The sequence below is a fragment of the Calonectris borealis genome, chromosome 34 (genome assembly GCF_964195595.1).
Source record: "Calonectris borealis chromosome 34, bCalBor7.hap1.2, whole genome shotgun sequence".
NCBI lineage: Eukaryota > Metazoa > Chordata > Aves > Procellariiformes > Procellariidae > Calonectris > Calonectris borealis.
Window position 1 is genome coordinate 894,097 of NC_134345.1, and position 62,569 is coordinate 956,665.

Genomic DNA, 62,569 nt, shown 5'->3' on the forward strand with positions numbered 1-62,569 from the left:
GCCGCTCGCGGGTGTGCACCACGTGGTGCTTGCTGAGGTGGAAGGACTCGCGGAAGCGCTTGCCGCAGACGGCGCACTGGTGCGGCTTCTCCCCGGTGTGGATCCGCTCGTGCCGCTTCAGCGTCTCCCGACGGCCGAACGCCCGCCCGCAGATGCCGCAGCCGAAACTCTTCCCTGGCGCCAGCAACGCGGCCGGCGGCGGGGACAAGAAGCCCCCGGCGCCGTCCCCCGCCTTCGCCTCCCCCTCCGGCGCCGCGTAGGCGCCGGGGAACACCGGCACCGCCGCCGCCGTTCCCTTGGGGACGCCGGGGTACGCCGCCGCGCCGGCCTTGGGGCCGGCGTGGACCTGCCGGTGCCGCAGCAGGCTCTGCGGGGCGGCGTAGGCTTTGCCGCAGACCTCGCACTTGTAGTCGGGGCGCTGGCCGCTGTGGGCGGCTTGGTGCCGCAGGAGGTACGCCGGATCCCGGAATTCCTTCCCGCAGACGGCGCAGGGCACCCGCAGCAGCCCGGAATGCGTCTTGACGTGGCGGGTGAGGCTCTCGCGCCGGTTGAAGCTCTTGGCGCACACCGAGCAGGTGAAGGGCTTCTCGCCGGTGTGGATGATCTGGTGCTGGTGGAGGTGGCTCGGTTTCTTGAAGACTTTCCAGCACAGCGAGCAGGTGAAGGGGCCGTCTGGGGCGGCGCCGCTGGGTGCCGGGGCGGCGCCACCGGGCGCCAAAGAGACCCCGCCGGGCGTCGGGATGACCCCGCTCGGCGCCAGGATGACCCCACCGGGAGCTGGGATGACTCCGCCGGGCGCCGGGATGATGCCGCTCAGCGCCGCGGCGGCCCCGTTGGGCGCCGGGATGACCCCGCTCAGCGCCGCGTTGACCCCGTTGGGCGTTGCGTTGACCCCGTTGGGCGCCGGGTTGACCCCGTTGGGCGCCGGGTTGACCCCGTTGGGCGCCGGCAAGACCCCGCCGGGCGCCAGGTTGACCCCGTTGGGCGCCGCGTTGACTCCGTTGGGCGCCGCGTTGACCCCGCTCGCCAACGGGTTGACTCCGTTGGGCGCCGGCAAGACCCCGCCGGCCCCGTTGGGTGCTGGCATGACCCCGGAGGTGGTGGCCACCGCCGCGGGGGTGACGCCGGCAGCACCGCCGTCCTCGGCGGCTTCTTTGTGGCAGCGTCGGTGGCGGATGAGGCTGGAAACGTGGTTGTAGGTGCGGCCGCAGGTGCCGCACTCGTAGGGCCGCTCGCCGCTGTGCACCAGCATGTGCTGCACCAGGTGGGACGACTGCTTGAAGGACTTCTGGCAGACGCCGCAGGGGAAGCGCCGCTCCATGAAATACTTCAGCCGGCGGAAATAACTCTTCTCCTCCTTCGACGCCGCCTCCGGCGGGGCCGGGGGGGCCGCCGGGGTCCCCGCCACCGCCGTCCCCGTCGCCACCGCCACCGTCCCGCCCCGTTTCAGCCCCCCGAAGAGGTGCTGGTGGCTGGAGAGGTCCACGATGCCCCACTGGGGCGCGTTGAAGGCGCCGGCGGCCTCAAAGAGGGGCTGCGGCGGGGGGGGCACGGCCGGGCTGGGGTAGGGGGGGGCCCCCGTTTGCACCCCCACGCCGCCCTCCGCCTTTTTCGGCTGGGAGGAGGAAGAGGAGGAGGAGGAAGAGGAGGCGCCTCCTTCGGCCTTGAAGTCCTTGTGCTTGGCGGCGGCGGGAGGGCGGTCGAAGGGGGGGGCGCCGGGAGGGGGGGGGTAGTCGAAGGGGGGCTGGGGGCAGGGGAGGGCGGGCAGGGTTTTGGGGTGCTCGTGGCCGTAGGGCTCCATGGGCTCGAAGCGCTGGTGGTTGAGGAACTCGAGGAAGTCGAAGGGGTAGCTCTGGAAGTGGACGCTCTCGTCGCTGACGTTGGCTTCCATCTCCGCCCGGGAAGGGGGGGGCTGCGACCTGGCGGGGGGGGGGGGTGAGAGGTGGGAGGGGGGGTCGGGGGAGTCCCCTGGGCCTGGGGAGGAGCCCAGAGGTGGGATTAGGGCTGGGTTATGGGGTCCCCTCAGTTTTTCGGGGGGGCAGGGGGTGGATGAGGGATGGGAGGAGCCCAGAGGCGGGATTAGGGCTGGGTTATGGGGTCCCCTCGGCTTTTGGGGGGGGGCAGGGGGTGGATAAGGGATGGGAGGAGCCCAGAGGCGGGATTAGGGCTGGGTTATGGGGTCCCCTCGGCTTTTTGGGGGGTCTGTGAGGTCGGGGGGGGGGCTATGGGGTCCCCACGGCCTTGGGGGGGGCTCAGCGGGACGCAGCTCGCCCTGCGGAGGGTTATGGGGGTCGCTCAGCCCCGGCGGGCCGGTGGGGGGGGTTAAGACCCCCGGGGGGGGGACACGGGGCCCGGGGCTGGGGGGCCCCGGGAGCGATGGCGGGGGGCGGGGGGTCACTCACCTGGGGGTGAACCAGGCCCGTCCGTCCGGGGCCGGGGGGGGGGTCCCGGGGCTGGGGCTGGGCCGGGGGGTCCCGGGGGGGGGGGCTGGGCCGGGGGGTGCGGGGGTGCGGGGCCGGGGCCGCCCTGGAGCCCCGCACGGACGGGCCTGGCCGGACGCGCCTCCCCCGCCGGAGCCGGAACCCCCCGGCCGGGGCCACGTGACGCAAGCCCCGCCCCCCCGCCCCCCCAATCCTTTGCGGTACCGCGGAGAAGGGGGGGGACCCAGGTGTCCGGGAACGGCGGGATCACAGGCGTCCGGGACACCGGGGCACCCCCCCACCCCACGCGGGACGTGGGGGGTGGCAGAGACCCCCACACCCGTGACGGGAGTGGGGAGGATGGAGAGGGGGGGCGTAGCCCACACTAAAGATGGCGCCGCGGCGCCCTCCTGCCACGGCCAAGATGGCGGCCGCTGCCCGGCGACGAACGGGGCCCGAGACAAGATGGCAGCGCGCGGCGGGCGGCTGCCCTCACCCAAGATGGCGCCCGGGGGACGCCCGCACCCAAGATGGCGGCCCGTGCCCCCCAGTGCCCACTTCAAAGATGGCCGCCAGGTGGGAAGGGAGGGGGAGCTACTCCCGGCCAATCAGAGGCGCGGATTGGGAGGAGAACCCCCCCCCCCCCCCCGGGGCGGAAATGACGACACGCCCCGCGGGGAGCCCTGAGGACGGGGGCGCCGGGCGCCGCGTGCCCCCGTGGGGAGGCCCCGGGACGGGGGGGGGGGTCACGGGGAGCGGGGGGGGGAGGCGGTCGTAGAGACGGCGACGTCACCGCCCGAGTCCTCGTCACGTGGAGGGTTCGTGGGGTTCCGCGCGGGGCCGTGTGCCCCTCCCCCAGGGCGGTCCCGGACACCGGGGTCCCGCCCCGCCCTCCCGGGCGCGGCCCCTTTAAGAGCTCGCCCGCCCCCGCCCCCCCGGGCGGGCACGTGCGGCCCCACGTGCTCGCGGCCCCTCAGGCCTCGCCCCCCGCACCCGCCCCTATTGGCCAAAACTGGGTCAGGCCACGCCCACCGCACGCCGCCCCATTGGCTAAATCTAGGGCAGCCCCCCCCCCCCCTCCGCCCCCGCGCGGCGCCCATGGCCGCGCCGCATGACTGCTGGCCCCGCCCCCCCGCGCCCCTATTGGCCACGGCGGGCGCCAGGGGGCGTGGCCTGGTAGAGGGGAGGAGCTCCGCCCTTTGCGGGGAGGGGCGGGGCGACACCTGCAGCGGGGGCGGGTTTGGAGGTGGAGAAGGGGGGGGCGCGGCCAATGAGGAGAGAGCAACGTGCGCCCAAGGGGCGTGGCCTGAGCAAGCACCACCCCGCCCCGCGGCCCGGTGGGCGGAGCGAGGGGCGTGGCTCGCAAGCAGAGCGGGCGGTGATAGGCGCAGCGCAGGGGTGGAAGGCGTGGCTCGGGCAGGCCCCGCCCCTCGTGGAGGGGGCGCAGCGCCCCCGCGGGCGGCTCATGCCGAGGGCACGGCGGGGCGCGGGGCGGCAGGTCGGCACCGGGACCGGGGGGGCACCGGGACCGGGGGGCACCGGGACCGGGCGGGCACCGGGACCCGGGGGGGGCACAGGGACCGGGGGGGGGCAGCGGGACCGAGGGCGAACCGGCACTGGGGAGGGGGGCACCGGGGCCGGAGGGGGGGGGCAGCGGGACCCGGGGGGCAGCGGGACCCGGGGGAGGGGGGGGCAGCGGGGGGGCGGGGAAGATGCCGCCGGCGGGACCCCCACGCTGAGACCGCGGGGGGTGAGTGGGGCACGAAGGGGGTTCAGGATCGGGACCACCCCCCCCCCCGGGTCCCCTCCCACACCTCGCGTGGGCGCCGGGGGGGGTGGGGTGTCCGCTCCCCCCCCCCCCGTGGGAGACGTCCCGGGTGAGGGCGCACGTGGGGGCGGGAGCTCCCACGTGAGCGCCGCACGTGCGTCCCCCCCACCCCCCCCCGCGCGCACACGCGTGTCCCCCACGCGTGTGGCGCCGTCACGTGCGGCCGGTCACGTGGCCCCCGGGGAATTAACGGCGGGGGAGGGGGGACACCCCGGCGTCCGTGGCCCACACCACCTCACCCCCCCCACGCGTGGTGACGCGTGTCCGTGGGCGCGGCAGGATGGAGGAGGCGGGCGGGTGCCGTGGGGCCTTCGTGGGGCCCCCCCCGTGGGAGCGCCCCGGGGCCGCGGGGGAGCTGGAGTACGTGGACCTGGATGAGTTCCTGCGGGAGCACGGGCTGCCCCCCAGCCCCGAGCCCCCCCCCGCCCACGAGAGACCGGCCGGTGCGTGTGACCGGGGGCACCCACGCGCGTGGGGGGGGCACCCAGGCGTCCGGGTGGGACTGGGAGGGGGGGGTACAGGCGTCCGGGGGGGCCCCAGGCGTCCGGGAGGGACTGGGGGGAACGACCCACGCGTGGGGGGGGGGCCCAGGCATCCGGGTGGGACTGGGTGGGGGGGCACCCACGCGTGGGGGGGGGGTCCCAGGCGTCCGGGTTGCCCCCGGCCCCGCCCCACTCACGTGCGCGGGGGACCCAGGCTCACCCGCCCCGCCACGTGCCGCCCCGCCGCGGGGTGGGGGGACGCGGGCGCGCATCCCCTGTGCAGCGCCGTATCGCGACAGAGACCCCCACGCAGCCCCTCCCCTCGCGATACCCCCCCTTCCATTGCAACAGCGACCCCCAATGCCCAACGACATCACGACAGGGACCCCCGCCATTGCGATAGGGATCCCCTGTCGTGACAGGGGCCCCCCCATTGCCCCTCTGCAGCGCGCTGGGACCCCCCCCAGTCCTGTCACAGCGGGATCGGGACCCTATCACCCCCCCCCCAGGGTGGGGGTGGTGCCGTCCCCGCTCTGACCCTCCCCCCGCAGCCCCCGGCCCCCCCCGGGGCCCCCCCACCCCCCCGGCGCCGGGGGAGCCGCTGCTGGAGGCGGAGGCGCTGGGGGGGGCCGGGGGGGGCCCCTTCGACCCGCGGCGGCTCCGGTTCTCCCAGGACGAGCTGCGGCCCCAGCCCATCGCCAGGAAGGCCCGGAAGGTCCACGTGCCCGAGGAGCAGAAGGTGGGGGGCGGCCGGACCTGGGGGGGCCGGGGGTCTGGGGGGGGCCCAGTGTCCGAGGGGGGGCCCAGGGGTCTGGGGGGACTCTGGGGTCTGTGGGGGCCCAGGCGTCCGGGGGGGGCCCAGGTGTCCGGGGGGACCCAGGAATCTGGGGGGGGCTCAGGTGTCTGGGGGTGAGCCAGGGGTCTGGGGGGGCCCAGCATCAAGGGGGGGACCCAGGTGTTTGTGGGGGACCAAGGTTTCTGGGGGGGTGCAGGTGATTGGGGGGGACCCAAGTGTCTGGGGGGGTGCAGGAGTCCGGGGGAGATCCAGGTGTTTGGGGGGTCCCAGGCATCTGAGGGGGACCCAGGTGTTGGAGGGGGATCCAGGCACCCAGGGGGTCCCAGGTGTCCGGGAGGGACCCCGGCACCCGTGGGGACCCCCGTGTCGGTGGGGGGACCCCAGCGTCCCGGTCCCCGCAGGATGAGAAGTACTGGAGCCGGCGCAGCAAGAACAACGCGGCGGCCAAGCGCTCGCGGGACGCGCGGCGGCTGAAGGAGAACCAGATCTCGGTGCGCGCCGCCTTCCTGGAGCGGGAGAACGCGGCGCTGCGGCAGGAGGTGGCGGCCGCCCGCCGGGAGCTCGCCCGCTTCCGCGCGCTGCTGGCGCGCTACGAGGCCCGGCACGGCGCCCTGTAGGACCCCCGGCACGGCCACGCTCGGTTGGATCCCGGCACGGCGCGGCACGATCCGGCACGGCTCCCCGTAGGGATCCCCGGCACGGCGCGGCGCGGGCCGGCACGGCTCCCCGTAGGGATCCCCGGCACGGCGCAGCGCGATCCGGCACGGCTCCCCGTAGGGATCCCCGGCACGGCGCGATCCGGCACGGCTCCCCGTAGGGATCCCCGGCACGGCACGGCGCGATCCGGCACCAACCCATCCCGGCACAGCCCCTGCAGCCGGAGTGGGAGAAGTGGCCGGGAGCTGGATCCAGATCCAGAGTTCAGAACCAGCCTGGAAATGGGGCTGGGATCCGGCACCAGGATCCGACACTGGGATCCAGCACCCAGATCCGACACCAGGATCCAGCAACGGGATCCGGCGCCGGGATCTGGCACCAGGATCCAGCACCAGGATCTGCCCCTGGGATCCAGCGCCAGGAACCAGCACTGGATCCGGCACCGTCATCTGGCCATGGGATCTGGCACCGGGATCCAGCAACAAGACACAGCACTGGGACCCAGCAATGAGATCCAGCACCGGGATCTGGCACCAGGATCCAGGAAGGACATCCGGCACCAGGATCTGGCCCTGGGATCTAGCATTAAGCACCAGGATCCAGCACCAGAACCCAGCACCAAGACCCAGCCCTGGGACCTAGCACCGGGATCCAGCACTGGGATCCGGCACCAGGACCTGGCACCGGGATCCAGCACCAGGGTCCAGCACCGGGATCCAGCACCGGGATCCAGCACCGGGATCCAGCCCTGGGATCTGGCACCGGGATCCAGCACCAGGATCCAGCACCGGGATCCAGCACCGGGATCCGGCACCAGGACCTGGCACCAGGATCCAGCACCGGGATCCGGCACCGAATCTGGCCGGGACACCATCTCCGAAACCAGGATCTGGCACCATCCAGAACCGATCCAGTCTCGGGGGGGGCGGGGGGGACGGACACACGGACCAAGATCCCCCCCCCGATGCCGGGTTCCCCCCCCCCCGCCGTGGGGGTCTCCCCTCCCCCCCTGTAAATATTTATTCCCCGGCCCCAGGGCTGGTTTAAAGCACAACACGGGGGGGGGGCCCAGGGGTCCGGGTGCCCCCCGCCCCCAACCACTGCACCCCCCCCACCCAAGCCCCCCCCCCCCCCCCGGAGAGGACCCAGGCGTCCGGGAGCCCCCGCTGGGTCCTCTCGGGATGTTGGGGGGGGGGCACCCCCCCCCCCCCCCCCCCCCCCCCCCCCCCCCCCAATTCCTCCCAGTGACCCATTTCCAGTTAAGGCCAGTAGCGTCACTGGGAGGGGATGGGAAGGGGGGAGACACACGACCCCCCCCCCGGACGCCTGGGTCCCTTCCCAGCTTGGGACTGAAGCCAGCACGTCACGCCCCCCCCCCCCCCCCCCCAAAAAAAACACCCCCACCCGTGGGGGGGGAGGGGACACCCACGCATCCGGGGTCCCCTCCCCCCCCCTTGCACTTTGACCACTTTACTGCCCCTCCCCCTACCCCACCCACCCCCCCGCACGTGGGTTTTGGGGGGGGGGGATCGCGACCCCCCACCCTGGGGGGAAGGCGGGGGGGGGGGGCTTTTGTACAGAATAAACCTCTGACCCTGCTGCTGGTTGCAGCCTGAACTGGGAGGCCAAACTGGGGGCACTGGGATGGGGGGGGGCACTGGGAGGACAAACTGGGGGCACTGGGATTGGGGGTGGGACACTAGGAGGCCAAACTGGGGGCACTGGGATGGGAGGGGAGCACTGGGAGGCCAAACTGGGGCCACTGGGATGGGGGGGAGCACTGGGAGGCCAAACTGGGGGCACTGGGATGGGGGGGGGGCCTCTAGGAGGCCAAATTTGGGGGGGGGGGGATGGACCTGCGTGTGCCAGACACCCCCCCCACGCGTGACCCCCCCCACGGCACCACGACCCCCCCCTAAGGACGGAGCTCACTCCACGCTCGGCTTTATTGCATAGGTCACGGGGGGGGGGGGGGCAGCACGACCCCCCCCAATGGGACCCAGGCGTCCGGGCATGAGGTTTGGGGGGGGGGGGGGCCTGGGTCCCCTCCAGTCTGGGGTGGGGGGGGTCCTGGGGGGTCACCCGGATGCCTGGGTCGCCCGGGACCGCCCCAAATTGCCGCCACCCCCCCCATGGGACCTCTGGGTCTCCCTGACCCCCCCCAACGCTTGGGGTCCCCCCAACCACCTGCCCCCCCCCGCGCCCCTGGGTCCCTTGGGTCCCCCCAACCCTTGGGATCCCCCTGACCCCCCCAGCTACCAGGGTCCTTGGGGTCCCCCTGGGTCCCCCCCAACCCCTTGGGCGCCCCCGACCCTTTGGGGTCCCCCCCACAACCTGCCCAGCTCCCTTGGGGACCCCCCCAAGCCCTTGGGGACCCCCTGGGTTCTCCTGGCCCCTTGGGTGCCCCCCACCACCTGGGTCCCTTGGGGTCCCCCCCCAACCTGCCCAGCTCCCTTGGGGTCCCCCCCACCTGCCCGGGTCCCTTGGGGTCCCCCCCCAACCTGCCCAGCTCCCTTGGGGTCCCCCCACCTGCCCGGGTCCCTTGGGGTCCCCCCCCAACCTGCCCAGCTCCCTTGGGGTCCCCCCCACCTGCCCGGGTCCCTTGGGGTCCCCCCAACCCCTTGGGTGCCCCCCACCACCCGGGTCCCACCACCTGCCTGGGTCCCTTGGGGTCCCCCCACCTGCCCGGGTCCCTCGGGGTCCCCCCAACCCCTTGGGGTCCCCCCACCCGCCCAGGTCCCTCAGGGTTCCCCCAACCCCTTGGATGCCCCCGACTGCCTGCGTCCCCCTGACCCTTGGGTCCCCCTGAGTCCCCCCCCCCCCCCAAGCTGCCCGAGTCCCCGGGGGTCCCCCGTGTCCCCAGGGGTCCCCCACGACCCGGGGGTCCCCCGGCCCCCCTCAGGGCGCGGCGGGGGTGAGGAGCCGGGCCAGCCCGCGGTGGATCTGCCCCTGGAGGGGTCCGTACTCCACCCGCTCCCCGTCCACCGTCAGGACCCCCCGCGGCGTCAGGGGCTCCAGGCGGAAGGCGCGGGCGGGGACGCGGGACAGGGGGGGTCCGGCGGTGGCCGTGTCCCCCCCCCCGCCGCCCCGCGCCATGGCCAACAGCACCCGGAGGAGGGCCCCCCGCGAGACCCCCGCCCGCACGTAGCAGAGGTGGATGAGGCCGTCGTCCGGCCGGGCCCGGGGGGCCGCCACCAGCTCGGCCCCCAGGTGCGACTGGTAGATGGCCAGGACCAGCACGAAGTCCCCCTCCAGCGTCACCCAGCTGGGGGGCACCGGTTGGCCCAGTGGCACCAGTAAGTCGTCAACTGGGCCACTGGGAGGGGAGCGGGGGGCTGGGGGGGAGGCGTCTTTTGGGGTGTCCCCAGGGCTGGGGGTGTCCCCAAGGGTGGGGGTGACACCATGGACCTTGGTGGCCCCATCATTTGGGGTGTCCCCAAGGGTGGGGGTGACACCATGGACCTTGGTGGCCCCATCATTTGGGGTGTCCCCAAGGCTGGGGGTGACACCATGGACCTTGGTGGCCCCATCATTTGGGGTGTCCCCAGGGCTGGGGGTGACACCATGGACCTTGGTGGTCCCATCACTTGGGGTGTCCCTAGGGCTGGGGGTGACACCATGGACCTTGGTGGCCCCATCACTTGGGGTGTCCCCAAGGGTGGGGGTGTCCCCATCTCTTGGGGTGTCCCCATGCCTTGGGGTGACCTCCTGACTTGGGGTGTCCCCCCGCACCGTGGTGGCCCCATCTTTTGAGGTGGTCCCATCGTTCGGGGTGGCATCGTGCACCGTGGTGGCCCCACGTCCTGGGGCGTCCCCACGCCTTGGGTTGTCCCCAGAGCTGGGGATGTCCCCACGTCCTGGCGTGTCCCCATCACTTGGGGCGTCCCCCTGCACCGGGGTGTCCCCATGTCCCGGGGCGTCCCCCTGCACCGGGGCGTCCCCCCGCACCAGCACGTCCCCAGCAGCAGCACCCTTCTTCCCGGGCTTGTCCCCAAACCCAGGTTCGTCCCCAAGCCCCGGGACGTCCCCGACGTCCCCCCAGTCCCCCCATCCCCCTCGGGGGTACCGGGGTCGCCGGGTGTCCCCGCGCAGAGTCCCAGATCGGAGAAAGCGCGGGGCAGCGGGGCGGCGGGGGCGGCGGCGGCGGCAGCGTCGGCGGTGGCGCTGCGGGGGACGGCGGGCAGGTAGGAGAGGCGGCCGCGGTAGGTGTGCAGGGCCAGCAGGCGCGCGGCCGTGCCCAGGGCGAAGCGCGCGGGGCCCAGGCGTCGCAGGCGCTCGCTCTCGATGTCCACGTCGGCCACCAAGCCCCAGGCCACGCTCAGGAAGGAGAAGACGCGGGCGCCCGAGGCCGTCGTCACCGAGACCAGGTCCAGCGGGGACGGCGTCCCCCGGCACAGCAGCACCGCGCAGTTCTGCAGCAGGGAGAGACCCAGCGCCGGGGCCAGCCTGGCGGGGACGCGGGGGCGGTCACGCGTGGGGACGCGGCACGGGGACGGCAGGGGACGCGGCACGGGGACGCGGCACGGGGACGGCACGGGGACAGCACGGGGACGCGGCTCATGTAGGGACCGGGTACAGGGACAGGTCACGCGTGGGGACGCGGCACGGGGACACGCCACGGACACGCGGCGCACGCAGGGACACGCCACGGGGACACGGCACACGCAGGGACGCGCCACGGGGACACGGCACACGCAGGGACGCGCCACCGACACGCATCAGGCGCAGGGAGACCCCCTTCCCCGTATCCCCGCGTCCCCCGTCCCCTCCGTGTCCCCCCCATGTCCCTGTGTCCCCATGTGCCCACATCCCCCCGTGTCCCTGTGTCCCCCCCGTGTCCCCCCCGCGTCCCCGTGTCCTCCCCGTGTCCCCGTGTCCCCGTACCCGGCGTGGAAGTTGATGGCGGCAGCCAGGGCGTTGCCGGAGCCGCAGGGCAGGATCCCCAGGGGCATCCCCCCGTGTCCCCCCACATCCCCATGTCCCCATGTCCCCTCCTCGTGTCCCCGTGTCCCCCCCGCGTCCCCGTGTCCCCCCCGTGTCCCCGTACCCGGCGTGGAAGTTGATGGCGGCGGCCAGGGCGTTGCCGGAGCCGCAGGGCAGGATCCCCAGGGGCATCTTCAGCGCCGCAGCCCAGTCCGGCCGGTCCATCAGCCCGTTCACCACCTGCGGGGGCCGGGGACGCGTCTGGGACCCCCCCCCGACGCCTGAGGGGGGGGTCTCGGACACCTGGGTCCCCTTTTTGGGGGGTGGTGGGGGGTCGTTACCTCGTAGAGGAGCCCGTCCCCCGAGACGGTGACGATCCCGTCCCACTCGTCCAGGCTGATCCCCGTCACCAGCTCCCGCGCGTGGTTTGCCCGTTCTGGGGGGGGGGGGACACATCAGCCATGGCCCCCAGGGACCCCCAAACCCCACCATGGCCCCCAGGGACCCCCAAACCCTCCCCTGCCCCCCCCCCCAGTCCCCTGAGCCCCCCAATCCTCAGCCCAGGTCCCCAGGCCCCCCCAACCCCCCTATATACCCCCCCCAGCCCTATAGCTGCTGTCTGCCCCCCCCAGCCCTCCTGCCCTGCCCCCCCAGCCCCCCCAGAGCCCCCTGGGTCCCCCAAAGCCCCCAACCCAGGTCCCCAGGCCCCCCCCCGAGCACCCTACAGCCCCTCTACAGCCCCCCCCAGCCCCCATAGCTGCTGTCTGGCCCCCCCAGCCCCCTGCCCCCCCCCAGCCCCCAGCCCCCCGGGAGCACCCCACGCCCCCCCAGAGCACCCTACAGCCCCTCTATAGCCCCCCCCAGCCCCCATAGCTGCTGTCTGGCATCCCCCGGACCCCCACCCCAGTTCGCCCACCCCCCCAGAGCCCCCTGAGCCCCCCCCAAACACCCCAATCCCCCCCCAGCCCATTTTGTCCCCCCAAGCCCCTGTATTCTCTGTCTGACACCCCCCTCGCAGCCCCCCAACCCTCCAAGTCCCCAGGCCCCCCCAGTGCACCCCACAACCCCCCTATAGACCTCTCCAGCCCCTATAGCTGCTGTCTGGCCCCCCCCCCAGCCCCCTGCCCCCCCCCCCCCAGCCCCCAGCCCCCCGGGGAGCACCCCACGCCCCCCCAGAGCACCCTATAGCCCCTCTATAGCCCCCCCCAGCCCCCATAGCGGCTGCCTGGCACCCCTAAGCCCCCCCCGGCCCCCCCACCGGTCTGGATGAGGTTGAAGCTGATGTCGGCCTCGGTGATCATGGGCAGGACGTGGCTCTGGCACCAGCTCAGGGCCTGGCCCCGGCCCCCGAAGGGGTTCAGCAGCAGCAGCAGCCGCCGCCGCCGCGGCTCCGGCAGGATTTCTGTGGGACGGAGACCCCCCAGGTCCCTGGGTCCTCGGCTGGAGACCCCCCAGATCCCTGGGTCCCCATCTGGAGACCCCCCCAGATCCCTGGGTCCTCGGCTGGAGACCCCCCAGATCCCTGGTCCCCATCTGGAGACCCCCCCAGATCCCTGGGTCCTCGGCTGGAGACCCCCCAGATCCCTGGTCCCCATCTGGAGACCCCCCCAGATCCCTGGGTCCTCAGCTGGAGACCCCCCAGATCCCTGGGTCCCCATCTGGAGACCCCCCCAGGTCCCTGGGTCCTCGGCTGGAGACCCCCCAGATCCCTGGTCCCCATCTGGAGACCCCCCAGATCCCTGGTCCCCATCTGGAGACCCCCCAGATCCCTGGGTCCTCGGCTGGAGACCCCCCAGATCCCTGGTCCCCATCTGGAGACCCCCCAGGTCCCTGGGTCCTCGGCTGGAGACCCCCCAGATCCCTGGTCCCCATCTGGAGACCCCCCCAGATCCCTGGGTCCCCATCTGGAGACCCCCCAGATCCCTGGTCCCCATCTGGAGACCCCCCCAGATCCCTGGGTCCTCGGCTGGAGACCCCCCCAGATCCCTGGGTCCTCAGCTGGAGACCCCCCAGATCCCTGGTCCCCATCTGGAGACCCCCCCAGATCCCTGGGTCCTCGGCTGGAGACCCCCCAGATCCCTGGGTCCCCATCTGGAGACCCCCCCAGATCCCTGGGTCCCCATCTGGAGACCCCCCAGATCCCTGGTCCCCATCTGGAGACCCCCCCAGATCCCTGGGTCCTCGGCTGGAGACCCCCCAGATCCCTGGTCCCCACCTGGAGACCCCTCGGATGCCTGTGTCCCTGCCTGGGGCCCCCCCCCCATCCCAGAGCCCCCCCCAAATCCCTGGGTCCCCATCCCAGAGACCCCCCAGACCCCTGGATCCCCACCCCGGGACACCTCAGTCCCTGCCTAGAGACCCCCCCCCCCCCAGACCCCAGAGACCCCCTGGATGCCTGGGTCCCTGTCTGGAGAACCCCCCAATCCCAGAGACCCCCCCAAATCCCTGGGTCCCCATCCCAGAGCCCCCCCCCCCCGGATGCCTGGATCCCCTACGGGGCGGGGTGGGGACCCAACCATCCGGATCCCCACTTCAAGGGGACCCTGGCGTCCGGGCGTGGCACCCCCGCCCCCCCACCCCGCCACACCTCCCCGCCGTACCCCGGGGGGACCCCGGCGTCGGGGTGGCGCCCGCCCCACACCCGCAGGCGGCGGCTTTCGGGCCGGACTCGTTCCACCGGTGGGGAGCACCCAGGGGCCGGGGTCCCCTCTGGGGGGGGGGGGGAGCACCCTGAACTCCTGGGTCCCCTCCCCGTGGGTCCCCTCCCCAATTCCTGGGGGGGTCTTCGGACACCTGGGTCCCCTCCCCGTTTCCTGGGGGGGTCCCCCAATTCCCCGGTCCCCTCTCCAGCCCTGGAGATCCCCTCCCTATTCTTGGGGGGGGTCCTCGGACACCTGGGTCCCCTCCCCAATTCCTGGGGGGTTCCTTGGACACCTGGGTCCCCTCCCCAATTCCTAGGGGGGGTCCCCAAACTCCCAAGTCCCCTCCCCATTCCTATGGGGCCCAAACGCCTGGGTCCCCCCCCCCCAACACACAGGATCCCCCCCCAAACTCCCCCACCGCCCCCCGAGCACCCCCTTACCGGCCTGGGGGGGCAGGGGGAGCCCCCGGACGAGGCAGCGGATGGTGCGGGCCCAGCGCTCGGCCGTCGCCCGGTTCCCTTCGTAGTGGGGGGCCGCGTCCACCCGAAAAGTGGGGGCTCGACGGCGACGCCGGGGCCCCCCCGGGACCCCCCGGCAGCGGGGGGGGTAGGCGTAGACGGCGAAGAAGGCGGCGGCGGGCAGGGAGGGGGCGCGCAGCGTGTGGCAGCCCACCACGTCGGCCAGGCGCAGCGTCCCCCCCCCCGCTGAACCCCCTCCCGGGGGTCCCCCCAGGATCTGCAGCTCCAGCCGGGTCAAGCGGAGATGAAAACGGGGTCCCCCCCCCGCACCCGGGGGACCCCCAAAATCCCCCTCCAGCAACGGCTCCTCGTTCATCGGGGCGGGGGGGGGCGGCTCGGCCAGGGCCTGGGGAGGGGAGACGGGGGGGGGGGGTTGGGAACGGGGAGGGGGGGAGGGACACACACCCGGTGCCCCCCACGTCCCCCGGTGCCCCCCCGTCCCACTGCCCCCCCCGTCCCCCGGTGCCCCCCCCACCTGCGCAGGGTGCCCGTCCCGTTCTCCTCGCCCGACACCCATCGGGGGGGGGGGGCGGGGGAAAAAGGGGGGGGCGGGACGGGGGGGGGGCGGGGCGAGACCGGAGGCGGCGGAGCTGCGGGGGGGGGGGCGAGCCCCACGGGCTGGGAGTGCCCCCCCCCGGGGCCGTTGCTACCCCCAGGGCCGGTATTACCCCCCCGGGTGGGTATTTCCCCCTCCCAGGGCCGGTATTACCCCCCCGGGGGCTGTTCCCCCCCCCAAGGGGCGGTTGCCCCCCCCAGGGCCGGTATTGCCCCCCCCCCGCCGGTACTGCCCCCCGCCCACGGCCGGTGCTGCCCCCCGGGGCCGTTGTCACCCCCCCCAGACCGTTATAACCGCCCCCCCGCAGTGCTCCCACCCTGTCATGGGCCCCCCGTATCGGGGAGGGCCCCGGGGCGGCCCCCCCGGGCCCGCGTCCCCCCCCCCGGGCGCCGGTCCCGTTGTCGCCCTCTCTCCCCTCCGGCCGCTTTGCCCTCCACCCCGGAAGCGCTCCCCGCCTCCCGGCCGTCCCACCAATCGTACGGCGCCGAGCCCCCCGCCGACAGCCAATGGAAGCGCGTCGCCGCGTTCGCCCCGCCCCCGTCGCGCCCCGGCATGTTGGTTGAGGGCGGCGCCGCTGTGGGGAGCAACGGGCGGTGACGCTGGGGAGGCGCCATCTTTCTTGAGGGCGCTACGGGTCAGGCGGGGGCACGGCCGCCATCTTGGGGGCGCGGAGGGCGGGGCCGCCGCTTCAGCCAATAGGAGCGGCAGAGCCATGGCAACGGTCGCCTGGGGGGCGAGGCCGCGGCGGCCATCTTGGCTGAGGGCAGGGCCAGGTTTTCAAAGAAAAGCCCCGGGGCGGCGGGGCCGGGCGCGGTCGGCGGGGCCGCGGTGCACGCCAGAACAGCGGCGGGCTCCCGCCGCTATCCCTCCCGCTGCCTGCCCGCCTTACAACCCAATTAACAACGCTAATTAAACGCCAAAGTCCTCCGCAGCGCTGACTCTCTGTCCACCAACTCCGTCTCTATGCTCACCGCCGCCTTCCCATTAGACGCTGCAGTCCTCCCGCACCAACGAGCGGCGCCGCGCAGAGCGGCCCCGCACACTCACTTCCGGCCGCCGGGCGGAAGTGGTCGCTTCTCTCCCATAACCCCCCGCGCGGGGCGCGCTCCTTCCTCTCCCTCCATCGGCCGCTGCCGCCATGGTGGGTCCGCGCTGGGGGGGGGAGACGCGCATCCGCCGCCATCCGCCACCGGGGGGGACCGGGCCGGTGCCGCCGCTGCCGGGGGAGGCTGGAGGGAGCCTGGGGGTCGTGATGGCGGCGGCGATGGGGCGCTGCGGCGATGCCGGTGCCCGATGGTTCCCGCTGAGGCCTAACGGCGGCCTGACCCCCCTCCGCTTCCCCCTCAGGGTATCGATATCCGCCATAACCGGGACCGGAAAGTCCGGCGCCGGGAGCCCAAGAGCCAGGACATCTACCTGCGGCTCCTCGTCAAGGTGGGCCGCGGGGAGCGGGGGGGCGGCCGGGGTAGCGGCGCTCTCCCGCCGGTGCTGACCCCCCCACCCGGTCCCGGTGTTCTCCCCCCTCCCGTAGCTCTACCGGTTCCTGGCCCGGCGGACGAACTCGGCCTTTAACAAGGTGATTCTGAAGCGGCTCTTCATGAGCCGGACCAACCGGCCGCCCCTCTCCCTCTCCCGCATGGTGAGTGCCCGGGGGGGGTCTTTCCGTCCCTGCGTCCCCCCGCAAACGCCGCTGCTCTGCGCCCCGGGGGGGCGAGGGACCCCAAAATGACGCTGTTTGCACCCAAAATTATTTCTAGTGAGGTCTGGGACCCCCCGGGGTGGGGTGTTGGGGGGCGCAGCCAGACCCTCCGGACTCTTGGGTGCTACGGGGGGCGGTGTCGGGGGGGACCCCCGGACCCCTGGGTGCCTCGGGGGGGTCCTCTCTGTCCCTGTGTCTCCCCCTAACGCCGCCGCTCTGCGCCCAGGGAGGGCGAGGGACCCCCAAACCCCTCCGCCCTGCAGGCAGGGACCCCAAAATAACGCTGTCTGCACCCAAAATCCTCTAGGACCCCCGGGGAGAGGGGTTGGGGGGCGCAGCTGGACCTCTGGGAAGGTGTCAGGGGAGACCCCCGGACCCCTGGGTGCCATGGGGGAGGTGTTGGGGGACCCCCGGACCCCTGGGTGCCATGGGGGAGGTGTTGGGGGACCCCCGGACCCCTGGGTGCCTCGGGAGGGGTGTTGGGGGCCGCAGCCGGACCCCTGGGTGCAATGGGGGGGTGTCGGCGGGGACCCCAGGACCCTTGGGTGCCTCTTGGGGGTGCAGCCGGACCCCTGGGTGCCATGGGGGAGGTGTTGGGGGACCCCCGGACCCCTGGGTGCCTCGGGAGGGGTGTTGGGGGGCGCAGCCGGACCCCTGGGTGCAATGGGGGGGTGTCGGCGGGGACCCCAGGACCCTTGGGTGCCCCTTGGGGTGCAGCCGGACCCCTGGGTGCCATGGGGGGGCGCGTCCGGCGAGACCCCCGGACCCCTGGGTGCCTCGGGGGGGTGTCTGGGGGTACCCCGGACCCCTGGGGGGTGCAGCCGGACCCCTGCCCCCCCCCAGCACCCCATTTCCCCCCCCCAGATCCGGATGATGAAGCGGCCGGGGCGGGAGGACAAGACGGCCGTGGTGGTGGGCACCGTCACCGATGACATCCGCATCCAGGACGTCCCCAAGCTGAAGGTCGGGGGGTCCCGGGGTGCATGGGAGGCAGGGGGTCCTGCGGCAGAGAAGGGGGGGGCTGGTGCTCACCCCACCCGTGTTTTTCGTTCCCCAGCTCTGCGCCCTGCGGGTGACGCGGGGGGCTCGCACCCGCATCCTGCGGGCGGGGGGCACCATCCTGACCTTCGACCAGCTGGCCATGGCCTCCCCCAAGGGCAAGGGCACCGTCCTGCTCTCCGGTGAGTGCCCCCACACCCCTGGGGACCCCCCGGGACCCCCCCAGACCCGTGGGGTGACCCCCTTTGTGTCTGCCTGTGTCCCCCCACTCAGGACCCCGAAAGGCTCGGGAGGTTTATCGGCACTTTGGGAAGGCGCCCGGGACCCCCCACAGCCACACCAAGTGAGTGGGGGGCCCTTTTTGGGGGGGGGAGGGGGGTGTTTGGGTGTTGGGGTCCCTTTTTGGGGGGCCTGGGTGTTGGGGGGGCTCTTTTGGGGGTGGGGAGTGGGGTCTGGATGTTGGCGTCCCTTTTTGGGGGGGTCTGGATGCTGAGGGGGCTTTTTTTGTGGGGGGGGAACAGGGATTGGATGTTGGGGTCTCTTTTTGGGGGGGTCTGGATGTTGGGGGGGTTCTTTTGGGGGTAGGGTGTGGATTTTGGGGTTCCTTTTGGGGGGTGTGAATGGGGGGGGCTGTTTTGGGGGTGGGGAGTGGTGTGTGGATGCTGGGGTCCCTTTTTGGGGGGGTCTGGGTGTTGGGGGGCTCTTTTGGGGGTGGGGAGTGGGAACTGGATGCTGGGGTCTGTTTTGGGGGTCTGGATATTGGGGGGGCTTTTTTTGGGGGGGAGCAGGGACTGGATGTTGGGGTCGCTTTGCTGGGGAGGGGGGGTCAGATATTGGGGTTCTTGTGGGGTGTTGGTGTGGGGGGCCTGAATGCCTGGGTCATTTTGGGGTGATGGGGGGGCACCAAGGTGTTGGGGTCCCGGAGGGGGGGCTTGGGGGGTTTCTAAGGGGGGGGGCTGTGGGTGCTGGGGTCCCAGCGGGGGTCTGGTGGGTGATGGGATTCCTGGGGAAGTGGGGGCTGGGTGAGGGGGGGTCGCTGGGTGCTGGGGGGGTCACGGGGCTGTCCCGGACACCGGGGTCCCCCCTGACCCCCCTCTCCCCCCCCAGGCCCTACGTGCGCTCCAAGGGGCGGAAGTTCGAGCGGGCGCGCGGGCGCCGGGCGGGCCGGGGCTACAAGAACTGAGACCCCAATAAAGCGCTGTGCCCCCCCCCCGGGCCCTGCCTGTCCTTGGGGACCCCCCCCGGGCCCCTGCCTGTCCTTGGGGACCCCCCCCGGCCCCCCCCGGGCCCCTGCCTGTCCTTGGGGACCCCCCCCCCGGGCCCTGCCTGTCCTTGGGGACCCCCCCCCTGGGCCCTGCCTGTCCTTGGGGACCCCCCCCCCCCCGGGCCCCTGCCTGTCCTTGGGGACCCCCCCCCCCCGGGCCCCTGCCTGTCCTTGGGGCCCCCCCCCCCGGGCCCTGCCTGTCCTTGGGGACCCCCCCCGGGCCCTGCCTGTCCTTGGGGACCCCCCCCCACCTCCTCCCTGTCCTTGGGGACCCCCTTGAGCCCCCCCAGGCCCCTGCCTGTCCTTGGGGACCCCCCCCACCTCCTGCCTGTTCTTGGGGACCCCCCCAAGCCCCCCCAGGCCCCTGCCTGTCCTTGGGGGCCCCCCCCGGGATCCCCCTTCACCCCCCACCCCCCCGTGGACCCAAGTGTCCTGTAGCCCCCCCCCCCCCCCAATTTGTTGTCACCCCACAGTGGGGGGAGCTTGTCCCCCGCACCCCCCAATGCGGGCACCCCCCAGTTCACCCCCTTGAGCCCCTGGGGGATCCCCGACCCGTCACGAGTGGGGGGGGGGGAGGGTCACATCCCCCACGCGGGTCCGTGTCCGCGGGGGGGCGGGTCGGGAGCTCCGTGGGGTGGGGGGGGAACCGGTCGGGGGGGTGTTGCGCAAGGCGGGGCAGCGGCGGTGCCGCCCCACGGGTGGGGTGGGGTGGGGGAGGTGCCGCCCCACGGGTGGCGGGGGCGGGGCAGGGCGGTGCTGCCCCACGGAGGGGGGGGGGGGGACGCGGGGCCCCGCCTGCCACGGCTCGGTGCGATCGCGGCGGCTCCGTGCGGCGCTGCCAGGTACGGGGGGGGTGGGGGACACCGGGGGGGCTCTGTCCACGGGGGACCGCGGCCCGGCGTGGGGGGAGGGAGGGGATGCGGGGGGTGGGGGGGGCAGCTGCCGTGTGGGGGAAACCAGCTGCCGCGTGGGGGGAGCCCCGCAGGACCGAGACGCCCCCCCCCCCCCCACCCCCGGCGTGGGTTGGCCGTGGGGGGGGTCTGGGGGGGCACCCGTGGGGCTCAGGGCGGCCCCGTGTCCGTGTCCCCCACCCCCCCCCCGCACGCTGTTGCCTGGCGCCGGGCCGGGCCCACCCGTGGGACCAGGCGTCATCCCCCTCCCCCGTTGCCGCGGCACCGCGTGGGGCCCCCGGGACCCGCGTGGTGGGGGGGGGGGGAGGGGGGGGCTGGAGGCGGCTCCAGGGCCGGTCCCGTCGCTCCGCTCCCTCCCTCTGCGATCCCTCCCTGCGTGTTGTCCCACCGCCCCCCCGCCCACGCAGGTCCCGGTCCCGCGTGGGCCCCCCCCCCCCCCGGCCATGTCGCGGGGGTACTTCCAGCACGGGGGGGTCACCTTCCCGGGGCTCCTCTACTCCCCCCGGGGGCTCGAGGCCGCCCGCGACTTCCCGGTGGAGGACGACGACGTCTTCAACGTCACCTACCAGAAATCGGGTAGGGGGCCGGGGGGGGGGCCCTGGGGGGGGCAAGGGGTGGGGGGGCACCCAGGAGGGTCCCAAGGGGTGGGGGGGCACCCAGGAGGGCCCCAAGGGGTGGGGGGGACACACCCAGGAGGGCCCCAAGGGGGGGGGGGGCCCAAGGGGGGGGGGGGGACACACAGGAGGGTCCCAAGGAGGGGGGGGAACCTGGGCGGGCCCCAAGGGCGGCGGGGGGGGTGGACCCCAGGAGTGCCCCGGGGGGACTCAGGGACCCCCCCCCAAGGGATCCAAGTGATTGCAGGGACTCCCCAAAAGAGCACTGGTACCACAAAGGGACCCCAGTGGACCCCCCCAGTGGACCCCCCCAGAGCACCTTAGGGACCCCAAAGGGACCCCAGGGACCCCCCCAGTGGTCTTTAGGGACCCCAGGAGCTCCCCAAAGGACCCCCCAAGGGACCTCAGGAACCCCTCAAGGACCTCAGGGACCCCTCAAAGGAACCTCAGGACCCCCAAAGGGCCTTGGGGACTCCCCAAGGGATCTCAGGGACCCCAAAGGGGCCTCGAGGACCCCAAAGGGAATCCTAAAGGGACCCCAGGGACTCCCCAAAGACCTCAGAGACCCCCCAAGGGACCTCAGGGACCCTAACGGGACCCCAGGAGCTCCCCAAGTGACCTCAGGGACCCCTCAAGGACCTCAGAGACCCCCAAGGGACCTCAGGGACCCCTCAAGGACCCCTCAAAGGAATCTCAGGGACCCCAAAGGAAACCCTAAAGGGACCCCAGGAGCTCCCCAAAGACCTCAGAGACCCCCCAAGGGACCTCAGGGACCCTAACGGGACCCCAGGAGCTCCCCAAGGGACCTCAGGGACCCCTCAAGGACCTCAGGGACCCCCAAGGGATCTCAGGGACCCCTCAAGGACCTCTCAAAAAAACCTCAGGGACCCCGAAGGGACCTTAGAGACTTCCCAAGGGACCTCAAGGACCCCTCAAAGGAACCTCAGGGACCCCGAAGGGACCTCAGGGACCCCTCAAGGACCTCAGGGACCCCCAAGGGACCTCAGGGACCCCTCAAGGACCCCTCAAAGGAACCTCAGGGACCCCAAAGGAAACCCTAAAGGGACCCCAGGAGCTCCCCAAAGACCTCAGAGACCCCCCAAGGGACCTCAGGGACCCTAACGGGACCCCAGGAGCTCCCCAAGGGACCTCAGGGACCCCTCAAGGACCTCAGGGACCCCCAAGGGATCTCAGGGACCCCTCAAGGACCCCTCAAAAAAACCTCAGGGACCCCGAAGGGACCTTAGAGACTTCCCAAGGGACCTCAAGGACCCCTCAAAGGAACCTCAGGGACCCCGAAGGGACCTCAGGGACCCCTCAAAGGAACCTCAGGGACCCCGAAGGGGCCTCGGGGCCCCCAAAGGGCCCCTAGGGACCCCCAGCGGATCCCCCTCCCCAGGCACGGTGTGGATGCTGGAGATCCTGAGCCTGATCCGCAGCGACGGGGACCCTCGCTGGTGCCGGTCGGTGCCCAACTGGGATCGGGGTCCCTGGTTGGAGACGGTGCTGGGACTACGGCGGGCGCGGGGAAACCCCCGCCCCCGGCTCATCAGCTCCCACCTCCCCATCCAGCTCTTCCCCAAGGCGTTCTTCACCTCCAAGGCCAAGGTTGGAGGGGATGGGGGTGCGGGGGGGGGTGTCCCCCACCCGTAGGGACCTAGAGTTGTGTGTCCCCCCCCCCCAGGTCATCTACACGGTGAGGAACCCCAAGGACGTCCTGGTTTCCCTCTACCACTTTGCCCGGATTTTCCGACCCTACAAGGATCCCGGGAGCTTGGAGCAGTTTCTGGAGAAGTTCCTGGAGGGAGACGGTGCGGGGGGGCTGGGGGGGGGGGATTTGGGGGGGACGGGGGTGATGGGGCTGGTGTAGAGGGTCCACGGGCTGCTGGAGGGGGGAATGGGGGGGGGGGCTATGGGGTGTGAGGGGGGGGGGGCTGTGGGGGTTGATATGGGGGGCACTATGGGGGGGTTATGGGGCGTCAATGGGGGGGCTGCTATGGGGGGGCTATGGGGTGTCAATGGGGGTGTGGGGGCTGCTATGGGGGGGCTATAGGGGGGCAATTGGGGGGCTATGGGGCTGTGGGGGCTGCTATGGGGGGGCTATTGGGGGGCTATGGGGCTATGGGGGCTGCTATGGGGGGCTATGGGGCTGTGGGGGCTGCTATGGGGGGCTATTGGGGGGCTATGGGGGCTGCTATGGGGGGCTATTGGGGGGCTATGGGGGCTGCTATGGGGGGCTATTGGGGGGCTATGGGGCTATGGGGGCTGCTATGGGGGGCTATGGGGCTGTGGGGGCTGCTATGGGGGGCTATTGGGGGGCTGTGGGGGCTGCTATGGGGGGCTATTGGGGGGCTATGGGGGCTGCTATGGGGGGGCTATTGGGGGGCAATTGGGGGGCTATGGGGCTATGGGGGCTGCTATGGGGGGCTATGGGGCTGTGGGGGCTGCTATGGGGGGCTATTGGGGGGCTATGGGGCTGTGGGGGCTGCTATGGGGGGCTATTGGGGGGCTATGGGGGCTGCTATGGGGGGCTATTGGGGGGCTATGGGGCTGTGGGGGCTGCTATGGGGGGGCTACTGGTGTTGGGGGGGCTCTAGGGGCTGCTGTGGGGGGCACTATGGGGGGCTATGGGGGGTCACGGGAGGTCCTGGAGGGGCCGGGGTTGGGGCGGGGGCTGCGGGTCCCATGTGCGTCCCCCCCCAGTGCCCTTCGGGTCCTGGTTCGAGCACGTCCGGGGGTGGCTGGAGCTGCGCGGCCGCGAGAACTTCTTCTGCATCAGCTACGAGGAGCTGCAGCAGGTCTGGCCCCCCGTGTCCCCCCGTGTCCCCCCGTGTCCCCCCGTGTCCCCCCCCGCGTCCCCACGTCCCCCTGTGTCCCCCTGGCAGCACCTACACAGCAGCGTGGAGCATCTGCCCCCCACATCCCCAGTGTCCCCGTGTCCCCTCCATGTCCCCCAGTGTCCCTGGTGTCCCCCTGTGTCCCCCCGTGTCCCCCACGTCCCCAGTGTCCCCCCATACCCCTGATGTTCCCCGGTGTCCCCTATGTCCCCCCCGTGTCCCCCACATCCCTGGTGTCCCCATGTCCCTCGATGTCCCCCAGTGTCCCCATGTCCCCAGTGTCCCTGTGTCCCCCACGTCCCTGGTGTCCCCGCGTCCCCCGGTGTCCCCCTGTGTCCCCCATGTCCCTGGTGTCCCCACATCCCCCTGTGCCCCTGATGTCCCCCCATGTCCCCGGTGTCCCCCCATGTCCCTGGTGTCCCCATGTCCCCCCATGTCCCTGGTGTCCCCCATGTCCCCGGTGTCCCCATGTCCCCAGTGTCCCCACATCCCCCGGTGTCCCCATGTCCCCCCATGTCCTGGTGTCCCCATGTCCCCCCATGTCCCCGGTGTCCCCCCATGTCCCCGGTGTCCCCATGTTCCCCCATGTCCCTGGTGTCCCCATGTCCCCAGTGTCCCCACATCCCCCGGTGTCCCCATGTCCCCCCATGTCCCCGGTGTTCCCATGTTCCCCCATGTCCCCCTGTCCCCCGGTGTCCCCGGTGTCCCCCCATCCCCCAGTGTCCCCGGTGTCCCCATGTCTCCCCATGTCCCCGGTGTCCCCCTGTCCCCAGTGTCCCCACATCCCCCGGTGTCCCCATGTCCCCCCATGTCCCAGTGTCCCCGGTGTCCCCCCATGTCCCCGGTTTCCCCCCATGTCCCCGGTGTCCCCATGTTCCCCCATGTCCCCCCGTCCCCCGGTGTCCCCGGTGTCCCCATGTCCCCGGTGTCCCCGTGTCCCCAGTGTCCCCACATCCCCCGGTGTCCCCATGTCCCCCCATGTCCCAGTGTCCCCAGTGTCCCCCCATGTCCCCGGTGTCCCCCATGTCCCCGGTGTCCCCATGTCCCCCCATGTCCTGGTGTCCCCATGTCCCCCCATGTCCCCACGTCCCCCGGTGTCCCCATGTCCCCCCATGTCCCGGTGTCCCCCCATGTCCCCAGTGTCCCCATGTCCCCCCATCCCCCGGTGTCCCCGGTGTCCCCACGTCCCCGGTGTCCCCGTGTCCCCAGGACCTGCGCGGCAGCGTGGAGCGCCTCTGCGCCTTCCTGGGGCGGGGGCTGAGCGCGGGGGCGCTGGACGCGGTGGTGGCCAACGCCTCCTTCGCCGCCATGAGCCGCAACCGCATGAGCAACTTCAGCCTCTCCCCCCTCTTCATCCTCGACCTGCGGCGCGGCCCCTTCCTGCGCAAGGGTGGGGACGGGGGGGCGGGGGGACAGGGGGACATGGGGATGGGGTCGGGGGGATGTGGGGACGAGGGGACGGGGACATGGGGACAGGGATGGGGACATGGGGATGGGGACGGGGGGACGTGGGGACATGGGGACATGGGGACATGAGGACAGTCATGGGGACAGGGATGGGCACATGGGGACATGGGGATGGGGATGTGGGGACGTGGGGTTGGGGACGTGGGGACACGAGGATGGGGACGTGGGGACACGGGGATGGGGACATAGGGACAGGGACATGAGGACAGGGACATGGGGATGGGGATGTGGGGACAGGGATGGGGATGTGGGGATGGGGACATGGGGGATATGGGGACAGGGATGGGGACAGGGATGGGGACGTGGGGACATGAGGACGGGGACATAGGGATTTGGGGATGGGGGGACATGGGGGATGTGGAGACAGGGATGGGGACATGGGGATGGGGACGGGGGGACGTGGGGACGTGGGGACGGGGACATGGGGACGGGGATGGGGACATGGGGATGGGGACGGGGGGACGTGGGGACGGGGACATGGGGACAGTCATGGGGACAGGGATGGGGACGTGGGGACGTGGGGACGTGGGCATGGGGACATGAGGACAGTCATGGGGACAGGGATGGGCACATGGGGATGGGGTCAGGGGGACATGGGGACGTGGGGACATGGGGACGGGGACATGAGGACAGTCCTGGGGACAGGGATGGGCACATGGGGACATGGGGGTGGGGACGTGGGGCTGGGGACGTGGGGACACGAGGATGGGGACGTGGGGATGTGGGGACACGGGGATGCGGACATAGGGACAGGGACATGAGGACAGGGACGTGGGGATGGGGATGTGGGGACAGGGATGGGGACAGGGATGGGGATGTGGGGACATGAGGACGGGGACATAGGGATTTGGGGATGGGGGGACATGGGGGATGTGGAGACAGGGATGGGGACACGGGGATGGGGATGTGCGGACAGACATGGGGACAGGGATGGAGATGTGGGGACGTGGGGATGGGGACAGGGATGGGGACGGGGGGACCAGGGATGGGGACGTGGGGACGGGGACAGGAGGACGGGGATGTGGGTCTCTGGGGGCTCGGGGGGGTCCTCAGGGCTAGGTGGGGTCCCTGGGGGGGTGGTTAGGGGTTCCTAAGGGCTCTGGGGGGGTCCCAGGAGGACTTGGGGGGTCCTCAGGGCTGGGGGGGGTTCGAGGGGGGTCCCTGGGGAGGGTCCGGGGGGGTCATCGCCCCGTGTGCCCCCCCAGGGATCTCCGGGGACTGGAAGAACCACCTGACGCCGGAGCAGAGCGCCCGCTTCGACCGGGTCTACCGGGAGCGCATGGCCGGCCTGGGGGTCACCTTCCCCTGGGACCCCCCCCTGCAGCCCCCCCTTGCCCTCAGCCCCCTGCCCGGGACCCCCCAGGACCCCCCCGAGGAGGACACCTCCCCCGGGACCCCCCAGCACCCTCCTGAGGAGGAGACCCCCCCCAGGTCCTCCCAGGACCCCCCCCACCCAGACCCCCCCACCCTGACCCCCTCCCCCCAGCCCCCCGCTGACCCCTGAGCGGTGCCGGGGGGGGCCCCACCAACACGGGGGGTTGTAGTGGTTAGAGGGGGGTGGTCGACAGGATCGGGCCCCCCGAGATGGGGGGGTGATGGTTGGTGTCTCAATAAAGCTGCTCTGTTGGGGGGGCTTTGGGGGGGTCCTGCCCCCCCCCCCCCGAGATCACGCCCTTTGGGTTTATTCCACTGGTTTTTAACAGTCTCTGTCCCTCCCCCCCCAGCACCGGGGGTCCCAGCCCCCCCCCAAGGCCCCCCCCAATTGATTTGGGGGGGCAGTGGGATGGGGGGGGCAGTGAGTCCCGCCCCCCTTGTCCCCCCATCTCCTGCCCCCCACCTCCTCCTGCCCCCCCTTGTCCCCCCGTCCCCTCCCGCCCCCCACCCCCATCTCTTGCCCCCCCCCCCATCTCTTGCCCCCCACCGTCCCGTCCCTCACCTCCTCCCACCCCCCCTTGTTCCCCGTTCCCTGCCCGCACCCCTGCCCGCATCCCTGCCCGCACCCCTCCGTCCCTGCCCGCATCCCCGCCCCCCGCCCCCTCCCCTCCCCGTGCAGACGCTGCGTCACCTTCAAACTTTCTTTTTTTTTTTATCATTTTTTTTCCAAAAAAACAGGTCAGATTTTTTTTTTTTTTCCTCTTTCCAAAAAAAAAAAAAAACCCAAACAAGATAAAAAAAAAAAAAAGGGGCCGAGCTGGGGCCCGAGTCAATAAATTAGGGCGGCCCGCGGGGGGGAGGGGTCCCTGAGCGTCGGGGGTTCCCCGGGAGCGGGCGGGGGGGGAATTAATAATAATAATAATAATAATAATAATAATAATTAACAATAAAATAAGGCGGTGGGAGGCGGCCAATAAATAACAATAAATTAGGGGGCGCGGCGGGGTCACAGCTTGTTGCGCAGCAGGACGAGGGCGCGGGAGGCCCAGTCCAGGTAGAGGTGGAGGCTGTGGAAGAGGGCGTGGCCGGCCTGCACGGCCGCCCAGGGCGAGCCGGGGGCGGGCAGCGGCGGCTGGGGGGCGCTGGGGCGGGGCAGGCTCAGGCGGGACAGCTGGGGGGCGGGGCAGAGGTGTTGGGGGGAGCCACGCCCCTTTGGCTCCCCCCCCGCGTGTAGAAGGGCTGCCTCTTTGTGAGGGGTGTGGCCACCCCATGCTAGGCCCCGCCCCCGGTGCTGAGGCCCCGCCCCGATGTTGATGCCCCACCCCAATGCAAGGGCCTGTCCCCAATGCTGAGACCCCGCCCCAAAGCCCGGTCCCCAATGCATAGGCCCTGCCCCAAAGCTGAGGCCCCACCCCCAATGCTGAGGCCCTGCCCCAATGCATAGGCCCCGCCCCCAATGCCAAGGCCCCACCCCAATGCCAAGGCCCCACCCCAATGCTGAGGTCCTGTCCCCAATGCTGAGGCCCCGCCCCAATGCCAAGGCCCCGCCCCAATGCCGAGGCCCCAATGCCAAGGTCCTGTGCCAATGCAGAGGCCCCGCCCCCAGTGTGGGGGCCCCGCCCCCTTTGCACATGCCCCGCCTTGAAGTGCAGAAGCTGCCCCCCCCCCCCCCCCGACAGGTACGTATGGTGAGTGAGCCACGCCCCCAGAAGACAGGCCCCGCCCCTCATCGCAGAAGCCCCGCCCCTACAAGAGAGACAGTATCCTAGTGCAGAAGCCACGCCCCTCATCGCAGAAGCCCCGCCCCTACAAGAGAGACAGTATCCTAGTGCAGAAGCCACGCCCCTCATCGCAGAAGCCCCGCCCCTACAATAGCAACAGTAGCCTAGTGCAGAAGTCCCGCCCCACCAGCCAGGCCCCACCCCCTCGCCGAAGCCCCGCCTCTTTCCCCACCAGCTTCACCCGAGGGACCCACCCCACTCACCAGAAGCCCCGCCCCATCACGCAGACCCCACCCCCCCGGCCGAAGCCCCGCCTCTTCCCCACCACTTTCATCCCAGCGCCTGCACCCCAAGCCTCGCCTCCGGCCCCGCCCCTCCCCGGCCCCGCCCCAGGCCCCGCCCCCCCAGGCCCCGCCTCCCCCAGGCCCCGCCTACCAGGTGGTCGAGGCGGCGGAGCAGGCGGTCGAGCCGGGCCTGCAGCGCGCCCAGCTCGGGCTCCAGCGGCCGCAGCGCCGGCCCCGCCCGCCGCAGCCACTCCAGGTGCCGCTGGTACCGCTGCAGGTCCCCGCTCAGCCGGGCCAGCGCCCCCGCCGCCTGCGCCGCGCGTCAGAGCCACGGCCGCGGGCGACCCGCGCCCACGGGGAGCCCGCGCCCGCCCACGGGAACCCGCGCCCACGGGGAGCCCGCTCACACCCGCGGGAACCCGCGCCCACCCACGGGGAACCCGCGTCAAGGGGAGCCCGCTCACACCCACGGGGAACTCGCGCCCACGGGGAACCCGCGTCAAGGGGAGCCCGCTCACACCCACGGGGAACCCGCGCCCACGGGGAACGCGCGCCCACCCACGGGGAACCCGCGCCCACGGGGAACCTGCTTCCATCCACGGGAACCCGCTCCCGCGGGAAACCCCCTCCCACCCACGGGAACCCGCGCCCACGGGGAACCTGTTCATACCCACGGGAACCCGCTCCCACGGGGAACCTGCTCCCAGGGGAACCTGCTCCCACCCACGGGAACCCGCTCCCACCCATGGGAACCTGTGCCCATAGGGTACCTGCTCCCACCCACGGGAACCTGCTCCCACCCACGGGGAACCCGCTTACACCCATGGGAACCCACGCCCACGGGGAGCACGCTCCCACCCACGGGGAATCTGCTCCCACAGGGAACCTGCTTCCACCCACAGGAACCTGCTGCCACCCACGGGGAACCTGTTCCCACGAGGAATCTGCTACCATGCCCCGGGGGCGGACACCCCACGCCCACGGGAACCCCATACCCACGCCTGCAGGGAGCCCGCCCCCACTGTGAATGCCCTCCCACCCACGGGGAATCCACAATACTACACCCGGGGGGACCCCACGGGGAACATGCTCCCACACTCACGGGGAACCCACACTCACGGGGTACACACTACCACAGCCACGGGGACCCCATACCCACGGGGAACCCACGCCCACGGGGAACCCGCTCCCACACAGGGGGAAGGCACTCCCATACTCAAAGAGACCCCACACCCACGGGGACCCCCACTCCCAAGCCCAGGGCGACCCTGCTCCCACACCCACAGGGACCCTGCTCCCACACCCACAAGGTCCACACTCCCACGCCCACGGGGATCCCACTCCTATACCCACGGGACCCCACTCCCACACCCAGGGAGACCCCACGGACACAGTGACCCCCACACCCACGGGCACCCCAACGACCGCAGCACCCCAACCCCCCCCCCCACGACTTCTCCCCCCCCCACTCGTGTCCGTGTCCCCCCCTACCTGGATGTTGGCCAGCTCCAGGGCGCTCATGGAGAGGACGGGCAGCGAGTCCAGCTTGTGCTCCCCCTCCGCCGGGAACCGCGACTTCTGCCGGCGAGACGTGGGTTCAGCCCCACGCGGGACCACCCCCCGCCACGCGTGGGCGGGGAAAGGGTTGGGGGGGGAGGCTGTGGGGCTGAGCGGGGAGTTGGGGGGGGGGGGGAGTCCGGGGCTGAGCCAGGGGTGGGTGGGATGAGGCTAAGCGTGGGGTGGGCATGCCGTGGGGTGGCGTGGGGTGGCGTGGGTACCCACGAGGAGCGCGAGGAAAGCCTTGGTGTCGCTGAGCAGGGCCTTGGCCAGGCTGACGACGCTGTCGAGGTCGGCGCGGGGGTCCGGGGGGCGCAGGCGGGGGGCGGCCGCCAGCCCCGGGGACGGCCCCGGCCACAGCCCCGGCCACAGCCCCAGCAGCGCCAGCAGCGCCCGCCACAGCCCACCTGCGGGACAGAGGCACGCGTGGGGTGGGGTGGGGGCACCGGGGCGGGGGGCGGGACGCACCGGGGCTCCCGGGGCTGGGGGATCCCGGGGCTCCCGGGCTTCGGGACTCCCGGGGCTGGGGATCCCGAGGTTCCCGGTGCTCCCGGTGCTGAGGGATCCCAGGGAAGGCGGGGCCGGGGGATCCCGGGGATGGGGGATCCCGGTGCTCCCGGGGATGGCGGGGATGGAGATCCCGGCGCTCCCGGGGTTTGGGGCTCCCGGGGCTGGGGGGTTCCAGGGCTCCCGGAGTTCCCGGTGCTGGGGGATCCCGGGGCTCCCGGGGTGGCGGGGCCGGGGGATCCCGGGAATGAGGGATCCCGGGGCTCCCGGGGTTCGGGGCTCCCGGGGCTGGGGATCCTGAGGTTCCCGATGCTCCCGGTGCTGGGGGATCCCGGGGATGGCGGGGCCGGAGGATCCCGGGACTGGGGTACCCCGGTGCTCCCGGGGATGGGGGATCCCGGCGCTCCCGGGGATGTCGGGGATGGGGATCCCGGCGCTGCCGGGGCTCGGGGTTCCCGGGCCTGAGGGATCCCGGGGCTGCCCGTGCTGCGGGATCCCGGGGCTCCCGGGGATGGCGGGGCCGGGGGATCCCGGGGATGGGGGATCTCGGGACTGGGGCATCCCGGTGCTCCGGAGCTGGGGAATCTCAGGGCTACCGGGCATGCCGGGACTGGGGGATCCCGGTGCTTCCGAGACTGGGGGATCCCGGTGCTCCCGGGGATGCCGGGGCTGGGATCCTGGGGCTCCAGGTGCTCCCGGAGCTGGGGATTCCGGAGCTCCCGGTGCTCCCGGGTTTGCCGGGGATGGGGGATCCTGGGGCTCTCGGAATTTGGGGATCCCGGGGCTGGGGCATCCCGCTGCTCCCAGAATCGCCGGTGCTCCCGGGGCTGGGAGGACCCGGTGCTCCCGGGGCTGCCGGTGCCGGGGGATCCCGGGGCTCCTGGGAATGCCAGGACTGGGGATCCCGGGACACGGAGCTGCCGGGGATCCCGGGACTGGGGCATCCCGCTGCTCCCGGGATTGTCGGGGTTCCCGGGACTCCCGGGGCTCCCAGGTTTGGGAATCCTGGGGGATCCCGGGACTCGAGGATCCCGCTGGTCCCGAGTATGGGGGATCCCGGGGCTAACGAGGGTACCGGGGCTGGGGGATCCCGGGGATCCCGGTGCTCCCAGGGATAGGGGATCCCGGGGCTGGGGGATCCCGGGACTCGAGGATCCCGCTGGTCCCGAGTATGGGGGATCCCGGGGCTGACGAGGGTACCGGGGCTGGGGGATCCCGGGACCCCCGAAATTTGGGGATCGCAGGACTGGGGCATCCCGGGGCTCCCGTGACAGCGTGGGCTGCGGGATCCCGGGGCTCCCTCCCGGTGCTCCCGGGGATGCCGGGGCTTGGGGGGGTCCCAGTGCTCCCCGAATTTGGGGATCCCGGGGCTGGGGTTCCCGGGGCAGCGTGGGCGGGGGATGCCCGTCCCGTCCCGTCCCGTCCCGTCCCGTGGGGGGGCGGCGGGCGGGGGGCGGCGGCGGCGCCGTCCTGTGAGGTCCCGGGCTGGAAAGAGTGATGCGGGGTGAGTCAGGGGCGGGCGGCACCTGGGGAGCCCCCGCGAGTGGGGGGCCCACCCGCACGCTGGGGGGTGGGGAGGGGTGTCTGTGCGCGTGTGTGCGAGCCCGCACACCTCCGTCCACGCGTGACGCTGCGTCCGCGCGTCTCCCTGCGGGACACCCCCTTCCCCCCCCCCCCCCCCGCCACGCGCGCCTTCACACCTCTGCGGCCGGTCACCACGCGTGTCCACGCGCCCACTCGCGACACCCACCCCCCCCTTTCCCCACGGAGGCGCGGCCGCCGCGGGCGGGCAGGTGCGCCGGGGCCGTTTGCGGTTTGAGGCGCGGCGGCAGCTGCCCGCGCCCCGAGGCGGCGGGGATGGACGCGCCCGGTCCCGCCGCGGCCGTGGGGTGGGTGTGTGTGGGGGGTGTGGGGGGAGCGGGATCCGCCCGCGGACAGCCCCCCCCTCTCCTCCCCCCGCCCCCCCGTGGGGGGGGATGGAGAAGCGGCGAGGGAGGCACCGAGCCGCCCGGTCCCAGTGTCCCGGGGGTCGCCCGCTCCTCCTTCCCCCCCGCCCCCCACGCGTGTCTCCCCCCCACCCGCGGCGAGGCGGCACTTACTTGTCATGGCGGGGCGGGAGGGTCCTTCCCCGGGGTCCCCACGGGGCGGGACGGGGCCCTTCGCACCTGCGGGACCCACCCGCGGCGGGGCCGGGACCGGGGGGGGGGGGGCGGGGAGGGGGCGGCTGTGGGGGGGGGGGCCCTGCTGCCGTGCAACGGCCTTGCACGCGCACTTACACACTCACTGCCACGCTCACACTGAGGTGGTCCCACTCGCGCTCCCACGGACACGCTGACACGCTCCCACTCGGACTGCCACGCTCCCACTCACGCTCTTTCCGACACACTCACGCTGTCACGGGCACGCTCCCACTCACGCTGACCCGCTCACGGTCCCACGGACACGCTCCCACTCACGCCGACACCCACACTCACGCTCAGCGTGACACCCTCCCACTCTCACGGACACACTCACGGAGACGCTCCCACTCTCCACGCTCCCACTTACCCTCTCACCGACACGCTCCCACTCTCACGGACACGCTCCCACCGTCACGGGCGCCCTCCCACGGGCACGCTCCCACTCACCGTGACACGCTCCCACTCACCGTGACACACTCACACCCCCACTCCCACGCTTCCCACCCCCCCCACACCCCTCTCCAACGACAACACCGGCGGGAGGAGCCGCCGAAGCGCCACCGGGGGACTCGAGTGGGAGCGGCCGCCAGTGTCTCCGCGTGGCGGCGGGAGCGTGTCCGTGTGTCCCCGCGTGACGCCCCGGCTCCGCGCCGCCCCTTATATCCCGGCGCTGCCGCCGGCTGCGATGACACACGCCTGAGTCACGGCTTTTCCATTCAGCAACGCACCGGGGGGAGAGAAACCCCCCACGGCGGACACGGCGCGGGGGGCGGCGGGACACGCGGAACCCCCCCGTTCCCCCCCCCCGCAAGCTCCCCGCCCCCCCACCCCCTCCCTCCCTTCACCACCGCCCCACGCACCGGTCTCGGTCCCGACGGGTCGGCTCGGGAGGAGCGGTGGGACCGGCCCCTGCTCCGCCCCGGTGGCGGGACCGGCCCCCGACCGGCCCCCGACCGGCCCCGGTCCCGCGGGGGCGGCCCCGGGATGCACCGGGGGGGGGTCGGTTCCGCACCAGGATCGGGCCCTGCAGCGGGACCGGCGGCACCGGGACCGGTCCGGGACCGGGGTCGGTCCCTGCACCGGGATCCGCTTGCACCGGGCTCGGTCCCGCACCTGGGTCCATCCCGCACCGGGACCGGTCCCTGCACCGGAGGTATCCCGCACCCGGGACGGTCCCGCACGGGCATCAGCCCGCACCGGGCTCGGTCCCTGCACCGGGATCCGCCTGCACCGGGCTCGGTCCCTGCACCGGGGACCCTCCTGCACCGGGATCGGTCCCCGCACCGGGATCCATTTGCACCAGGGTCGATCACGCATCAGGATCGGACCCTGCACCGGGACCAGCCCCGCTCCCGGGGTCCCGTCCCCTCCCCCCGCACCGGTCCCGGGGTTCCCCCCCGCCCCGGCATCCGCCGGCCCCGGGATCGGGCCCGCGCCCGGTCCCATCCCGCACCGGGATCGATTTGCAGCGGGGTCGGTCCCGCATCGGGATCGGGCCCGATCCCATCTCCGGGGACCTCCCCCCGCGGTTGTAGAAGCCGGTTCCACCCGCGACCCCGCCGCGCGTGGACGTGGGGACCCCCCACCCCCCTCCCCTTGCCCTCGGCCGCCCCCCCCCCGCGCTGACTCAGCCCCCCCCGGCCCCGCCGCCGCCCCCCCCCCCGGCCGCAGCCCCCCCCGGCGATGTCTCACCGCCCCCCCGGGCCGCGCCACGCGCGTCAGCGCCGGGACCCCCCGTGGGGCTGCGGGCGGCCGGGACCGCCCCGGGGCGGGGGGGAGCCGGGAGGGGCGGGGCGGGGCGGGGCCACCGCGCGTGGGGGCGGCCCGGGGATGCCCCGGGCGTGGGGCCACCTCCCGCGTGGGGACAGCCCTCGCGTGGGGACAGCCCTCGCGTGGGGACAGCCCTCGAGTGGGGACACCCTAGGCGTGGGGACATCCCGGGTGTCCTGCGGCACTCACCCACGGAGAGCACCCACAGCGAGCACCCGTGGGGGGCACCCACAGCGAGCACCCACGGTGAGCACCCACGGAGAGTAACCCAGGCTGAGCACCCACGGAGATCACCCACAGTGAGCACCCACGGTGAGCACCCACGGTGAGCACACACGGAGATCACCCACAGTGAGCACCCACGGAGCGCACCCACGGCGAGCACCCGCAGCACCCCCCCACCCCCCCCACCCCACAGGCTCACCCACGGGTGGGTTGTGGCCGGTCCCCCCCCCGGGTGGGTGCTGGGGGGTGAGGGCAGGGGCCCGGCCGTGGGGCCACGGGGGTCCCCTGGGAGCGGCGGGGGGCCCCGTCCCCCCCGTCCCCCCACGTTGGGCAACGCCGGCAGCGGGGGGGGCGGGGGGGGCCCCGATGGCGTCAGCGCCGGCAGCAGCGGAAACCCCGGGCAGCCGCAGGCAGCGGCCGCAGGCAGCGGCCCCCCCCCCGGCCACCCCCCCCCGGCCCCCCGCAGCCGCCTCCTGCCCCATAGCCCCTGCGTCACGGCTGTGCCCCATAGCCACGGCTTCCTGCCCCATAGCCATGGCCCTATAGCCACGGCCCCATAGCCGTAGCCCCTGTCCTATAGCCACAGCCCTATAGCCATGGCCCCATAGCCACGGCCCTATAGCCGTAGCCCCTGTCCTATAGCCACAGCCCTATAGCCATGGCCCCTGCCCCATAGCCACAGCCCTATAGCCGTGGCCCCTGCCCTATAGTCGCAGCTCCTGCCCTATAGCCGTGGACCCTGCCTCACAGCCATGGCCCCCTGCCCTATAGCCACAGCGCCTGCCCTATAGCCCCTGCCCTATAGCCGTGGCCCCTATCCTATAGCCATGGCCCTTGCCTCATAGCCACAGCCCCATAGCCGTGGCCCCTGCCCTATAGCCTCTGCCCTATAGCCATGGCCCCTGTCCTATAGTCACGGTGCCTGCCCTATAGCCACGGCCCCTGCCCTATAGCCCCTGCCCTATAGCCACAGAATCCTGCCCTATAGCCATGGCCCCTGCCCCATAGCCACGGTGCCTGCCCTAAAGCCCCTGCCCTATAGCCACAGAACCTTGCCCTATAGCCCTTGCCCTATAGCCCCTGCCCCATAGCCTCTGCCCTATAGCCACAGCCCCTGCCCTGTAGCCCCTGCCCTATAGCCACAGAACCCTGCCCTATAGCCCTTGCCCTATAGCCCCTGCCCCATAGCCCCTGCCCTATAGCCACAGCCCCTGCCCTATAGCCCCTGCCCTATAGCCACAGAACCTTGCCCTATAGCCCTTGCCCTATAGCCCCTGCCCCATAGCCCCTGCCCTATAGCCACAGCCCCTGCCCTATAGCCCCTGCCCTATAGCCACAGAACCTTGCCCTATAGCCCTTGCCCTATAGCCCCTGCCCCATAGCCCCTGCCCTATAGCCACAGCCCCTGCCCTATAGCCCCTGCCCTATAGCCACAGAACCTGCCCTATAGCCCCTGCCCTATAGCTCCTGCCCTATAGCCACAGAACCTGCCCTATAGCCCCTGCCCTATAGCCCCTGCCCTATAGCCACAGAACCCTGCCCTATAGCCGCGGCCTCCTGCCGCTGCCCCACGGCCACCGGAACCTGCCCCACGGCCAGCGCGTCCAGCCCCACAGCCCCTGCCCCATAGCCACCGCCACCCACAGCCGTGCCGGCGTTGCCGTGGGGCCGGGCGCCGGCGGCGTGGAGACGTGTGAGGGCACGGCGGCGGTGGCGGCGGCGGCGGCGGCCTTGCCAAGGCAAACAGCCGGCGCGGTAAATATTTCGCTGCCAGGTGACGATGGGGGGAAAAAAAACCCCGGCGCTCCTGCCCGGCCCTGCCCGCCCTGCCTGCCCTGCCTGCCCTCGCCGGCACCGGGGGGACCCCGGCACCCCCGCTGCCCGCCGCTGCCTGTCCCGGCACGTGGGGCGGCCGAGCTGCGCCCTTGGCCCCGTGCCGGTGCCGGCGGCTGCGCCGTGCCGGTACCGCGTGCCTGCGTGTGCCGCCGGCCGCGGTCGGGTGCCCTTTGGGTGTTTTCCCAGACGGTGGTTTTGGGGTTTTTTTTTTTGGGGGGGGGTTGGGGGGGTGTTTTTGCTCGCCCCCCCCCCCCCCAACCGGCACCGCGTGCCACCGGTCCCCGAGGGGACGCCGAGGCGGTTTGAAGGGGGACGGTTTTGGGGGGGGGGGGGGAAGCGTCGGCCGCTCGCCGGGGTGGGTGGTCGGCCCCGCCGCCGCGGTCGCCCCATCCATCACCGGCGCTTGCGTCCGCGCCGAGGGGGCGGGAGGGGACGTGCGTCAGGCGCGGCCGGCGGTGACGCCGAGGGGGCCCGGCAGGATGCGGCCACGCGGTGCGGGGGCACCCACCGGTGGCGTGTCCGGAACCCCCCCCCCCGTCACCGGGGAACAGTCGGAGCCCCCCGTGGGGCGGCTGCCGGCGGTGGGCCGGGGCCGGCCGGCGGTGTTTGGGTGTGCCGGCGGCGCACGTGCTCCTGGCAGGCCGCGGGTGTGTGCGGTGGCACCGCCATGGCACCGTCACCATCATGGCACCGCCATGGCACCAGCACCGCCATGGCACCGGCACCGGCACCGGCACTGCCGTGTCCCAAGGCCACCCCTGGGCGCAGGCCCCTGGCCCCCCCGCAGCCCCCAGTGATGGGGTCCCCCCCTCTGCCCCCCCCCCCCGGACCCCCGGATCCTGCAGCCCCCCCACTTCCCACAGCCCCCCCCAGCCCCCCCAACTCCTGCAGCCCCCCAGTTGCCCAAAGCCCCCATGTCCCCCCAGCCCCCCCATAACCCCTGCAGCCCCCCAACTCCTGCAGCCCCCCCAAGTCCCCAGGGTCACCCCCCGTGCCCCCCATCTTCCCCCCATCCCCCCCATATCCCCCCATATCCCACCCCCCCCACCCTCATATCCCCCCCATCTCCCACCCCCCCAGCCCCCCAACTCACCCCCATCTCCCATCCCCCACCCCCCAGCCCCCCCCTTCCCCCCATCTCCCATTCCCCACCCCCCATCCCCCCCATCCCCCCATCTCCCATCTCCCCCATCCCCCCCTTCCCCCCATCTCCCATCCCCCACCCCCCACCCCCCCCAGCCCCCATCTCCCATCCCCCACCCCCCAGCCCCCCCAGCCCCCCATCTCCCCTCCCCCCATCTCCCCTCCCCCACCCCCGGGGGGGGCAGACACTGGCGTCAGCGGCGGCTTCACACAAACACCCCGGGTCACCCCCCCCCCCCGTGTCCGTCCCTCCGTCCGTGGGTCCGTCCGTCTGCCCGTGCCCCCCCTCCCCCCCCCCCGCCCAGGCCGGGCCCCCCCGGGGGGGGGAGGGGGGGCGGCTTTGACGCAAATGCCCCCGGTCGGGGCAGGCCCGGGCCGAGCGCGGGGGGGCGGAGGCCAGGACGGACGGACGGGGGTGCAGCTGGGTGCAGGACGGACGGACGGGGGTGAACGTGGGTGCAGGACGGACGGACGGGGGTGCAGCTGGGTGCAGGACGGACGGACGGACACCCGGGGGGGCCAGGGCGGGGGGGTCGAGGGGTACAGCCGGGTGCAGGACGAACGGACAGACGGACGGACCCCTGGGGGGGCACAGGGTTAAGGGGGGGCTGGGGTGCAGCTGGGTGCAGGACAGACGGACGGACGGGAGATGGGGGGGGCTGGGGATGAACCTGGGTGCAGGACAGACGGGGGGGGGGGGGGGAGGCCCCGCGGGTGCAGCGGCCGTTCCACGTGTGCGCACACGCGTGACCGCCCGTGTCTGGGGCGGTGCGTGTGCGTGTCCACGCGTGTGCCTGTGCGCACGGCGCCTGTGTGTGTGCGTACGTGTGCACGTGTGTGCGTGTACATGTGCACGTATGTGCGTGTACATGTGTATGTATGTATGGGCGTGTACATGTGCACGTATGTGCGTGTACATGTGTATGTATGGGCGTGTACGTGTGTATGTATGTATGGGCGTGTACATGTGTATGTATGTATGGGCGTGTACATGTGCACGTATGGGCGTGTACATGTGTATGTATGTATGGGCGTGTACATGTGCACGTGTGTGCGTGTACATGTGTACGTATGTATGTGTGTATACATCTCTACATGTGAGCCTCTGCACACGTGTGCATGTCTGGGTACATATGTATACGCGTGTGCCTATGTACATGTATGCATGTATATGTGCGTGCTGGTTCCATATGTACGTGTATGCACATGTATATGTGTCTGTACACGTATACGCGTGCGTATGTACACGTGCATGTGTCTGTATGTGCATATATGTGTGTGTCTGCACGTAGGCCTGTTTACGTACACGTATGTGCATGTGTATAGCTGCCTACGTACATGTACGCGTACGTATGCATGTGCCTGTGTATCTATGTGTATCCACATGTATGTGCACATATATGTGCATGCAGGCGTATATATACCCATGAATGCCTGTGCATGTACATGTACTGCATGCATATGTACACGTGTGCACATATACACATGTGTATGTCCCTGTATGTGCATGTATACATACAGGTGCGCACATATACGCATGCGTGTATGTCTGTGTGTGCCTCTATGCACACGTATGTACATACATATGTGTATATACGGATGTATATGCATGTGTACGTGTCTCCATGCACACCTATGTGCATCTATACGTACACGTATGCACATATATCCATGCCTATGTGCCTGTGTATGTCCCTGTGCACACGTATGTGCGTGCATGTGTATATGTACGGATGCATACGCATGTGTACGTGTCTGTACGTGCCTCCATGCACACCTATGTGCACCTATACGTACACGTATGCACATATATGCACGTGTACGTGCCTGTGTATGTCCCTGTGCACACGTATGTGCGTGCATGTGTATACGTACGGATGCATACGCATGTGTACGTGTCTGTACGTGCCTCCATGCACACCTATGTGCGCATCCCCCTCCCCGCACGCGCACGGCCCGCGGCACGCGCGCGCCCGCGCGCCCACGCGCGCCCCCCCCCCCCCGCGCACGCGCCGCCCGCGCAGCCCTGCGGCGCCCCCTGGCGGAGCGGGCCGGGACCGGGGCGGGGCTTTGAGGCGCCTGCGGGGGGGGCGTGGCCAGCCATCTGCGCGTTCTGATTGGTTCCCACTCTTCCCGCCGAAACTGCCCGTTCCCCTCACCACCACCTCCGCCAGCTCCTTGCTCCCAACTACCACGCGGGCGCGCTCCGTGCTCTCATTGGCTCGCGCCCGCCGAGGCGGGAAGAGCTTAGCCAATAGAAGCCCTGGATGGGGCCGAGTGGGCGGGACCGGCTGTGCGGGAGGGAAGGCGCGATGGCGGCGGTCGCGGCGGCGAGGGCTCCCGGCCCGGCCCGGGGCGGGGGGGGGCTCCGGGTCTGGGACCACCCTTGGGGGGCCGGGGCCGCCTGGGCGTGTGGAGAAGGGACTGGGGGGTCGGGAAGGGGAACGGGGCCAGCCTGGGGGGGAGCCGGCGAGGGGGGTGTGGGGCGAAGCCCGGCTCCGGGAGGGACCTTGTGAGGGGGGAGGTTGGGTTCTGGGGGTCCCTCCACGTCCCCTCCCTCCCCAGCGGCGAGGCTGGCCCGGTTTGTGCCCCACCCAGGTGACCCGTGGGGACGCAGCCGCTGTCAGGCATGAGGAGGGCCGGGGGTGGGCAGAGCTGAGGGTCTCCTTCCCCACAGGGAGGCAGCCTGTCCCCTGCGGCAGGAGGGAGCCGCAGGGCTGCGGCCTGGCAGCCTCCCCCCCCTTTGAACTGGATGCCCCAGCAGCGGCTGCCGTGATGGGGGTGAGTTCTGGGGGCCTGGAGCGACGGGGGTGCCCCACGCTGGTACAGCCGAGATTTGGCGGGGGGGCAGAGGCACCCCGACCCTGCAGGGCCTCTGAGAGCAAAGGGCGGGGACACCCCCATCTTTGAGTCCCTCTGGCTGCCCCCCCGGCCTAGCGGGACCCCCACCTCAGCCCCCCTTCTCCACCGCCCACGGCCCCCCAAAGTCCTGGGGCGCTGCCCTCAGCCATGCCCCCGCTCCGTGCCCGTCCCAGCGTGGTCCTGCTTCCCTCCACGCCCCACCCCGGCCCCCCCATCCCGGTTTCCTGGCCTGGCTCGCCCTTTCCTGTCCCCCCTGTGTCAGCGCCGTGAAGGGAAATCGCTGCTCAGTGACCGCGCCGGAGGCAGCGAGACAAAGCGGGGGACGTGGGACATGGGGCTGCGGCGCTGAGCCGGGGGGGGACACAACCGCTGCCGGGACCGAGCACCCGTGGGTAACGGCTGTGATTTGGGGGTGAGGGGGGGTCCTGGTGTGGGGGCGAGCCCTGGGTGGGGGGTGGTGGGGTTTGGGGATGTGGCAGGTGGGATCCCCGACATCCCCCCAGGAACGCCGTCGCCATGTTCCCGGAGGATCGCAAGGAGGGCAGCCCCCGTTTTGGGAAACTCCACTTCCCCGTCGGCCTCTGGATCAACTCCCCCAAGAAACGCTTGGCCAAGATGAGCCGCCGGTGGCCCAGCGCCGGCTCCGTCAGGTCAGACCCCCCCCCAATTTTGCCATCCCCGCGCCCCCCAACCCGCCCCCCCACCCCCATCACCCCCCATCTCCCCGCCTGCAGATCGACCTCCTCGGACACCGCCAGTCGCGGCAGCGAGACGGTGGAGCTGCGTCCCCCCGGTAAAACCAAACCCTCGCGGCACAAGCGACTCTCCAACCTCTTTCACCGTAGCGGCGCCGGGACGGGCGCCGCCGCCGCCGGCGGGCGTTGGGCCAGCGAGAAGAAGCTGGCGGAGTTGGTGGATCCGGTACCCGAAGTCCTGGTGGGGGGAGAACATCCCCCCGGCCAGCGCCAGCTCCCCGGTATCCTCAAAATATTTGGGGGGGATATCTCCCGGGGGGCTAACTACAAGAGCGTTTTGGCTACGCCGCGTTCCACCGCCCGGCAACTGGTGCGGGAAGCTTTGGAACGTTACGGTTTGGCTCCGGAAGAGGGAACGTCGGAAGAATACGTTCTTTGCGACGTGGTGGGGCGCCCCGGGGGTCCCGGGGGGGCTTGGCAGGTGGAACACCTGCGGCCGGTGGGTGACGCCGAGCGGCCCCTGGTGCTCCAGGATGTCTGGAAACCGAAAACCGGCTGTTCCCGGCGCTTCGAGATCCGCCGGCGGCAAGAGGTGGAGCGCGTCTGCGAGGGCGAGGACGCCGAGACCGCCGGTGAGCGTCCCCCCTGTTCCTCCGCGCTGTCACCGGTGCTGTCACCGGTGGGTGACGCCGTCGTGTGTCTGTGTCCCCCCCCCTCCCCAGGCATCAACGCTCAGGCCCGGCGGTTGCAGAAAAGCCGCTCGCGGGCGGCGTCGGGGGGCCCGACCCCCCCAAAAGAACGCGCCGACAACCTCTCGCTGCGCCGCAGCATCAGCGACATGAACCTCAGCACCAAACGACGCCGGGAACGGAAAACGGTGTTGAGCGTGGCGGGGGGCGAAGCCGGGACCCCCCCAACTGACGAGGGACCCCCCGAAACCCCCCCTGGGGAGGGGGCGGCCGGCGAGGAGGAGGTGGGGGAGGGCGCCGGCCTGGAGCAGCTCTCGCAGTGCCTCATCCAGCCCCCCCAGCAGCACCCCTACTTCCTCCTGCTGCAGGGCTACGGCAAGCAGGTGAGGGGGGGGCGCACGGGGGGCCCCCCAAAGTCCCCCCTCCCTTTCCTCGTCCCCCCCAATTCCCCCCTTTCCTTGTCCCCGCAAAGTCCCCCTCCCTTTTCCTCGCCCCCCAAATTCTGCCGCCTTTCCTCACCCCCCAAAGTCCCCCTCCCTTTCCTTGTCCCCCCGTTTCCTCGCCCCCCAAAGTCCCCCTCCCCTTTCCTCGCCCCCCCAAAGTCCCCTTTTTCCTTGCCCCCCCCAATTCCCCCCCCTTTCCTCGCCCCTCCAAAGTCCCCCTCCCTTTTCCTCACCCCCCAAGTCCCCCTTCCTTTTCCTTGTCCCCCTCTTTCCTCGCCCCCCAAAGCCCCCCTCCCCTTTCCTCGCCCCCCAAGTCCCCCTCCCCTTTCCTCGCCCCCCCCAAAGTCCCCCTTTTCCTTGCCCCCCCAATTCCCCCCCCTTTCCTCGCCCCTCCAAAGTCCTCCTCCCTTTTCCTCGTTCCCCAAAGTGCCCCCCTTTTCCTCACCCCCCAAAGTCCCCCTTCCTTTTCCTTGTCCCCCTTTTTCCTCGCCCCCCCCAAGTCCCCCTCCCCTTTCCTCGCCCCCCAAAATCCCCCTCCCCTTTCCTTGCCCCCCAAAGTCCCCCCCGTTTCCTTGTCCCCCAAAGTTGCCCCCTCTCCTTGCCCCCCCCCAAAGTGCTCCCCTTTTCCTTCCCCCCCGTTTCCTTGCCCCCAAAGTCCCCCCCCAAAGTTCCCCCTCTTTCCTCGCCCCCCCTCACCCCCCCTCCCGCCCCGCAGGACTTTGTCATCTACGTGATGACGCGACCCCAACACGTCTTCGGCCGCCCCGAACGCCGGGGGGTCCCCGAAAAAACGGGGGGCTGCCTCGTCGACACCTTCCTCAACGCCCCCGACATCCTGCCCCGCCACTGCCTGGTGCGGGCGGCCCAGGGGGGGGCCGACACCGCCCCCGCCCCCCCGCCACTGTCCGGCCTTTTCGGGGGGCCCCCGTTACCCACAACGGAGCCCCCCTTTTACGCCAAGCCCCCCTCAACCCCGGCGACCTGCTGGGCTTGGGTCAGCACTTCCTTTTCCTCTATAAGGACCCCCGGGGCGCAACGGGGGGGTCCCCCACCCCGCGCCCCCCCTGGCTGCCCCCCGCCTGGCCCTCCCCCGGTTTGGCGGGGGTTTTGGGGTGCCCGGGGTGCGGGCGATCCCCCCAGGAACGGCAGGAAGCCCTGCGGATCTGCCTGGAGAGCCCCCGGCCCGAGCTGCGATTCCGGCCGCAGGAGGAGGAGGTTTTGCTGCGGGAGATCGTCCGGCTGCCGGAGAATTGGGGGGCGTCGGGAAGCGGAATCGGGGGGCTGGCCCCCGCCTTCCTCCTGGGGCTGTGTTTGGAACACGCCGCCCGCGCCTTCCCCCCCGAGCACTTCCCCGCCCTGCTCTCCCGCGTGGCTCTGCTCGTTAAGGAGACCGTTTGGGTAACGAGGGCGGGGGGACGCGGGGGGACAGGGGGGGACATGGGGGGACATGAGGGACACAGGGACATGGGGGGACGCGGGGGGACAGGGGAGGACATGGGGGGACAGGGGACATGGGGGGACATAGGGACATGGGGGGATATGGGGGGACATGGGGGGACATGAGGGACACAGGGACATGGGGGGACGCGGGGGGACAGGGGACATGGGGGGACACAGGGACATGGGGGGACACGGGGGGGACATGGGGGGACACGAGGACATGGGGGGACACGAGGACATGGGGGGACACGGGGACATGGGGGGACACAGGGGGACATGGGGGGACACGGGGACATGGGGGGACATGGGAGACGGGGGACACAGGAGGACATGGGGGGACACAGGGACATGGGGGGACACGGGGGGACACGAGAACATGGGGGGGACATGGGGGGACAGGGGACATGGGGGGACAGGGGACATGGGGGGACACAGGGGGACATGGGGGGACACGGGGACATGGGGGGACACGGGAGACGGGGGACACAGGAGGACATGGGGGGACACAGGGACATGGGGGGACACGGGGGGACACGAGGACATGGGGGGACACGGGGGGACACGGAGACGCTGAGGGGGGTTTCTGCCGGCAGGAGAAGATCAAGGAGATCGGGGATCGGCAGCCGGAGAAGTGAGTGACCCCCCAAACCCGGGTGGGGGGACCCCTGTGCCCCCCAGAACCAGACCCCAAAGCTGGGCCCTTAGGGGGGGACCCCAAAACCAGCCCATGGGGAGGGGGAGACCCCACAGCCAGCCCTTGCGGGGGCCCCCCAAAGATGGCCTCTTGGGAGGGACCCCAGAGCCAGCCCTGATGGGGGGGACCCCCAAAACTGGCCCTGATGGGGGACCCCAAAGCCAGCCAATTCTGGGGGGGGACCCCAAAACCAGCCTGTGGGGGGGAGACCCCAAAGCCAGCCCATTCTGGGGGGGACCCCAAAGCCAGCCCATTCTGGGGGGGACTCCAAAACCAGCCCATTCTGGGGGCGACCCCAAAACCAGCCCGTGGGGGGGCGACCCCAAAGCCAGCCCATTCTGGGGGGGGACCCCAAAACCAGCCCGTGGGGGGGGGACCCCAAAGCCAGCCCATTCTGGGGGGGACACCCCAAAACCAGCCCGTGGGGGGGGGACCCCAAAGCCAGCACAGATGGAGGGGACCCCCAAGCCAGCACAGGTGGAGGGCACCCCCAAAGTCAGCCCATGGGGGGTACCCCAAAGGCAGCCCATTCTGGGGGGGACCCTAAAACCGGCCCATGGGGAGGGGACCCCAAAGCCAGCCTGTGGGAGGGAGACCCCAAAGCCAGCCCATTCTGGAGGGGGGACCCCAAAACCAGCCTGTGGGGGGGGGACCCCAAAGCCAGCCCATTCTGGGGGGGGACCCCAAAGCCAGCCCGTGGGGGGGAGACCCCAAAGCCAGCCCATGGGTGGGACCCCAAAGCCAGCCCCATGGGGGGTTCCCCGCTGCCGTCCCTGGTGTGTGGGGGGGCACAGACCCCGCAGGCCTTGGGGGTCCCGTGGGGTGACCCCCCCCTCCCCTGCCCCGCAGCCAGCAGGATGCAGCCCCCGCGGCGCTGAGCATGGAGGCGGTGGCGGCCGACCTGCGGCCCCTGATGCTCTGGCTGGCCAACGCCATGGAGCTGCTCAACCTGGCCCAGGGCCGCGTGCTGGAGCTGGAGAAGGAGCTGGAGCTGGAGGGTGAGCCCCCCCGGTGGGGGTCGGGGGGTCGGGGGGCCCCCCCTTGCTTTTTGGGGTGACCCCTCCCCCCCCAAACCCCCCTGCAGGTCCCTGCCCGGAGCTGACCAGCGACCTGGAGACCTGCGACGAGGCCATGGGCGTCCTGGACGAGGTGATCATGTCCACCTTCCAGCAGTCCGTCTACTACCTGACCAAGGTGAGCCCCAGCCCCCCCGGGACCCCCCGGGACCCTCCCCCCGAACCCCCCGGGAACACCCCCCAAAACCCCCCGGGACGCTCCCCCCGAACCCCCTGGGACCCCCCCCGAACCCCCCGGGAACCCCCCCCAAAACCCCCTGGGACCCCCCCAAACCCCCTGGGACCCCATGGGACCCTCCCCCAAGCCCCCCGGGACCCTCCCCAAACCCCCCCGGGACCCCCCCCAAGCCCCCTGGGACCCCCCAAATCCCCTGGGACCCTCTGGGACCCCCTCCAAACTCCCCCTGGGACCCCCCCCAAAACTTCTCTGTGCCCCCCAAAACCCCCCTGGGACCCCCCCCCCAAAGCCCCTTGTGATCCCCCAAAACCCCCCTCTGGGACCCCCAAAACCCCCCTCTGTGACCCCCCAACCCCCCCCCTGTGATCCCCAAACCCCTCTGTGCCCCCCAACCCCCCTCTGTGCCCCCCAACCCCCCTCTGTGCCCCCCAACCCCCTCTGTGCCCCCCCAAAACCCCCTCTGTGCCCCCCCAAACTCCTCTGTGCCCCCCAAACCCCCTCCGTGACGCTCCCAAACCCCTCTGTGACCCCCAAAACCCCCCCCGTGATCCCCCAAACCCCCTCTGTGCCCCCCCAACCCCCCTCCGTGACCCCCAACCCCCCCCGTGATCCCCCTCAAACCCCCTCTGTGCCCCCCAAAACCCCCTCCGTGCCCCCCCCAAACCCCTCCGTGCCCCCCAACCCCCCTCCGTGCCCCCCCCAAACCCCCCTCCTCACTCCCCCCGCCCCCCCAGACTCTGTACTCGGCCCTCCCCGCCCTCCTGGAGAGCAACCCCTTCTCGGGGGCCGGGGAGCCCAGCGCCGGGCAGGACCTGGGCAGCGTCCCCGAGGGCGTGCGGCCCACCCTGGCGCTCTACCAGGCCGCCCTGCAGCTGACGCGCGACTGCCAGCTCCACCCCGACCTGGTCTCCCAGACCTTCGGCTACCTCTTCTTCTTCTCCAACGCCTCCCTCTTCAACACCCTCATGGAGAGAGGTGGGGGGCCCGGGGCCCGGGGGGGGGCCGGGGCTCTCTTTGGGAGGGGTATGGGGGTCCCTGGGGCTCGGGGGGGTCCCTGGGGCTCTCTTTGGGAGGGGTATGGGGGTCCCTGGGGCTCGGGGGGGTCCCTGGGGCTCTCTTTGGGAGGGGTATGGGGGTCCCTGGGGCTTGGGGGGGGGGGGTGTGGGGGGGTCCCTGGGGCTCTCTTTGGGAGGGGTATGGGGGTCCCTGGGGCTCTGGGGGGGGGATGTGGGGGTGTGGGGGTCCCTGGGGCTCGGGGGAGGGGGTCTGGGGGGGTATGGGGGTCCTTGATGCTCTGGGGGGGTGTGGGGTGGGGGGCTGTGGGTCCCTGGTGCTCTCTTTGGGAGGGGTATGGGGGTCCCTGGGGCTCTGGGGGGGGGGCCGGGGGGGTATGGGGGTCCCTGGGGCTCTCTTTGGGAGGGGTATGGGGGTCCCTGGGGCTCTGGGGGGAGAATGTGGGGGGTGGGGGGGTCCCTGGGGCTCTCTTTGGGAGGGGTATGGGGGTCCCTGGGGCTCGGGGGGGGGCCTGGGGGGGTGGGGGGGTCCCTGGGGCTCTCTTTGGGAGGGGTATGGGGGTCCCGGGGGCTCTGGGGGGGTGGGGGGGTCCCTGGTGCTCTCTTTGGGAGGGGTGCGGGGGTCCCTGGGGCTCTGGGGGGAGAATGTGGGGGGTGGGGGGGTCCCTGGGGCTCTCTTTGGGAGGGGTATGGGGGTCCCTGGGGCTCGGGGGGGGATGTGGGGGGGTGGGGGGGTCCCTGGGGCTCTCTTTGGGAGGGGTATGGGGGTCCCTAGGGCTCGGGTGGGGGGGTGGGGGGGTCCCTGGAGCTCTCTTTGGGAGGGGTATGGGGGTCCCTGGGGCTTGGGGGGGGGGGCTGTGGGGGGTGTGGGGGTGGGGGGGGGTGTGGGGGTCCCTGGGGCTCTCTTTGGGAGGGGTATGGGGGTCCCTGGGGCTCTGGGGGGAGAATGTGGGGGGTGGGGGTGTCCCTGGGGCTCTCTTTGGGAGGGGTATGGGGGTCCCTGGGGCTCGGGGGGGGAGTCTGGGGGGGTGGGGGGGTCCCTGGGGCTCTCTTTGGGAGGGGTATGGGGGCCCCGGGGCTCGGGGGGGGGCCTGGGGGGGTGGGGGGGTCCCTGGGGCTCTCTTTGGGAGGGGTATGGGGGTCCCGGGGGCTCTGGGGGGTGGGGGGGGTCCCTGGTGCTCTCTTTGGGAGGGGTGCGGGGGTCCCTGGGGCTCTGGGGGGAGAATGTGGGGGGTGGGGGTGTCCCTGGGGCTCTCTTTGGGAGGGGTATGGGGGTCCCTGGGGCTCTGGGGGGGGATGTGGGGCGTGGGGGTGTCCCTGGGGCTCTCTTTGGGAGGGGTATGGGGGTCCCTGGGGCTCGGGGGGGGGTCTGGGGGGGTGGGGGTGTCCCTGGGGCTCTCTTTGGGAGGGGTATGGGGGTCCCCGGGGCTCGGGGGGGGGATGTGGGGGGGTCCCTGGGGCTCTCTTTGGGAGGGGTATGGGGGTCCCCGGTGCTCTGGGGGGCTGTGGGAGGAGTATGGGGGTCCCTGGTGCTCTGGGGGGCTGTGGGGCGGGCGTGCCCCTCCCTGCCACGCCCTGGGGCAGCCCCGTGGGTCCCAGCCCCCCGGGTCCCAGCCCCCCTCCCCATATCCCCCCCCCCCCCATCCCCCGGGGCCAGGTCCTGGGGTTTCCCTTCACCCCACGGCTCCCAGTTTCCTCCCATTGTCCATACTGGGAGCCGGCAGGAAGCCGCCTGTTTCCGTGGGCAGGAAGGGCGAGGGGGGGGGGGTGCGTGCAGGCAGGGGCGCAGGCAGGGGCGCAGGCAGCACCCTGACCCCCACCTTTGCCCCCCCCAGGCAGCGCCGGCCCCTTCTTCCAGTGGTGGCGGGCGGTGCGGATCCGCACCAACCTGGACCTGGTGCTGGACTGGCTGACGGGGCTGGGGCTGGGGGACATCGCCGGGGAGTTCTTCCGCAAGCTCTCGGCCACCGCCAACCTGCTCTGCACCCCCCGCAGCTGCCTCAGCAAGGTGGGGACACGGGGGGACACGGGGGACACGGGGGGACACGGGGGGACACGGGGGACACGGGGCACGGGGGCGGCAGGGGAGAGCGGGGACGTGGAAGGGAGGGGGGTGGTGGGTGCTGGGGGCGATTGGAAGGGGTGTGGGGGGACACGGGGACACGGCGAGGGGTAAGGGACGCTGTGGGGATGCTGGGGACATTATGGGGACACTGGAGACGCAGAGAAGGGGTGTGGGGACACTGGGGGTGGCAGGGGACAGCGGGGATGTGGAAGGGAGGGGGGTGGTGGGTGCTGGGGGCGACTGGAAGGGGTGTGGGGGGACACGGGGACACGGCGAGGGGTAAGGGACACTGGGGACACTGTGGGGACGCTGGGGACATTATGGGGACACTGGGGACAGGGAGAAGGGTGTGGGGATACTGGGGACACTGGGGACAGGGAGAAGGGGTGTGGGGACACTGGGGGTGGCAGGGGACAGCGGGGATGTGGAAGGGAGGGGGGTGGTGGGTGCTGGGGGCGACTGGAAGGGGTGTGGGGGGACATGGCGAGGGGTAAGGGACACTGGGGACACTGTGGGGATGCTGGGGACATTATGGGGACACTGGGGACAGGGAGAAGGGGTGTGGGGACACTGGGGGTGGCAGGGGACAGCGGGGACGTGGAAGGGAGGGGGGTGGTGGGTGCTGGGGGGCGACTGGAAGGGGTGTGGGGGGACACGGCGAGGGGTAAGGGACACTGGGGACACTGGGGACGCTGGGGACATTATGGGGACACTGAAGACAGGGAGAAGGGGTGTGGGGACACTGGGGGTGGCAGGGGACAGCGGGGATGTGGAAGGGAGGGGGGTGGTGGGTGCTGGGGGCGGCTGGAAGGGGTGTGGGGGGACACGGCGAGGGGTAAGGGACACTGGGGATGCTGGGGACATTATGGGGACACTGGGGACACAGAGAAGGGGTGTGGGGACACTGGGGACAGGGAGAAGGGGTGTGGGGACACTGGGGGTGGCAGGGGACAGCGGGGACGTGGAAGGGAGGGGGGTGGTGGGTGCTGGGGGCGATTGGAAGGGGTGTGGGGGGGACAGCGGGACAAGGGGTGTGGGGACACGGTGGGGACACCGAGAAGGGGTCTGGGGACACCGTGGGGACACGGGGACACCGAGAAGGGCTGTGGGGACACGGTGACAAGCGGGGACGCAGGACGCGGCCGGGAGCCACGGGCTGCGGGTCAGGAGAGGTGGGAGGGGGCCGGGTGCGGAGACAGCGGGGGTGTCCCCATGTCCCCACCGCGTCCCCACCGCGTCCCCACCGCGTCCCCACCGCGTCCCCACCGCGTCCCCAGGCGACGTGGGCGCGGCTGCGGGGCGAGTACCCGGCGCTGTCCCCGGCGCAGCTGCACCACGTCCTCAGCCATTACCAGCTGGGGCTGGGCCGGCCCCCGCCCCCCGCCTGGAGCCCCCCCCCCGAGGAGCGCGACCAGGTGGCCGCCGGTGAGTGACCTCATCGTCATCGTCACCCAGGGACGCCCTCCTCATCGTCACCGGCCCCTCCGCGCACCCCCCCAGCCTGTCACCCTCCCCTTTGTCCTGCGCCCATCAGCTGGCCCTTGTCACCGTCCTGTGGCTGTGTCCCCGTCCCCGTGTCCTGCACCCCCTGTCCCCGTCCCCGTGTCCTGCACCCCCTGTCCCTGTCCCCGTCCCTGTCCCCATCCCCTGTCCCCATCCTGCACCCCATGTCCCCGTCCCCTTGTCCCTGTCCCCGTCCCCATGTCTGTGTCCTGCACCCCCTGTCCCCGTCCCCATGTCCCTGTCCTGCAGCCCCTGTCCCCGTCCCTGTCCCCATCCCCTGTCCCCATCCTGCACCCCATGTCCCCGTCCCCTTGTCCCTGTCCTGCACCCCTTGTCCCTGTCCTGCAGCTCATGTCCCTGTCCCCATCCCATGTCCCCATCCTGCACCCTGTGTCCCTGTCCTTGTCCCCATCCCTGTCCCCATCCTGCACCCCATGTCCCTGTCCCCGTCCCCTGTCCCCATCCCGTGTCCCCATCCTGCACCCTGTGTCCCTGTCCTTGTCCCCATCCCTGTCCCCATCCTGCACCCCATGTCCCCGTCCCCATGTCCCTCTTCTGCGCCCCATGTCCCTGTCCTGTCCCCCTGTCCCCATCCCTTACCCCATGTCCCTGTCCCGTGTCCCTGTCCTGCACCCCGTGTCCCGTGTCCCTGTCCTGCACCCCGTGTCCCTGTCCTCTGTCCCTGTCCCGCACCCCGTGTCCCTGTCCCGTGTCCCTGTCCCTTACCCCGTGTCCCTGTCCTCTGTCCCTGTCCTGCACCCCGTGTCCCTGTCCTGCCCCCCTGCTCCTCATCCCTCTCCCCGTCCCTTGTCCCCGTCCCCCTCCCGCACCCCTGCCCCCCTCATCTGTCCCCCGTTGTCCCCCCCAGGTGACATCTTCGAGAGCTTCTCGGAGCACCCCCCGCTGCTGCTGCCCAGCCAGGGCTTCCGCCTGCGCCTGGGGGAGCCGCTGGGGGAGGAGGGGCTGCTGCGGCCCCTCTGCCGCCTGCGCCGCCTGCTCTGGGAGCTGGAGCAGGGCTCCCTGCCCGCCAACCAGCGCGGCCTGGGCCTCGAGGGGGCCGCCTGAGCCCCGGGGACCCCCCGGGACCCCCCCAGGGACCCCCGAGACCCCCCCCCAGGGACCCCCCCAGGGACCCCCGAGACCCCCCCCAGGGACCCCCACCCAGGGACCCCCGAGACCCCCCCCAGGGACCCCCCCAGGGACCCCCGAGACCCCCCCCCCGAGACCCCCCCCAGGGACCCCCGAGACCCCCCCCCCGAGACCCCCCCCCAGGGACCCCCGAGACCCCCCCCAGGGACCCCCCCAGGGACCCCCCCAGGGACCCCCGAGACCCCCCCCCAGGGACCCCCGAGACCCCCACCCAGGGACCCATCAAGACCCCTGGGGACCCCCCAAGACCCCCAGGGACCTGTCGAGATCCCTAGGGACCCCCCCAAGACCCCCAGGGACCCCCCAGGAACCCCCAAGGGAGCCCTTGAGACCCCTGGGGCCACCCCCAGACCCCCGGGGACCCCCCTAGGGAACCCCCCCCAGGGACCCCCCAAGACACCCCAAGGGACCCCCCCAGGGCCCTCCCCAGACGCCCAAGGGCCCTCCCCAGGGACCCCGCCGGACCCTCAGGGACTCCCCTAGGGACTCCCAGACCCCCGGGGACCCCCCCAGAGACCCCCCCAGACCACTGGGGACCCCCCCAGACCCCCAGGGACCCCTCTCGGGGCGGGACAGGGCACCCTCGTGGGCCCACCCCAAGGGACCCCCAAAGGGACCGAGGGACCCCCCCACACACCCCCCCCGTGCCTCAGTTTCCCCCGCGGAGGCGGGGGGTCCCCACCGCGGGGCGCTGGCGTGTGTTCACACACGTGTGTGTCCCCAAATAAAGGTCGTGTGGGGACACGCCTGGCACGTGTGGGGACACGCCTGGCACACGCGGGGACACGCCTGGCACACGCGTGTGCGCCCGGACGGCTGGGTCCCCCGGCTGGGGGGGCGTGGCCACGAGGGGGCGTGGTCTCAGGGCAGGGCTGTGCGAGGGCACGCCCCCGTGGGTGGGGTTTGTGGGGTGTCGAGGTGGGCTTCCAGCGGGGGGGGCGTGACCATGGGGGAGTGGCCTATGGGGATTCCCGGGGGCGGGGCCTGAAGGAGGAAACCCCGGGGGTGGGGCCTGAGGGAGATTCCGGGGGTGGGTGGGAGGCGGGGCTTGGAGGGCGCTGCTGGGCGGGGCATTGACCAGCACCGCCCCCAGGCCCGGCCCGGCCGCCTGGGTCCCCCCTGGGGGTCCCCCGGCCCCCCCGAGCCGAGCCGCCCGCGCCCCCGCCGGGCTAAGGCCCCCCCCCCCGGTCCCCCTCCCCTCACCCCCCGTGGGTCCTTCCACGTCGCGGGGGGAAACTGAGGCACGGGGGGGGCAGTGTCCTCGGGGGCGCGGCGGCGCCGCAGGTGGAACCTGTGGGCGGGGCGAAAGCGGGAGTGGGCGGGGCTGCGCCGCGCAAGCCTCGCCCAACACCCGCTGACCACGCCCACAGCGCGCCTGCCTTTTAAAGGACGAGGTAAACCCCGCCCTAGGGAGGGTGGGCTAAGGCAGGCCCGGCCCCCAAAGAGGCGTGGCTTATGCAGGCCCCGCCCACAGACTCACCACATGGCGGCGGCCCCGAGAGCGGCGGCGGCGGCGGCGGGGGAGACCCGGGGGGGGCCGGGGGGTGGCGGCGGCGGCGGCGGGACCGGGGGCTTCCAGGGGGGCCGCGGCCGGGGGGTCACTGCGGGGGGGAAGAGGGGGGCCGGTCACCGGGGATGAGGATCCCCCCGGGGGATGGAGGAGGAGGAGGAGGAGGGGGGGGGGGGGGTGTTCCCGGTGCCCCCACCCGTGACGTTGAAGCGCAGCTCGGGGAGGAGCTCCCCCCGCGGGTCCCGCATCCCGCAGCGGTACCGTCCCGCCGCCGCCGCCTCTTCCTGCACCAGAACCGGGTCGGGGCCGCTCGCCAGCCGCTGCTCCCCGGGTGGGCGTGGGGGGGGTCCCTCCCGCGTGTCCGTGGTGGGGGGTGGTCCCGGGGGTCCCCCCCAGACCCGGTAGAAGCGGTAGCTCCTGGTGCCGTGGGCGGCCTCGGGGGAGGGGCGGGATGGGACCCCCCCCAAAGGTGCACACCCCCCCCCGGGGACCCCCAAACTGCCCCCATCCACAGACCCTTTCTTGCAGGCCACGCCCACGGAACGCACAAGACCACGCCCCCGCCCACAAAGCCACGCCCGCATAGGGCAGAAGGCCACGCCCCGTCCCAATAAGCCACGCCCACAGAGCGCATCATACCGCACTCCCCGCAGGCCGCGCCCACAGAGCGCATAAGGCCACGCCCCCTCCCTTGGCCACGCCCCGGGTCGCGGCCGTCGTCTGTCTCCATGGTAACGGCCACGGGCGCTCTATGGCAATGGGGTGGGAGGGGCGTCTCCATGGTGACGGGCCGGGAGGTGTCACCCCCCCCCCCCCCCGCCGACTCCATGGTAACGGGGCGGGGCCTGGTGCTCTCCGTGGTAACGGGCCCTCCCTTGGCCCCTCCCCCGCGTTCTCGCACCGCTGGGGGGGCGGGGCAGCCACGGGGGCGGAGCCTTTGCGATGCCACCTCTCGGCTTCTGATTGGCTTCCAGGGGAACGTGGCACCGCCTCAGCGGGTCTCTGATTGGGCGGGGGTGGGCTTATGGACTGACTGACGGAGTGGGGTCCGCCCCTCCGCTCTGATTGGCCGCAGCGGCCTCGGGGGCGTGGTCTTCGGGTGAGGGAGGATTGGCACCTTATGATTGGCTGGAAGAGGCGGGGCTTGAGAGGGCCGTCGCCTGTCATTGGTCAGCGGCCCTGGGAGACGCTGATTGGCTGCTACAGGGGCTGTTGGGGGCGGTGTCGATGCGCGGCCGCCGATTGGCTGCGTGGGCGGCGGAGGCTGCGTGGGCGGGGCGCTCACGTGACCCGCGCGCACTCACACGCCTGAGCACCGGGACACGCGTGGGCAGGGCGGGGGGCGGGGGGAACACGACCCCATCCCACGTGATCCCCGTCTGCAGGCGGAAGAGGCCGCAGGTGGGTGTCACGCGAGGGCTCACGGCCTTCACGCGGCCCACGCGGGCGGCCCACGCGCGTGCGCCTCGCACCACCCCCTCCGCCCACGTGGGGCCAGACCCCACCCGTGCGCCTGGGGGAGGGGGGGGCCTCCCACGGCCCCGCCCCCTCGGCTGACACGCGTGTGTCGTCGTCCCCCCCCCCCCCCCCCGCAGGCGCGGCTCGCACACGCGTGGCCATGGCCGGGCGCCGCCTGGGCCGCCTCTCCCCCGGCAGCTCCATCCTCTTCCTCTGCGACATGCAGGAGCGCTTCCGCCGCTCCGTCGCCTTCTTCCCCGAGATCGTCGCCGTCGCCGCCCGCGTCCTCCAGGTACCCACGGACCCCCTGGCCCCGCCCCACGGAGGCCCCCCGACCCACGGGACCCCCGTGTCTGGGATCCACGGAGCCCCCAGGACCCCCTGTCGCAGCCCCACAGAGCCCCCCAAATCCCTGGGACCCCAGTGTCCGGGGCCCATTGACACCCCAAAACCCATGGGACCCCCATGTCCCAGCCCCACGGAGACCCCCGACCCACGGGACCGCCGTGTCGGGGCCCACAGAGCCCCCCAACCCACAGGACCCCCCGTGGCCGGGACCCGTTGACACCCCAAAATCCACGGGACCCCCTGACCCCACCCCACGGAGCCCCCTGACCCACGGGACCCCCATGTCTGGGACCCCCAAATCTCGGATCCCACTGACCCCTCAGTCCCTGGGACCCCCAAATCTGGGTCTCACTGACCCCCCAAACCCAGGACCCCAATGTCCTGGCCCCCCTGACCCCTTGGGGACCCCCGTGTCCAGGCCCCACTGACCCCCCAAACCTGGGACCCCCAAATCTCGGATCCCACTGACCCCTCAGTCCCTGGGACCCCCAAATCTGGGTCTCACTGACCCCCCAAACCCAGGACCCCAATGTCCTGGTCCCCCTGACCCCTTGGGGACCCCCGTGTCCAGGCCCCACTGACCCCCCAAACCTGGGACCCCCAAATCTCGGATCCCACTGACCCCTCAGTCCCTGGGACCCCCAAATCTGGGTCTCACTGACCCCCAACCCATGGGACCCCCAAATCTGGGTCTCACTGACCCCCCAAACCCAGGACCCCAATGTCCTGGCCCCCCTGACTCCCCGGGGACCCCCGTGTCCAGGCCCCACTGACCCCCCAAACCTGGGACCCCCAAATCTCGGATCCCACTGACCCCTCAGTCCCTGGGACCCCCAAATCTGGGTCTCACTGACCCCCAACCCATGGGACCCCCAAATCTGGGTCTCACTGACCCCCCAAACCCAGGACCCCAATGTCCTGGCCCCCCTGACTCCCCGGGGACCCCCGTGTCCAGGCCCCACTGACCCCCCAGACCCAGGACCCCAGCACCTGGGTGCCACCGCCGCCCCCCCCCCACTAACGGGGTGCTGCAGGGGTGCCGGGAGCTGGGGGTGCCGGCGGTGGTGACGGAGCAGGTCCCGCGGGTGCTGGGTCCCACGGTGCCCCGAGCTGGGGGCCCACGACCTCCCCAAGCACCCCAAGACCTGCTTCAGCATGGTGGTCCCGGCCGTGGAGGCCGAGCTGCGGGCGCGCCCCCACCTCACCGCCGCCCTCCTCTGCGGCATCGAGACCCAGGCCTGCGTCCTGGTGAGGGGACCCCGGCCGGGGGCTGGGGGGACCGGGGCGTTTGGGGGGACCCGGAGGGCTGGGGGGACCCGGGGTTGGGGGGACCCGGGGGGTTGGGGGGACCTAGAGGGTTGGGGGGATCCAGGGGGGTTGGGGGGAACCGGGGCGTTTGGGGGGACCCAGGGGGGTTGGGGGCCAGGACATTGGGGTCCTGGGTTTGGGGGGTTTGGGGTGTTTGGGGGGACCCAGGGGAGTTGGGGGGATCCAGGGGGATTGGGGAGACCCTGGTGTTTGGGGGGACCCAGGGGGTTGGGGGTCCCCTGGGGTCCAGGGGTTGGGGGGACCTGGGGGTTTGGGGGGACCCAGGGGGGTTGGGGGGATCCAGGGGGGTTGGGGGGAACCGGCACGGTTGGGGGGATCCAGGGGGGTTGGGGGGATCCAGGGGGATTGGGGAGACCCTGGTGTTTGGGGGGACCCAGGGGGTTGGGGGTCCCCTGGGGTCCAGGGGTTGGGGGGACCTGGGGGTTTGGGGGGACCCAGGGGGTTGGGGGGATCCAGGGGTTTGGGGGGACCCGGGGTGTTTGGGGGGACCCAGGGGAGTTGGGGGGATCCAGGGGGATTGGGGAGACCCTGGTGTTTGGGGGGACCCAGGGGGTTGGGGGTCCCCTGGGGTCCAGGGGTTGGGGGGACCTGGGGGTTTGGGGGGACCCAGGGGGTTGGGGGGATCCAGGGGTTTGGGGGGACCCGGGGTGTTTGGGGGGACCCAGGGGAGTTGGGGGGATCCAGGGGGATTGGGGAGACCCTGGTGTTTGGGGGGACCCAGGGGGTTGGGGGGACCTGGGGGTTTGGGGGGACCCAGGGGGGTTGGGGGGACCTGGGGGGGTTCAGGGGACTCAGGAGGCCTGGGGGGGACCCCGGCATCCAGGGGGTTGGGGGGACCTGGGGGGGTTCAGGGGACCCAGGAGGCCTGAGGGGGACCCCAGCATCCAGGGGGTTGGGGGGACCCAGGGGGTTAGGGGGGGACCCCGGCATCTGGGAAGTCTGGGGGGACTCAGGCACCCAGGGGATGGGGGGGGTGGTCCCAGGGGTCCAGGAGCCCCCCCCAGGGAGGGTTGACCCTCAGTTTTTGGGGGTGGGTCCCCCATCCCGGATTCCGGGGTCCCGCAGTGGGGGGGGGGGTAAAATTGTGGGTGCTCCCCCCCAGCACACGGCGCTGGATCTGCTGGAGAGGGGCCTGGACGTGCACGTGGTGGTGGACGCCTGCTCCTCCCGCAGGTGGGGGGCTGGGGGGGCAAGAGGGGGGCAATGGGGGGCTAATGGGGAGCTGGGGGGCTGGGGGGGTACCTGGGGGGGGCTAATGGGGGGCTGGGGGGCCATAGGGGGGGAATGGGAGGGCTGGGGGGGGCACCTGGGGGGGCAATGGGGAGGCTAATGGGGAGCTGGGGGGCTGGGGGGGCAATGGGGGGGCTAATGGGGAGCTGGGGGGGCACCTGGGGGGCAATGGGGGGGCTAATGGGGAGCTGGGGGACTTGGGGGGGCACCTGGGGGGGGGGAAGGGGGGGTAAGAGGGGGCTGGGCGCCATGGGGGGAGGAAATGGGGGGGCTATGGGGGGACTGGGGAGGCGATGGGGGACTGGGGGGGCTATGGGAGGACTGGGGGGCTATGGGGGTCTTGGGGGGACTGGGGGGGCTTTGGGGGGGGGTTGGGGGGCAATGGGGAGACTGGGGAGGCGATGGGGGACTGGGGGGGCTATGGGAGGACTGGGGGGCTATGGGGGTCTTGGGGGGGACTGGGGGGGCTTTGGGGGGGTTGGAGGGCAATGGGGGGACTGGGGGGCGATGGGGGACTGGGGGGGCTTTGGGGGGTCTTGGGGGGCAATGGGGGGACTGGGGGCGATGGGGGACTGGGGGGGCTTTGGGGGTCTTGGGGGGCAATGGGGGGCCTGGGGGGCGATGGGGGACGGGGGGGCTGTGGGGGCACTGGGGGGCGATGGGGTCTGACCCCCCCCCCAGCCAGGTGGACCGGCTGGTGGCGCTGGGGCGGCTGCAGCAGTGCGGGGCCTTCCTCACCACCAGCGAGAGCCTCCTCCTCCTCCTGCTGCGGGACGCCGCCCACCCCTGCTTCCGCCAGGTACCCGGCCCCGCCCCGCCCTGCCCCGCCACGCCACGCCACGCCCCTCTCCCCTCCGGCCACGCCCCCTGGCACCCCCCCGCGGACGCCCCTTCTCAGCCCCTTGGCGCAGGTGGCCACGCCCACCTGCAGAGCTGGCCACGCCCACTCGGTAGAGCCGCTCGAGCCCCTCCCACTAGGAGGGTTGGCCCCGCCCACCCCGCAGAGCAGCTCAAGCCCCGCCCACCAGATGAACCGCCCCAGCCCAACCTGTGGAGAACCCCAAGCCCCGCCCACCAGGCGAGCAGGCCCCGCCCACCTTGTAGGCAGCGTGAAGCCCCGCCCATCAGGCGCGCTGGCTCCGCCCACACTGTAGAACACCTCGAGCCCCGCCCACCGAGCGAGCTGACCCCGCCCATTCTGTAGCGCGGCTTAAGCCCCGCCCACCTGCCGTGCTGGCCCCGCCCATCAGGTGAGCCCCTTGCCATTTCGTATTAGCCCCGCCCCTTCCCCAGGTAGCCCCGCCCCTTCCCTCATTAAGGGGCTCGTTAAGGGGCTGAGGGGGGTTCATTAGCGGGGCCTGAGTGGGTTCGTTACTGGGGTCATTAATGGGTTAATTGCTGGTTCGTTAGGGGCTCGTCAGTGGGTTCGTTAGCGGGTTGGTCCCTGGCCTCGTTAGCGGGTTGGTCCCTGGCCTCGTTAGCGGGTTGGTTAGCAGGCTCATTAACTTCGTTAGCGGTTTGGCTGCGCGTCATTAGCGGGTTGGTCAGGGGCTCGTTAGGGGGCTGGTTACCGCTCTGCCCAGGCGTTCGTTAACGGTTTAATTAGGGGCTGGTTAGTGCCTGGTTAGTGCCTGGTTAGTGCCTGGTTAGTGCCTGGTTAGGGGCTGGTTAGGGGCTGGTTAGGGGCTGGTTAGTGCCTGGTTAGGGGCTGGTTAGGGGCTGGTTAGTGCCTGGTTAGTGCCTGGTTAGTGCCTGGTGAGCGGCTGGTGAGCAGGTTGTTGGGGTTCGTTAGGGCTCGTTAGCGCCGCTCTCGTTGCAGGTGCTGCCGCTAATCAAGGAGCCGGCGCCCGACAGCGGGCTGCTGCCCCTGCTGGGGGGGCTGGGCCCCCCGGGGGGCCTCTGAGCGACCCCCCCAAAACACCCCCCAAAGGGGGGGCTCTGAGTGACCCCCCCAAAACACCCCCCAAAGGGGGGGGCAATAAACGCTGCCCCCAGTTCAGAGCCCGGCTGAGTGTTTGGGGGGGTCTCGGGGGGGGGTTCTTGGGGTGGGGGGACCCGGGGGGGGTCCGGGGGGGGGTCCTTGGGAGGGGGGGGACCTGGGGGGTGTCCCTGGGGGGCGTCTTGGAGTGGGGGACCCCGGGGGGCTCCGTGGAGGGGTCCTTGGGAGGAGAACCCGGGGGTTCCGGGGGGGCTCCCTGCGGAGGGGGGGGTCCCGGAGGGGAGGGTCCCTTGGGGGGTCCCTGGGCGGGGACGACGACCCGGGGGGGGTCCCCAAAGGGGGTCCTTGAGGGGGGGTTCCCTGAGCGGGGGTTTCCCCCATTGACCCCCCCCTGCGCCGCACCAGACCCTGGGGAGGGGCTGGGGACCGTGGGACCCCCGCCCTGAGCCCACCCCTCCCCGCTGATTGACAGCCGCCTCGCCCAATGGCGCCGCCCCCGCGGGCCCTTTTCTTAATGAAGCCCCGCGGCGGGGGGGGGAGGGAGGGAAAAGGGGGCGCAGGCCACGCCCCCCCACCCCCATTGGCTGCGCTCAGCCAATCGGCGGCCGCCCCCGGCATCCCCCCCCCCTTCCCCTCGACCCCCCCCCGCCGCTGGATCCCGCCGGGGGCTGCGTCCTGCGGGGGCTCCGCGCCGGCACCGGGACCCCCGGGACCCCCCCGGCAACGGAACCCCCGAGACCCCCCCGGGACCTCCCGGACCCCCCCGACACCGGGATCCCCCCCGGATCCGCTGGCACCGGGACCCCCGGGATCCCCCCGGACCCCCGGGACCCCCAGAACCCCCCCGGGCACCAGGACCCCCCCGGATCCGCCGGCACCGGGACCCCGGGACCCCCCCCCCGGGACTCCCCCGGACCGCCCAGGAACTCCCCGGGCACCGGGACCCCCCCGGACCCCCCGGGACCCCCCCCCCGGCACCGGGACCCCCCCGGTTCGGCTCCGGTAAGTGGTGGCGGCGCGTGTTCGGGGGGGTCGGGGGGTGGGGGTGTCCCCCCCATTCCGGGGGGCCCGTTGCCATGGGGATGGGGGGGATGGGGAGCGTGTGACATCGACGGCAAGTGTGTGACACGGAGCGTGACATCGCGTGTGTGGCAGTGACACCGACACCGGGGGTGACACCGACACCGGGGGGGTGACACCGACACCGGGGGTGACACCGACACCGTGTGTGTGACGCTGAGTGTGTGACACTGACACCGGGCGTGTGACAGTGACAACAGGCGTGTGACACCGGGTGTGACACCGACCCCGGGTGTGCGACAGCGAGTGTGACACCGGCAGCGAGCGTGTGACAGCGAGTGTGACACTGATACCGCACGTGTGACACCGGGTGTGACACCGGGTGTGACACCGCGCCCGGGTGTGTGACAGCGACAACGCGCGTGTGCCACCGCGTGTGTGACAGCGAGCGGGTGACACCGCGTGTGCCACCGACCCCGTGGTGGCAGCGCGGTGGCGGGTGCGACACCGACGGTGACACCGGGTGTGCGAGGCGCCGGGTGACACCGCGGGGGACATTGCGTGTGGCGGCGTGACACCGAGCCCTGCCTGCGGCACCGTGTGGCGGCACGCGTGCCTGCGCGTGTCACACGCGTGTGCGTCGCATGCGTGAGCGTGTCACATGCGGGTGCACCCGCAGCGTTGGCGGGAGCGTGTCTGTGCACACGCGTGTGCGGGGCGGGCTGGGCTGCTGCGGCGTGCGCACGCGTGTTCGTGTGTGCGCGCGTGTTCGTGTGTGCACGCGTGTTCGTGTGTGCGCGCGTGTTCGTGTGTGCACGCGTGTTCGTGTGTGCACGCGTGTTCGTGTGTGCGCGCGTGTGCCCATCCCGGCTGCGGCTCACGCGTGTGCGCACGTGCGCCCGGGCTGTGGCCACGCGTGTCGGGCCGTGTCTGCCTGTGCACACGCGTGTGCGTGTCGGCCCTGGGGGGGGGAAGGGAGGGATGCCGGTGTCGGGGGGGGGGGGGGATGGGGGGGTAGAGGTGGGGGAGGGGAGCGCAGCGAGATGGGGGGGGGATGGGCCGTGGTTGCCAGGGAGCCGTTGCCATGGCGACGGTGGATGCTGCCTTGGCGACGGGGAGGACCAGGGAGCGGGGGAGGGGCTGGACGCCTGGGTCCCCTCCCCCGCCCCCCTTCGGGGGGAGGTGTGGGGGGGGCTGCACCCCGAAACGGGAGCGAGGCATTGTGGGTAAGAGGGGTGCAAAGCACCCTGGGTAACGGGGCGACCCCCCCACCCCCCATCCCCCCCCAACAGGAGCAGCCTCGGGGCGAAGCCGACGAACCCCCCGGTCCGGCCCCCCCTCCCCCACTGGGGACCCCCCCATCTCCCACCCCCAGCCCCCCCCCCCCCAATTAGGGACCCCCTCTCCCACCCCCAATTAGGGGTCCCCCTTTCCCACTGCTAATTGGGGACCCCCTCCCCCACCCCATCACCCCCTCCTCTGACCTCCCTCCCCCACCCTAGGACCCCCTCCCCTAATTGGGGTCCCCCGTTTTCCCTCCCTTATTTAGGGACGCCCATCCCCCACCTCATGACCCCCTCCCCTAATTAGCCCCTCCCATCACCACCCCCTCATTGGGGACCCCACCCCAGGACCCCTTTCCCCAGTTAGGGGGACCCCCACCTCATCACCCCCCCCATTGGGAACCCCATCACCCCCCCATTGGGGCCCCCCCACCCCATCACCCCCCCAATTGGGGCACCCCCACCCCATCACCCCCCTCATTGGGGACCCCCACCCCATCCCCCCCCCCCAATTGGGGACCCCCCCTCTCCCCCCCCCATTGGGGACCCCCCTCACCACCCCATCCCCCCCCCAATTGGGGCACCCCCACCCCATCACCCCCCTCATTGAGGACCCCCATCCCATCACCCCTCTCCATTGGGAACCCCCCACCCCATCACCCCCCCCATTGGGGACCCCCACCCCATCACCCCCAATTGGGGCACCCCCACCCCATCCCCCCCCCCAATTGGGGACCCCCCTCTCCCCCCCCCATTGGGGACCCCCCTCACCACCCCATCCCCCCCCCCAATTGGGGACCCCCCTCCCCACCCCTCCATTGGGGACCCCCCTCACCACCCCATCCCCCCCCCAATTGGGGCCCCCCCACCCCATCCCCCCCCCCAATTGGGGACCCCCCCTCCCCACCCCCCATTGGGGACCCCCCTCACCACCCCATCCCCCCCCAATTGGGGACCCCCCTCACCACCCCATCCCCCCCCAATTGGGGACCCCCCTCCCCACCCCCCATTGGGGACCCCCCTCACCACCCCATCCCCCCCCCAATTGGGGCCCCCCCACCCCATCCCCCCCCCCCAATTGGGGACCCCCCTCCCCCCCCCAATTGGGGACCCCCCCAACTGGGGCCCCCCCACCATGCACCCCGCCCTGCCCCCCCTCCTCTGCGCCGCCCTGGCCTCCTTCCCCCTCCCTTCCCCCGCCGCCCCAAACCGCCTCCCCCCCCCTCCCCCTCCCCATCCCCCTTTTCCCCCTCCCCCCCCAGTCCCCCCCGCCGGAACCCGAGCGGGGGAGGGGTCCCCGAGTTATGCCACGGTTATTATGACGTCATGGGCCAGTACGACGCCGCCTTCAACTGCTCGACGGGCGCCTTCCGCTTCTGCTGCGGCAGCTGCCATTACCGCTTCTGCTGCGGGCAGCGCGGGCGGCGGCTGGAGC

The 62,569-nt window shown here is 72.2% G+C and overlaps 8 protein-coding genes across 10 annotated transcripts in view; 5 read left to right on the forward strand and 3 right to left on the reverse strand.

Moving 5' to 3' along the window:
- The window catches only part of LOC142074335 (zinc finger protein 865-like), a 3,812-nt gene extending 1,204 nt beyond the window's left edge, over positions 1-2,608 (reverse strand). The window contains exons 1-2 of the mRNA XM_075134931.1: positions 2,403-2,608; positions 1-1,919 (exon numbers count right to left, since the gene is read on the reverse strand). The exon at positions 1-1,919 is cut by the window's left edge and continues 1,204 nt beyond it. Coding sequence (XP_074991032.1) covers positions 1-1,891 — 1,891 coding nt within the window. The 5' untranslated portion in view covers positions 1,892-1,919; positions 2,403-2,608. The remainder of the gene's footprint in view (positions 1,920-2,402) is intronic.
- A 1,227-nt stretch (positions 2,609-3,835) lies between these two features.
- On the forward strand, positions 3,836-6,234 carry LOC142074287 (D site-binding protein-like). The gene is made up of 4 exons (XM_075134860.1): positions 3,836-3,918; positions 4,528-4,691; positions 5,282-5,469; positions 5,928-6,234. The coding sequence occupies exons 2-4, from the start codon at positions 4,529-4,531 to the stop codon at positions 6,141-6,143; spliced, it is 567 nt and encodes a 188-aa protein (XP_074990961.1). The 5' UTR covers positions 3,836-3,918; position 4,528; the 3' UTR covers positions 6,144-6,234.
- Positions 6,235-9,001: 2,767 nt separating this feature from the next.
- Positions 9,002-15,251, reverse strand: LOC142074350 (sphingosine kinase 2-like). Its single transcript, XM_075134949.1, is given in 7 exon segments — positions 9,002-10,232; positions 10,235-10,629; positions 11,231-11,430; positions 11,433-11,542; positions 12,365-12,508; positions 14,189-14,612; positions 15,139-15,251. Coding segments are annotated over 6 exon segments (2,394 nt in total). The 5' UTR covers positions 14,583-14,612; positions 15,139-15,251; the 3' UTR covers positions 9,002-9,081.
- Positions 15,252-15,854: 603 nt separating this feature from the next.
- LOC142074275 (large ribosomal subunit protein eL18) lies at positions 15,855-18,730 on the forward strand. Of its 3 annotated transcripts, none has more exons than XM_075134815.1 (7): positions 15,855-15,963; positions 16,170-16,256; positions 16,354-16,461; positions 17,365-17,484; positions 17,579-17,702; positions 17,794-17,863; positions 18,628-18,730. In XM_075134815.1, exons 1-7 carry the CDS (start codon positions 15,961-15,963, stop codon positions 18,701-18,703), a joined length of 588 nt encoding a protein of 195 aa, XP_074990916.1. In that variant the 5' UTR covers positions 15,855-15,960; the 3' UTR covers positions 18,704-18,730. The 3 variants fall into 3 exon arrangements, with proteins under 3 accessions (XP_074990916.1, XP_074990917.1, XP_074990918.1); XM_075134816.1 differs by having other exon boundaries at positions 17,386-17,484; XM_075134817.1 differs by lacking the exon at positions 17,365-17,484 and having other exon boundaries at positions 15,856-15,963.
- Positions 18,731-20,045: 1,315 nt separating this feature from the next.
- LOC142074348 (sulfotransferase 2B1-like) lies at positions 20,046-26,228 on the forward strand. The gene is made up of 6 exons (XM_075134948.1): positions 20,046-20,271; positions 21,709-21,917; positions 21,994-22,120; positions 23,013-23,107; positions 24,356-24,536; positions 25,819-26,228. The coding sequence occupies exons 1-6, from the start codon at positions 20,139-20,141 to the stop codon at positions 26,115-26,117; spliced, it is 1,044 nt and encodes a 347-aa protein (XP_074991049.1). The 5' UTR covers positions 20,046-20,138; the 3' UTR covers positions 26,118-26,228.
- A 540-nt stretch (positions 26,229-26,768) lies between these two features.
- Positions 26,769-40,590, reverse strand: LOC142074304 (interleukin-11-like). Its single transcript, XM_075134880.1, has 6 exons — positions 40,566-40,590; positions 39,339-39,614; positions 29,775-29,956; positions 29,484-29,570; positions 28,144-28,302; positions 26,769-27,158 (listed from the first exon to the last, which is right to left on the reverse strand). Exons 1-6 carry the CDS (start codon positions 40,588-40,590, stop codon positions 26,994-26,996), a joined length of 894 nt encoding a protein of 297 aa, XP_074990981.1. The 3' UTR covers positions 26,769-26,993.
- On the forward strand, positions 40,589-51,011 carry LOC142074277 (ras-interacting protein 1-like). The gene is given in 12 exon segments (XM_075134819.1): positions 40,589-40,722; positions 40,807-41,399; positions 41,490-41,839; positions 42,615-42,792; positions 42,795-43,297; positions 43,933-43,970; positions 44,883-45,031; positions 45,118-45,227; positions 46,022-46,262; positions 48,136-48,308; positions 49,643-49,790; positions 50,737-51,011. Coding segments are annotated over 12 exon segments (2,814 nt in total). The 3' UTR covers positions 50,934-51,011.
- A 2,816-nt stretch (positions 51,012-53,827) lies between these two features.
- Positions 53,828-58,886, forward strand: LOC142074347 (isochorismatase domain-containing protein 2-like). The gene is given in 7 exon segments (XM_075134947.1): positions 53,828-53,928; positions 54,123-54,277; positions 55,368-55,436; positions 55,438-55,581; positions 56,765-56,835; positions 57,574-57,691; positions 58,712-58,886. Coding segments are annotated over 6 exon segments (618 nt in total). The 5' UTR covers positions 53,828-53,928; positions 54,123-54,145; the 3' UTR covers positions 58,796-58,886.
- Positions 58,887-62,569: the final 3,683 nt, after the last annotated feature.

Excerpts from the sequence above, each read along its gene's own strand:
- LOC142074287 (XM_075134860.1), top strand. The coding sequence starts at position 4,529 with ATGGAGGAGGCGGGCGGGTGCCGTGGGGCCTTCGTGGGGCCCCCCCCG. Across the intron at positions 4,692-5,281 it reads CGCCCACGAGAGACCGGCCG|CCCCCGGCCCCCCCCGGGGC; the intron begins GTGCGTGTGACC and ends CTCCCCCCGCAG. Across the intron at positions 5,470-5,927 it reads ACGTGCCCGAGGAGCAGAAG|GATGAGAAGTACTGGAGCCG; the intron begins GTGGGGGGCGGC and ends CGGTCCCCGCAG.
- LOC142074275 (XM_075134815.1), top strand. Across the intron at positions 16,257-16,353 it reads ACCTGCGGCTCCTCGTCAAG|CTCTACCGGTTCCTGGCCCG; the intron begins GTGGGCCGCGGG and ends CCCCTCCCGTAG. Across the intron at positions 17,864-18,627 it reads ACCCCCCACAGCCACACCAA|GCCCTACGTGCGCTCCAAGG; the intron begins GTGAGTGGGGGG and ends CTCCCCCCCCAG.
- LOC142074304 (XM_075134880.1), bottom strand. The coding sequence starts at position 40,590 with ATGGCGACGGCGTTCCTGGGGGGAT. Across the intron at positions 29,571-29,774 it reads AGGCTTTCCTCGCGCTCCTC|AAGTCGCGGTTCCCGGCGGA; the intron begins GTGGGTACCCAC and ends TCTCGCCGGCAG. Across the intron at positions 27,159-28,143 it reads TCCGCCGCCTCGACCACCTG|CTGTCCCGCCTGAGCCTGCC; the intron begins GTAGGCGGGGCC and ends CCCGCCCCCCAG.
- LOC142074348 (XM_075134948.1), top strand. The coding sequence starts at position 20,139 with ATGTCGCGGGGGTACTTCCAGCACGGGGGGGTCACCTTCCCGGGGCTC. Across the intron at positions 20,272-21,708 it reads CGTCACCTACCAGAAATCGG|GCACGGTGTGGATGCTGGAG; the intron begins GTAGGGGGCCGG and ends CCCCCTCCCCAG. Across the intron at positions 24,537-25,818 it reads CGGCCCCTTCCTGCGCAAGG|GGATCTCCGGGGACTGGAAG; the intron begins GTGGGGACGGGG and ends GTGCCCCCCCAG.